The 72,089-nt window shown below is 36.6% G+C and overlaps 1 pseudogene; it reads right to left on the reverse strand.

Moving 5' to 3' along the window:
• Window positions 1–20,942: 20,942 nt before the first annotated feature.
• Window positions 20,943–22,041, reverse strand: LOC123611625 (annotated as a pseudogene).
• Window positions 22,042–72,089: the final 50,048 nt, after the last annotated feature.

The raw sequence follows: 72,089 nt of genomic DNA on the forward strand, positions 1-72,089 counted from the left end.
ACTGAAGTCATACCATGCATCTTTTTTTAAAAAATTTTTTTACATTTATTCATTTTCGAGAGAGAGTATGAGCAAGCATGAGTGGGGGAGGGGCAGAGAGATAGGGAGCCAAAGAATCTGAAGAAGGTTCCAGGCTCTGAGCTGTCAGCACAGAGCCTGACGTGGGGCTCAAACTCATGAACTGTGAGATCATGATCTAAGCTGAAGTTGGATGCTTAACCAACTGAGCCACCCAGTCGCCCCACACCATGCATCTTTTCTGACCAACATAGTATGAAACTATAAATCAACTGCAATAAAAAATCTGGAAAGAACACAAATACATAGAAGTTAAGTAAGTTAAATAACATGCTACTATGGGTCAACAAATCAAAGAGGAAATCAAAAAATACAGAGACAATTGAAAGTAAAAACAAAAATGGTCATAATTTTTGGGGTACAGCAAAAGCTGTTCTAAGGGGGAAGTTTGTAGCAATTCAGGCCTACTCAAGAAGCAAGAAAAATCTCAACCTAGCCTTACTGCTAAAAGCTAGAAGAAGAGGAACAAACAAAAACCAAAACCACTAGAAGGAACAAAATAATAGAGATTAGAGCAGAAATAAAGAAAATGGAAATTAAAAAGGTAATAGACTAGATAAATGAAACCGGGAGCTAGTTCTTTGAAAATATCAACAAAATTGGTAAACCTTTATCCAGCTAATAAAAAAAAAAAAAGAAGACTCTACTAAACAAAATTGGAAATGAAAGAGATAACAACACCACAGAAATAAAAAGGATTATAAGAGATTATTATGAAAACTTACATGCTAATAAACTAGACAACCTAGAAGAAATAAATTCCCAGAAATGAATAACCTCCCAAAACTGAATCAAGAAAAAAGAGAAAATTTGAACCAACTGATTGAATGAAATTTAATCACACACACACAAAAAATTCCAACAAAGAGAAATCCAGGACCACATGGCTTCACAGATGAAATATATTGCATATTTAAAAAAGAATGTATATCTGTTCTTCTCAAAGTATTCCAAAAAAATAGAAGAGGAAAGGAAGCTTCCAATTTCATTGTACAAGGCCATCATTATCATGATAGAAAGAACAAAGACACTAGAAGAAAAAGAGAACTACGGACCATTATCTCTGATAAACATAGTGCGAAAATCCTCAACAAAGTATTAGCACACCAAATCCAGCAATGTATTAAAAAAAATCATTCAACACACCACAGTCAGATGGGATTTATTCCTGGGATGCAAGGATGTTTTAATACCCATGAATCAATCAACATGATACATCACATTAATAAGAGAAAGGATAAAAACCATATGATCATTTCAATGTAGAAGAAGCATTTGACCTGTACAATATCCATTCATGATAAAAACCTTCAACAATGTAACTTGAGAGAAACATACTTTTATGTAATAGAAGCCATCTATGGAAAATCCCACAGCTAACATCATCCTCAATGGTGAAAAACGGAGAGCTTTTCCCTTAAGATCAGGAGCAAAACAAGGTTGTCTGCTCTCACCACTTTTATTCAACATACTACAGAAGTCCTAGCCACAGTAATCAGACAAGAAAAACAAAGGCATTCAAATTGGTAAGAGAGAAGTACAACTTGTTACTATTTGCATATGATGTGATGCTGTATATAGAAGCCCTAAAGACTACACCAAAAACTACTAGAACTGATAAATGAATTCAGTAAGGTCACAGGGTACAAAGTCAATATGTAGAAAAACTGCATTTCTATACACTAATAATGAAATAACAGAGAAATTAAGGAAACAATCCCATTTACAACTGCACCAAAACCAAAATATCTAGGAGTAAACTTAATCAAAGAGGTAGAAAGAACTGTATTCTGAAAACTATAAAATATGGATGAAATAAATTGCAGATGACACAAAAAAATGGAAAGATATTTCATGCTCAAGGATTGAAAGAATACTGTTAAAATGTCTATACTACCCAAAGCAATACACAGATTTTAAGCAATCCCTATCAAAATACCAACAGCCTTTTCCACAGAACTATAAGAAATAATCCTAAAATATATATGGGGCTACCAAAGACCTTGATTAGCTAAAGCAATCTTGAAAGAGAAGCACGAAGCTGGAGGTATCACAATCCCAGTTTCCAAGATATACTCTAAATCTGTAGTAATCAAAACACTATGGTATTGGCACAAACATTGATGCTTAGATCAATAGAACAGAATAGAGATCCCAGAAATAAACTCATGATTATATGGCCAATCTTCAACAAAGGAAACAAAAATATGCAATAGGAGAAAGTCTTTTCAACAAATGATGTTTGGAAAACTGGACAGCTACATGCAAAATCATGAAACTGGACTGCTTTCTTAGGCCATACACAAAAATCAGCTCAAAATGGATTAAGCACCTAAGTGTGAGATATGAAACCATAAGCATCCTAAAGGAGAACTCAGGCAGTAATGTTTCTGACATCGGCCATAGTAATATTTTTTTCTATATGTATCGCCTGAGGTAGGGGACACAAAAGCAAAAATAAACTATTGTGACTCAAAGAGCTCCTGAACAGCAAAGGAAACAGTCAACAAAACTAAAAGAAAATAAAACAAACAAAAAACTAAACGAAAATCTGAATGGGAGAAGGTATTTGTAAAGACACATCCAACAAAGGGTTACTATACAATATATGTAAAGAACTTAATCACAGCATGTATAAAGAACTTAAAATTCAACACAAACTACAAATAATCCAATTAAAAAATGAGAAGATAGGAACAGACATTTCTACAAAGAAGACCTCAAGATGGCCAAGACATACATGAAAAGATGTTCAACATCAGTAATCATCAGGGAAATGCAATTCAAAATCACAATGAGATATCACCTTATACCTCTCAGAATAGCTAAAATAAAAAACACAAGAAAGAACAAAATTTGGTGAGGATGTGCAGAAAAAGGTATGCTTGTGTACCGTTGGTGGGAATGCAAACTGGTCTAGCCTCTTAGAAGACAGTATGCAGGTTCCTCAAAAAATTAAAAATAGAATTACCATATGACCCAGTAATTCCATCAATATCTACCCAAAGAATACAAAAACAGTAATTCAAAAAGATATGTGTGCACTCATGTTTATTGTAGCATTATTTGCAATAGTGAAGACATGGAAACAAGCCAAGTGTCCATCAATAATGAGTGGATAAAGAAAATGATGTAGCATATGTTTAAACACACACGGTGGACTATTAATCATAAAAAGAATGAAATCTTGCCCTTTGGAACAACATGGACGAATCTAGAGTATAATGTTAAGTGAAATATGTCAGGGAAGACAAATACCATATGATTTCACTTATATGTAGCATTTAAGAATTTAAACAAATGAAAAAAGTAAAAAGATAAATCAAGAAATACTCATAACTAAAAATAACAAATCGAGGGTTATCAGAGGGGAAATGGGTGAGGGATGAATGAAATGGTTGAAAAGAATTAAGAATAAACTTACCATAATGAGCACTGAGTAATATATAAAATTGTTGAATGACTGCACTGTAATCCAGAAACTAATGTAACACTGTATGTTACCTCTATTGGAATTTAATCAATCAATGGAGATAAAAAAATAAGTTAAACTGATAACATTTTACTCAGTCTAACTTCTAGAGATTTAAGAGAAATAAGGAATATATTCACACAAATATGTTCATCATAGCCAGAAACTGGAAATAGTCCAGTTGTCCACCAAGATGTGATTGAATAAATGGTGGTATATCTATATAATGGCATACAACAATAAAGAGGGGGAAAAACCCTGCTGATACATAGAACAACCTAAATCAATTGCAAAAGCACTATGCTAAATGTTAGAAATTAGAAATGAAAGACTGTATAGTATATTATTTATTGAAGTTTTAGAAATATGAAAAGTATACTGGTAGAAAGCCAAGCAGTGGTTGTTTGCCAGAGTCCCGGGAAGGGGTTAACTGCAAAGAGACACAAAATAACCTATGAGATGATGAAAATGTTACATATCTTTATTGTGATGGTGGTTCCACAATTATATACATTTGCCAAAGCTCATAGAATTTTACATTTGTAATTGGTGTATTTTTTGTAAAGCTAATTTTTAAAAAATAGGGACAACAGATAGGCAAATTTCATAAATTGTGAAAATTATTGTAAGACCACAGATTTGACCAATTATTAAATGCAGTTAATACAAAAGTCCCTTTTTGGCACATGGTATGCTATTGACTCAGTAACTTTTCTTTTGCTCACGACACTGATAGGTCTAAAGAAATACCGTTACTTCGTTCCATTTCCTCAGTAGGTTAAAACAACTTTAATAAATATAATCTGATAATTTGGTAGCATGTAAAAGTCCTTAAAAATATTTTTATTCTTAACCACAATTACTAATGCACATGTTAAGTGCCATGTGATTTCTTGAACTTTGGGATCAGATTGGTTCCTGTCACCCTCATTTTCTCTTGCACACTGAGTTTCATGCAGCATTGGCTTTTCATCACAGCAGATGTGGAAAATTCAGCTTCACAAAGTTATGGCATCATCAGAAGTAATGTAGCATGATCTAATGTTGAAACTGTGAATTACTTCAAGCTAGTAATTCAGTGTCTAACATATGTCATTGTGTTTCCTGAAAAGTTTAAAATATTCTTCAATGCCACTATAACTTTGGTGTACTACCATGCAGAGCTTAGTTTAAAAACCATGAAACTAATATAGGAAACCGTTTTATGACACATTTTGGAAAAGGGGATCTTTGATACACATCTATTAATGTGTATTTAAAAATACGTTTTTGATGGCCATCTCTGTATCTTCTTCACAAAGAATGTCTCTTCAGGTCCTCTGTCCATTTTTTTATCAGATTTTTTTGGTGTTGAGTAGTATAAGTTCTTTGTATATTTTGACTGCTAACCTGTTACTGGATATTTCATTTGCAAATATCTCGTCCCATTTTCTGGGTTGTCTTTTTGGTTTTTGTTGTTGTTATTGGTGGTGGTGGTTTCCTTTGTTATGATAAAGCTTTTTATTTTAGTGTAGCAGCAGTCATTTATTTTGCTTTTGTTTCCCTTGCCTGAGAAGACCTATCTATAGATATGTTGCTAAGGCTGATGTCCAGGAAATTATTGTCTATGTTTTCTTCTAGGAGTTTTGTGGTTCAGTTCTTACAATTAGATCTTTAACTAGTTTATGTCAGTGTATCAGAAAGTGGTACAGTTTCATTCTTTGGCTGGTAGCTGTCCAGTTTTCCTAGCACCATGTATTGAAAAGACTGTCTTTTCCCCATTTTATACTCTAGCTGCCTCTGTTATAGATTAATTGACCATATAGTTGTGGGTTTATTTCTGGGCCCTCTCTTCCATTCTCTTGATCTATGTGTCTGTTTTTGGGCCAGTAACATACTATTTTGATTATTATAGCTTTGTAGTATATCTCAAAATTTGGTATTGTGATACTTCCAGCTTTATTCTTTTTTCTCCAGATTGCTTTGGCTATTTGAGGTGTTTTGTGGTTTTTTTTGTTATGTTTATTTTTTTTGAGTGGGGGGAGAGGGAGAGTGTACGCGTGCTTTCATGCATGTGTGCGTACATGAGTAGGGGAGGGGCAGAGAGAGAGAGAGAGAGAGAGAGAGAGAGAGAACGAACCCTAAGCAGGCTTTGCACCATCAATGCAAAGCCTGACATGGGGTTCATACTCACGAACCATAAGATCATAACCTGAGCCAAAACCAAGAGTCAGACGCCCAACTGACTGAGTCACCCAAGCACCTCTGAGGTAATTTGTGATTTATACAAATTTTAAAATTATTTGTTCTAGCTCTGTTAAAAATGCCATTAGTATTTTGATAGGGGTTTGACTGAATCTATAGATTGCCTTGGGTTATATGGGCATTTTAATAATATTAATTTCCAAAGAAGACATACACATGGAGAGCAGACACATGGAAAGATGCTCAACATCACTAATAATCAGGGAAATGCAAATTGGAACTACAGTGAGGTGTCACTTCATACCAATGAGAATGGCTAGTTTCAAAAGATAAATTAGTGTTTGAGGATATGGAGAAAATGGAACTCTTGTGCCCTTTTGGTAGAAATGTAAATTGGTGAAACCACTGTGGAAAAGACTATGGAAGTTCCTCAAAAAATTAAAAAGGGAAATTTCGTATGACCCAGTAATTGCACTACTGACTATTTAATCAAAGAAATTGAAAACGCTAATTTGAAAAGATGTCTATTGCACTATTATTTATAATAGCCAAGTTATAGAAGCAACCTTAGTGTCCATCAATAAATGAATGAAGTTGTTATATACACACACAATGAAATATGACTCATTCATAAAAAATGAGATCTTGACTTCTGCAACAATATGGATGAACCTAGAGAGTACTATGCAAAGTGAAATAAGTCAGAGGAAGACGAATACCATATTATTTCACTTATATGTGGATCCTTATATGTGGATCTAAAAAACAGAAGAAATTAACAAACTCTGAAATACAGAGAACAAATTGGTGGTTGCCAGAGGGGAGGTTACTGGGGGATGGGTAAAATGGATAAAGGGATTAATTGGTGCAAACTTTCAATTACAAAATAAATAAGTCACAGATATGAAAAGTATAGTGTAGGGAATATAGTCAATAATATTGTAGTAATGTCGCTTATTAACTATACTTACTGTGGTGAGCTTTGAGTATAGAGGTGTCAAATCAATATGTTATACACCTGAGACTAACATAGCATATGTTAATTATATTTCAACAAAAAATACTCTTCTGAAATAAACTTGAGGCATCACATTGATTTTTTCCTTGGTGTCCTGTAATTTTAAAAGGGTAGTGCAATCTCTCAAATGACTCCTATTCTAGGACCTTAATAAAGGTTCAAGGATTTTTCTTAGGGTACCAACATGGACATACAGAAAAGAGTAATCTTCACAGCCCAAGGACATTGCATGAACTTGATTTATTTTGTGCATGTGCAGTTCCAAATGATTGGGATAAGAGAAACAGGTGATAATATGGTGTGAAAATGATGTCAAATCCAGATGCAGAGTTAGCAAGATCCAGCATCCAGCTTTCAAATAGAGCATGAATTCAATCCTTTTCTTATGGATATGTCAGAATTTGAAAGAAAGAATAAAAGGCGTAGACCTGCTTGTACTCTGGCCAATATTTATATCTTAAAAAACAAAATGCCAGAGAAAAACACAAAGCAAGAGAGAATGCTTATATTCAGATATCACATAAAGAATGTGCTTCAGGGGCAGTGTAATCAAAACCAGATGAGTGATCGGAAATAGATTCACTCAGTTCGTTTGTGGATATAAAATTCCAGCGATCTCATACCAGCTCCTTTTTTTGGTATCTTCTAATGGGTTATTGAACCTCTTTGGACATCAGTTCTACATCTGTACTACAATGATGGCTTTAATTATGAATATCTTCATGGCTCCTTCCAGCTTTAACTTTCCATAATTTTCTAAAGTGCTATGTATGAGACCCATCATAATTTCCACAAATACTCAGGAGGACAATTCCATAATCCCAACTTACGTGAGAAAAAGTGATTATTTTCTAAGAATGTATGATATATTTTTATATTGGACAGTTCAGCATTTACAAAAGGACAAAATGTAGGCTTCCGAAATTTTCTTGGAAGAAATGTTTGTCTACCTAGTGATGATGTTTTGGTTTGGGAAGTAGAGGATTTATTTGTTCAATTAGCCAATCTGCAAGGATGGAAGAAGCATCTTTGTGAAAAAGTTGATGTGTAGAAGCTACTTTTATTATTACTATTATTCTCTGAAAGAAAGAAATCATTTTTTCATGAAACATATCAAAGGCAGAAAGATAACAAATTCCCAGATTCAGTTATTTGTGTAAACCATGGATGTCTTTCTGTAATAAAAATGAATAATATACTCTGCCAGCATCAACTAAATGGAAGCAAAAGATAGTTTGCTGGTTTTGAGACTAAGGCACTTATTTTTCCCTCACTCGTTTACCACAGTTGTCTATCATGCTTGTCTCTTCTGTTCTGTAATAAAGCTTCTTTATCAAGTTTAAGAAATAAAATATAGTCAAAACAGATGATTTTATAATGTAGGGGGAGGACTTTTCTGAGAACTGTTGACTTCTATTTAACTTTCTGCAAGTTTTGAATGTGTCTATCCCCAAAGCAGTATCTGTTCCTGTATTTGAATGTGTGTCTTTGTAATTGTCCTAGAATCTTTTAAGCATTCTTTTTTATTATTATTAAGATGTTGGCAGAATCCTGCACGAATTTTTCTCTTCATTATTTCATTTTATTTTGGGATTTGCCTAAATATTTATTGAGATCCTATTATGCTATGGGTATGAAGATCCCAAGGTATAAAATACACAGCCCACTTGGTGACACTGGCATGTGAAATGTTCCAACAAAACTGAGATGACTCTTCTAGGACTAGGGGATGCACATAAAGGGTAAGAGTAGATGAATGTCTATGGCATGTGAGAGGTTGTAGGAGAGGGAATCAACAACCCCTCTACTCAGAGTGTAGTCAATGAAACAGTGTATCATCTGGGAGCTTAGAAATGCAGAATCTCTGACTCTACCCTTGAACTACTGAATCTGAATTGTCATTTTAACAAGATCCCAGTTAATTATTATTATTATGCATTAACTTTTATAAAGCACTGTTCTACATAAAGGTTGTTATTTTATCTGTTAAGAGAAAATCTGTAGAGAAAATTAGAAATTCGAGTAGAGCTTTAGGACACGTGTGGAGAGGAAGATCCCATGTCTAGTAGGAACCTGAAGAGAATGTAAGACTTGTAGTAGACACCTTGGGAATGGGAGTATGCTAAATGATGATTTCAAACCTGGGTGTTACCAGGAACCATGCTACTAGATACCCTAATGCACGTCATCTCTACACCGCATTTCTAGCTAGTTACAGAGTAGGGAAATCTGGTCTAGAGATGATCCTGAACTAGAAACTCACAAATATTAAAGTTGCTATTTCAACTGATTGGTTGATTAATCAATTAGTTGAAAGTCAACAAGCTCCCATGTCAGTACATCTAGAGAAGATGAATTGGGGCACATGCCATGGATGGAAAGTTACTCTTTGGAATAACCATCTTTTTTTTTTTTTTTTTTTTTTTTTTACCCCATGTGCAGTCTAGAATTTGTTGAAATTGTTTAGTTTTCACTACAGTGGAACCATATTCTGAGCATAGGTTCAGAATCAGTGTATATAATATGAAAATTTTGCATGGTCACTATAACCCTTGGAGGTCCCTTGAATGTGTATTCCAAAAGCAACGGTACAGATTTCATTTAGTCCAATAAATCTAATTCCTCTTCCGGCATTAAAACAGCTTATTTTCTTTTTGATGAGTACCTTATGCACTAATTCCCCTGCGTTTAGGGACACTTTTGTTTAAAAAAAAAAAAAATAGAAGTCTTTTAACTTTTGAATCACACTCAATCTTGAACACTTAACCAAATCTCAAACTCTTTCTGGTACAATTTTTATAAGCAGATGGCTATATAATTTCACTCTGTCAGCCTCATTCATCCACCTGAATTGTCTCCCCTCTTTCCTCAGTGGTTCCCATGGAAGAACCAGATTTACAATGTCTCTTTTTTTAAGAATCTTGAAAGAAAGTAATGTATGTTTTAATCAAAATTAAATTGCCAGTATGCAATTACCATACTACCAGAGACACAGAACAAAATGCACAGACATGCAATTGTTTGAGATTGCACAATTCAACATATTCATGTTACCACCACCTACTCAAAATATAAATAAAACGTTGCTGTCTCACTAAATTAAATGGGCCTCTTACCAATCATCCTCTTCAACCTCTTTTTGCTCTCTGTCCCCACGTTTTGTCTATTCGTGATTTCATACAGTGGAACCAATAGCATGTAATTTGTGTGTGTGTCATTTCTTTTGCTTAGTGTGATATTCCTGAGTTTTATGCAAGCCATTTTTTATTCATGCAGAGTAGTACTCCCTTGTATGAATACATTACAATTTCTTTATTCTATTGATGGATATTAGGGTTGTTTTTCATTGGAGCTATTACCCAAAAAATCCTTCTATGAATATTGTCATGTACTTCTGTGTAAAGAAAGAGATTTGTGTTCCTTGGATAAATATTTTACATGACACTTCCAAACAGATCATAAAAGGTGCAACCACAGAAAGGTATGAGAATTTAATTTGCTCACCAACATTAGGTATTGTTTTTTTTTTTTAAATTTTAGCCCCATCAGTATATATGTAATGTTTATTCAATTGCGGTTTTAGTTTTTATTTCCGTAATGATTAGAGATTTTGATGATCTCTTTGTATATTTATTATATATCTTTTTTCATGAGGTGTCCAAGTCCTTTACCAATTATCTGCTGGGTTGTTTTATTACTGATGAGGGAATTTGTTATATATCCCGATTCCATTCTTTTTTCTTCTTTTTTAAAATTCTCATGTGCTTTTTTACTTTATTAAAAAATTTTTTTCTGATGTTTGTTTATTTTTGAGAGAGAGAGAGAGAGAGAGACAGAGTGCAAGCAGGAGAGGGGCAGGGAGAGAGGGAGACACAGAGTCTGAAGCAGGCTCCAGGTTCTGAGTGAGGCGGGGCTCAAATTCACAAACCACAAGATCATGACCTGAGCTGAAGTCGGACACTTACCCAACTGAGCCACCCAGGCTCCCCTCTCACATGCTTTTTTTTTTAAATTATTTAAATTCCAGATAGTTAACATACAATGTAGTATTAGTTTCAGGCATATGATACAGTGATTCAACACTTCTGTATACTACCCGGTGCTCCTCACATTAAGTGCCCTCCTGGACCCTCATCACCTATGTAACCCATCCTCTCCTTCCCTCCCATCTGGTAACCATTAGTTTGTTTTCTGTAATTAAGAGTTTGTTTCTTGGCTTTTGTTGATACGTTTTGCTAATTTTTTTTCTTTCAACTTGTGGCTTATTTAATAATAGTATTTTTTGACAGTGTAAATATTTCATGTTGACCAAGGCCAGCTAATCCATTTTTGTTTTCTATAGTTAGTTCATTTTATGCCCTGTCAGAAATTCTGCCCCCATTTTGCAGAGATAGTTTCCTATGTTTTGTTCATCATAGTTTTGGTTTTTATACTTAGATCTATGATCCATCTCAAATTAACTTGTGTATGAAATGAGCTAGAGATCCGTGCTCTCTCTCTCTCTCTCTCTCTTTTTTTTTTTACATTTTAAATATTCGGTTGATATAGCAATATTTGAAAAAAGACTTAGGTTTCTTCATGGAATTAACTTCACACCTTGGTTGAAAACCATTTATGTATGTATAGGTCTTTTTCTGGAGTCCTTTTTTTATTCCTCAATGTGTTAGTCTATGCCAATAATGCATTGTTTTCATTACTGTAGTCTTAAAATCAGGCAGTGTAAGTCCTCTCAATTATTCTTTTGTAAAATGGTTAATGCTGGGGCACCTGGGTAGCTCAGTAGGTTAAGTGTCTGACTTTTGTTCAGGTCATGATCTCATGGTTTGAGTGCTGCATTGGGCTCTGAGCTGACAACTGGGAGCCTGGAGCCTGCTTCAGATTCTGTGTCTCTCTGTTCCTCTGTGCCTCCCCTGCTCATGCTCTCTCTCTCTCTCTCTCTCTCTCTCTCTCTCTCTGTCTCTCAAAAAGAAATAAACATAAAAAACAGACTTTAAAAAGATTGTTGAAGCTATTCTAGGGCCTTTGCATTTCCATAAAAAAATTAGAATTGGCTTTTTAAGAAAGCGGATGGAATCTATTAAGCAATTTAGACGGAATATTGAGTAGATATTTAGCTCTCCTATGTATAAATATAGGTCTAATTATATAATTAAAGTAAGAAAATAGAAAAAAATGAAATAGCTAAAGATAAATTTTAGTATTTTTAAATAAGAAAAAAATATATTCTTTTTTTTCCCTTCCAGTGAGAAATTTTTTTCTTCTTTTTTTAAGTGTCCTAGCCATTGGAATACTGTTTATTTTTACACATACATAATTTACAAAAACAGTTTTCATTAGTTCATTTGGAATCTTTAATAATAATATTGATATTGAGAATTACTAATTTTCACATTTTTCTACATTTTACATCCTATGAGCAAGGAAGATACAAAAGACTTTTGGAGCTTTGTTATTCTTCTTTGTCAGTGTAAGTTTAGATCAATAGAATTACATCCCTTCCCCCCACCGCCCCTCCTTAAGAAATAACTGGTTTTTGGGGCGCCTGGGTGGCGCAGTCGGTTAAGCGTCCGACTTCAGCCAGGTCACGATCTCGCGGTCCATGAGTTCGAGCCCCGCGTCGGGCTCTGGGCTGATGGCTCAGAGCCTGGAGCCTGCTTCCGATTCTGTGTCTCCCTCTCTCTCTGCCCCTCCCCCGTTCATGCTCTGTCTCTCTCTGTCCCCCAAAAAATAAATAAACGTTGAAAAAAAAATTTAAAAAAAAAAAAAAAGAAATAACTGGTTTTTGGGGCGCCTGGGTGGCGCAGTCGGTTAAGCGTCCGACTTCAGCCAGGTCACGATCTCGCGGTCCGTGAGTTCGAGCCCCGCATCAGGCTCTGGGCTGATGGCTCAGAGCCTGGAGCCTGTTTCTGATTCTGTGTCTCCCTCTCTCTCTGCCCCTCCCCCGTTCATGCTCTGTCTCTCTCTGTCCCAAAAATAAATAAACGTTGAAAAAAAAAAAATTAAAAAAAAAAAAAAAAGAAATAACTGGTTTTTAGTTTTTCCCAGCCTGAACTCTCACACTAACTCTCTACAAGGCCATGTTCTGTCCTCTTCCGGGGCTATTGCACATCCCTTTATCCTTTAATGTTCTTCTCCTTTATCTTTCCATGGCAAACCCCTCATTGTTCAGAGTGCAGCTCAAATCTGACCGCTTCAGGGATTCTCCCTAATAAGTGTGTCTAAAATACTTATTTCCATAGTTCTCTATACCACCATCCTTTGATTTTCATTACTTAGTTTTTCACTATCTGAAATCACTTGCTTATTCATTGCATGTTGACTCTCTATTTGCTTCCACTAAAGTGTAAGCTCTCAGAGGCAGGAACCATGTTATCCTCAGCATGGCTACCACATCAGCAAGGCAATAAATACCTGCTAAGTGAATTAATGGATTTTGATGTTGGTCATACCATTGTAACTTACCAGTAAATGTTATTTGAATCCATTCATTCTACCTTTTCAGAGTTGATGTTTGTACGTTCTATTTTGATTTCTGGTATTATTGACAATGCAGAACATTTTTACACACTGTAATAATAGTTATATTTACTCTTGTGTGATAAGGTGGAAGTGGGTCTGACTTTATAGTCAAAACAATGATTTCAAATTTTGGCTTTATCATTTACTAATTGTTCAAACTTGCACAGCCACTTAATATTCCTGAGCCTCAGTTTCCTCACATGCAGATTTCAGATACTAACACTTGCTCTGCTCATTCCATAAATTATTTGTGAAGGTGAAATTAGATAATGTATTTATGAATGCACTTTGCAAATGGAATATGTAAGTTCTTATTATTAAATTTAATGTGCTAATGCATTGCCTAATGGACCGAAAGAGTTAATTGTTCTGCAAAAATTATCTAATTTATTTTCAGGGTTGGGGAGAATTTTATGCAAGGTGCTACTAATAGATAATAATAACTCATTTGTTCCTCTATCGCACCTTTCTTTAGAGGACTCAGAGAGCTTTATTCTATCTCATTAATCCTTAACAATGCCTCTGAATCATTAGACAGCCTGACGATAAGCATGGTTCTTCTGATTTTTACAGCTGGAGCAAATGGGGCACTGAGAGGTTATGTGACTTTTTCAAAGTCACACAGAAATCAGTGAGGTTGCTGCAGAAAGGGGCTTGGGACTCCTGGAAGCATCCTGCCTGTAACTAACTTCAGTAGACAATGCCTAGTGCAGATCACTGCTAAGGTCTAGCGGGAGAAACAAAGAGCATGACAGGTGTACTATTCTCAATGAGCTTCATTCTTAGAGTGAGAATAGGAACATAAATTGGCTGAGATGGGACAGAATTGGAATGTCATGAGTTAGTTTTTTTAAACTGCCGTGAAATTTCAATGTGGGTAGATCTCATTAGTTAAAACAGAATAGGTTTCAGAGAAAAGGTGACGTTTGAAATAGATCATAAAATGTTGATAACTTTTGTAAGTAATAAAAGTAGAAAAAAAACATACTAAGCAAATAAAACAAAATATAAGAGAAATATGGGACTTATCTGAAGAAAAGTAACTGTCGTCTGAATGATGTGATATATACAAATAACACAATGTATTTAGATACATGCTAAAATTACCTTAAAATGATAATATTTATTTTTATTTTTATAAGGAATTACCATAATTATTGATTCACAGTCATCATCCTAGTTAAAATCATGTTCATTACCAGCAGTCATCAAACATGAAAGGGAGTAGTAAATATATAAGGCTGTTGTGATACATTGAAGTTAAGTTTACCTTCTCTTCTATCTTGTGCCAGAGCATATTTCTCTGACCAGATCTTGTTTGGGCTTGGGATTCAGCTATGGAATTTTCTTTGCCAAATGGAACGTGATCAGGTGTGATTCAAGTTTAGATGTGCTTACATACTTTGGCTTGCCTTATGCCATAAAACTAACATAAGAGATAAAGCCCCAAGGATGGTTTGTTTTTTAAAAGAGTATGAGTGATACATAGAGCAGATCTGGACCCAATGTTCAGTGTTGATCCAAAGCCAACAAAACTTCAACCTGAAGCAAAGCTATCCCACCTGACTTACAGATATGTAAGTGAGAAAAAGAATTGCTTAATTCTAAGTCATTGCACTTTAGAGTAATTTATTAGGCAATCATAATTGATCAACCTAGCTGGTAGTGTCTAGTGGGGGTGTGCTGTAATGGGTCTTTATAACAAGTCCTTACCAGTAGTTCACTGACAGTTAAACCAATAAATGGGCTCCAGATCTCAGAAATGGAATAAAATGTTAATTTAAATGATATACACATTTTTTTGAGCTACTTCCTAAATGATAAGGACCATTACTCTGAAGCATTATGAACAAGAGAGTAGATAGCCACAGTTTTACTTTAGTAAGAAAGATTTGGCTGAGTATATAGGATACAGATGTAGTGTTGGGAGTCCAGGCAGGAGACTATTGCCAGTGTGTAAATGATAGGCAGTGGTTAACTTGGGTGGAAGTAAGGGAAGAAAATGACAGAAAGAAAATGAATGTAAGACCTTTGCTGGAGTTGATTTCATTGGATGTGACAGTTGATGAGTTGATGAGGAGAAGCAAAATCAAAAGTGACTTGAGTCTTTGAAGCAGTTGTTGGTTATAAGATTAGTGATGTCATTCTCAGAAATGAAAAAGTCAGAGGAGCATGAGTAGGTGATTTGAATTATGGAGAGATGATGAGTTTCATATTTACCATGTCGAGTTTGAAGTACAGACAGATTTGAGCAAGTGGCCAGACCCCACTTACCTGATTGTCAAATGCCTTTAAATAAAGAGTGCTCTTATGCCTAGATGGAAAAGATTGCTCACATACTAAATTCCAAACTCCAGAGAAGTTTTAAGAAGCAAAATCAATGGATTCCTGCTTAGAGCCAAGAATATTAGGTAGAGTGTTTGGTATTCATTGAAATTCTATTGCCAGGAATATAAGCAATCTCTTAAGAAGAGAAAGTCTGGTTTGGCCGTGTGTTGCCACTTTTGGGGGACATTCTAACTACGGGACTGGTAGAAGAGGCACAGGGCTTGTATACTGCATTGCAGAAAACTTACAATTGGCTTTATATTGAAATAGGGAAATGCTGTATTCTATACCAGTTAGTAGTCAGTCGATGATACAGAATTTTACAGAGGTTTACTGGCCAGTAACTTGAGACATTTTAACAAGTGATAATTCATGAAATAGCATTTGAGAACATTGGCTTTGGAAACAGCTCCCTCTGGTTTGAATCTATGTTCTACCGGTGTCAGCCTATTGATTCATTCTTTTAACAAATATTTGTTGAATTCCTGCCATTTTCTATGTCTGAGAAAAAAAACTTATGAAAACCACTACTTTTGAGAATTTGCATCTTAGTGGGGGGAGGTATTCAACAAATAATAAACATAATAAATATGGCAAAGACTATGAAAAAGTTATGAACGATATGTAGAAAGAAGGAGAAGCATGTAAGGATTGGGAGTTTGGTGTGAGTAAGGGACAAATTGCATTATTAGATAGGGTATTCAAGATCTCACTGAGATGTTAATATGTGAGCAAAATCTCAAAGGAGTTGAAAGAGATAGGAAGATATAAACAGATAAAAATATCTAGAGCACAAGTCCTAAGGTGGAATTGTGCCTGATAATGTTTGATGAACAGCAGAGAGGGTGGAGTATAAAGAGCAATTCAAGGAACAGGAGGAAATGAAGTCAGTGAGAAAAATGGGTGGAGGGTGGGCAATCACGAAGGGATTTTACCTTTTACCATGAGTGAAAAGGAGATTCATTAGAGAATTATTTTTCTTTCCTCTTTATTATAGAAAATTTCAAGCATATGTAAAAGTAGAGAGATAGTACGATTGAGCCTCAACATCCAGTTAAAATAATTGTTGATATAAGACCATTCTTATTTCTTCTGTATCCCTGCTCAGTCCTTCAATTCCTGATTATTTTAAAGCAGAATCAAGACATCATATCATTTGGCTTATAACTATTTGGTAATATCTTTGAAAGAAAAGACCTTCATTGTCTTAAACATAATCATAAAACCATTATTATACCTAAAGATAAAAATCTTGGTGTTACCAAATATCCAGTAAGCATTCACATTTCCCCCAATTATTTTAGAAACGTGTTTTTTATGGTTATTATTTGTGTAAATTAGGATTATAAAGTGTTTGGAACAAGGGGTAACAGAAACACTCTGGCTGATGTGGTAAGAATAGTATATGGAGTGTCAAAGAAAGAAGCAGGCAGAACAGTTGGAAGCCATTGTAGTTATTTGGAAGAGGAGTAATGGTGGCTCAACCTTAGAATGGTAGCTGAGGAGGTGGTGATAAATTGAGTGCTGAATCGATTAGAGCCAATAGATTTTCTAAAGGTATTGGGTATGGAGTGAGAGAGAAATCATAAGGTGAGTATAAGGTTGTTGGGTTAAGCTGGCCAACAGTGTTGATAGGTTTGTGGGATTAACAGAGTTAAGTTTGGGCAGTTCAAGACTGTACCTAGAAATGAGAGTCCCCAGCATATTGTTAATATATAGAGAGAGCTATGAGACTGGATGGAATCACCAATGTCTTTGGTGTAAATTGAAGAGCGAGGGTAACCAAGGACACAGCCCTGGGGTGTTGCAAGGTTTTAAGTAAGGGAGAAAAACCAGCAAAGGATACTGACGAGCTGCCAGGGAAGCAAGTGTTCTGGGAGTTAAGTGGAGGCAGTGCTTTATGGCGTGGGTAGCCATCAACAGTGTCAAAAGCTATTGTTATGTCAACCAACATGAGAACTGTAATAAAGGATAATAGGACTTATTCTCTCATGTGATTTTGTTTATTTAAAAAATATTTATTGCCTACCTACTATATTTCAGCCCCTGATTAGACACTGAAGATAAAAATGAGAAGAGGACATAAGTTCTACCTTTAGGAATCATATACTAGTGGGGATGTATTAGAAGACATTTTAAAACACTATTATAACTTATCCATTTTATTCTCCATTTGGTTCACCTGTAAAATAGAGCTAATTGTACCTTCATTATATGTTGTGAGAATTAAACAATATTATACTTATATAAGGATGTGAAAAAAGTATTACCCTCTAGAATTATTTGGTTAATTACTCTTCTTATTTAGAAGAAATATCAATACATTTGTGGTACAAGATAAAACCCAGAGGTCAGGTTTAATTGACAAAAGATTATCTTTAAGTCATAGGCTTAAGAAGAGGAAATAAATGTGAGTATCTCTAAAAATAACTTTGGAAAGAGAGTGTGGAGACCTAAAATAAAAATAAGTGGGTAGGGGATGAGATCATGGGCTGGAGAAAGGCCAGAAGGAGAAAGGCTGGGTGGTCTCTGGTTGAAGCAAGGCAGGACAAACAAAAATATCTAAGAGGGAATTATAATGGATCAATTTAAAACTGTGGAATTGGATTGAGATAAGATGAAAACCGGGACAATTTGCAAAGGCCACAGGACCAATTTCTCTAAAATTCATAAAAATGAATAAGGTGTAGAATTGTCCTAGGCTCTAGAGCGGGAGTTCATCTCAATCCAACAAAGACGTTAAGAGCCAAAATGGGCTGAGCTGACATCTGGGCTAAATATGTAGATAGCTTGGCATGGAGTAGGTGTTTAGTAAATGGCAACATTGACTGCAGCAGGATATACACATTCCCCAGAAAAGTCTTGTCTACCAAGGTGTTGGTAGCAGCTGTCTCAGTCATTAGGAATACATTTCCTTGCTTTTTACATTCTTTGTGATTGTGTTTTTAAATTTTTTCTCCAAAAAAGTCCATATTCATTTGTAATAAGAAAAACAATATTGCAAAGTTTTTTTTCTAGGAGAAATCAAAGTTAGCCATACAGCTTTTATCTAGTCCTTATGGAGCCAATCTTCATAAATCCCCTCCTGAAATATGGCTGATGAAATCATTTTGAATGAAATTTTCTAACATGAATGAGGTCCCAAGGCCTTGCAGGTATGATGATACCACCACCACCAATGGTGTCACTGAATCAGGTATTCTGATATTTCATTTAATGCTAAGAAAGTGTGTACATTTGTGAACATAATCACAACGTCCTCCCTCAATGTATTCCAACAACTTTAATTTTGATTTTGTTTTTTTAAATCACTATCTACATGGATAGCAGGGTGATTAGGGTAAGGGTATATGGAAGAATAAAATTTTAAAATTCCTTTCAAGAAACTGCTAAAGTGTTGTATGTATAAAGGCAATACTGAAGAGATTATTCAATTCAATTAAAAAATTTCATTGAGCTTTGCTGCGTGCTGGGATTCTCAGAGTGAATCACACACAGGGGCTATCTCCTACCAGGGGAAAAAGACATGTAAACAAGTAAGTGACAATGTGACAAATGAGGCAATAGAAACACAGAGAAGCTACCTGAAAGTGCAAGGCTAAGAGTGATTAATTTTATCTGTAAGCTTAGGAAAACATTTCTGAAGTGAGGAATCTAGTTGCTGAGGACTAAAAAGAAAATACTCTGGCATCCAAAATGGAAACACTCATTCTAAATAAGGAATTGCACTTGGTGTTTGTTGAGAAGTGTGAGTGAGCAGGGTATCAGCATATGAGACAAGTAAGTTTAACAGAGGGCAAACTCAAGACCCTTGTGTTTATATGAAGGGCCCCGATGTACAGTGGGCAGTATGGAGGGCAATGGTTAGGGAGATCATTTGGGACCAGTATGCTGTATGAACTGAAAAACATAAGTTTTGTATAACAAGATGATTGTCACCCATCAAAAATGTCTAAACCAAGCAATATGATATGTGCATATACTGTGCAGTGGGGATGAAGAATGGGTGCAGAATTTGAGCAACTTCCAAGAGATGACAGTGTTGCACATAAGGAAAAAAAAAGTGAAGATATAGGGAAATAATGAGTTTTGGGGTTGTAACTGGAAGCACTGGGGGATTCTGGATAGATGTTCCTGACAGCCAATAATGCAAGATTGAGAAACTCTTCAAAGTTTGAACTATCAAAGTAGGAAGTAACAAAAACTTGCAGCAACAGATTTAGTGGGATTTAAAAGTTTGAAAAGACTCTTTAAACATCAATTCTTAACATTTCTAGGTTCTTATAAATCAGAGGGGCCAAAAAGAGTATCAGAGGGAAAAAAACAAAAATAGGATTCATTGGCTTTAAATGGATGACTGCTATAAGAGTTTGTTTGTTTGAAGTTCAGTTCCATAGACATTTTTTGAGTACCTATTCTATGTCACACACTATATACTGTAGTGCTGGGGACATCAATTTGTGTAAGGTATTATACTTATGAAACTTAACATTCTGTTTTGGTTATCAGACCTATAAACAGTTACACTGATAAAGTATTCTCAGGGATAAGATATATATAGAGGAAGAACAAAACATATCCAGAAGACTGTACAATCGAATAATCCAATTAGTGCAGTATACTAATCAGGTTGTAACCATAGCTTTCACCATTTTTGTGTAAATTAGCTTAACTATGACACATGATGTGATTATACTCCTATAATCCAAACTAATATTGCCTGCCTTTCTTGATTTCTTTTTTCTTTTTTTTCTTTTTCTTTTCTTTTTTCTGTTCTTTTGTCTTTCTTTCTTTCTTTCTTTCTTTCTTTCTTTCTTTCTTTCTTTCTTTCTTTCTTTCCATTTAAGACAGGGAATACTTCATTCAAACTCATCAGAGAAATGGACAGCTTGGGTCTATAATAAAGCATTGTGTTTTAAAATATAGGCCAGTAATTGTATGTGAGAGTATACACTGCTGCATGCAAATTAACTGATCAGAGCACACTTTTCAATGTTTAAAACAGACTAAGCTTCCCTGTAAAAGCAGCACCTATGTGACTTTTTAAACTTCTTCTTCAACCTCTCCTTCAACACAATCCATACCAACCACCTCATAATCCTTCTCAAGGGCAGCCATGTCCTCACAGGCCTTAGGAAACTCTCCTTCCTTCATACCCTCATCCACATACCAGTGAACAAAGGCACACTTGTCATACATCAGGTCATACGTGTGGTTCAGGCAGACCCAGGCCTCAGCACTGCTGCTCAGCATGCACACATCCTGCTGTACTTTGGCCAGGTCTCTACCAGGTACCACAGTGGGAAACTGGTAATTAATGCCAACATTGGGGCCAATGGGGCATCAGTCCACAAACTGGGTGGTACACTTGGTCTTGATGGTGGCAATGGCAGCATTAGCATCTTTGGGGAACCATGTTGCCATGGTACAACAGGCAATAAGCCATGTGTTTACCATGGCGAAGGTCACGTTTCACTATCTGGTTGGCTGGCTCAAAGGATTCATTGGTGATCTCTGCTATAGAAAGCTGTTTGTGGTGGGCTTTCTCGGCAGAGATGACAGGAGCATATGTGGCCAGAGAGAAGTAGATGTGGGGATAGGGCACCAGATGCGTCTGGAATTCTGTCAGACCGACATTCAGGGTTCCATCAAATCTGAGGGAAGCAGTGATGGAGGACACAATTTAATCTATCAACCTATAGAGGCTACTATAGGTTGGGTGTTCAATATCAAGGCTCCTACAACAGGTGTCATAGATGGCCTCACTGTCTACCCTGAAGGTACAATCAGAGTGCTCCAGGTTGTTGTGGATAGTGAGGATGGAATTGTAGGGCTCAGCTACAGCTGTTGAAACCTGTGGGGCTGGAAAATTGGAGAACTTAGCTTGGACTTCTTGCCATAATCCACAGAGATGATTCATCAGCAGAGGAACTAGTCCCCCCTCCAAAGCTGGGGAAAACCAAGAAGCCCTTGTAGATTTGTGTACTGGTTGGCCAGTTTCTGAAATCGGTCCAAGACAAGGTCAGTAATCTCCTCGTCAATGTTGTGGTGCCCTTGGGCATAGTTATTGGTGGCATCTCCTTGCCTGTGATGAGCTGCTCAGGGTGGAAGAGCTGGCTATTGGTGCCAGTGCGAACTTCATCAATGACTGTGGATTCCAGGTCTACCAACACTGCCCTGGGCACATGCTTGCCAGCACCTGTCTCACTGAAGAACTCTTGATGTTGAAGGAGTCATCTCCTCCTCCAGTGGTCTTGTTACTTGGCATCTGATCACTGGGCTGGATGCTGTGTTCCAGGCAATAGACCTCCCAGCAGTCCCTATCAATCTGGACACCAGCCTGGCCAACATGGATGGAGATGCATTCATGCATGGTTGCTGCTTTGCAGCTGCCAAGCAGATGGCAGAGAGGAAGAGAAGTTGTTGCTTGTTAGAGCATGACACTTAGGCAGTTGATGTTAGAGAAACTCCAAACTAACATTCTTTTACCCGCGGAGAAGATAAAATACGCAATAGGAGTGTGGCTAAAATCACATATACCTGTCTCAATTACTAGAAAAGCAATTTAAAGCATTTTCCACATGGCTGGTATCTACTGGATATTAGTGCCTTAATAGCCATCATTTATAAAGCATAGTTGTATGCTTGTACGTCTACTTTCTCATTTAATTCTTACATAAAGTGAACAGTTTCACAATTGATAGGTGATGGAGGCCGGGTTTGAACCCAGGCAGTTTGGCTCTGGAGTGTATATTCTTAACCAATCTATACTATTGCCTCTCAAAAGTCTTGCTTGTTCATTTTGTTTGTTTTTCAAAAGTCTTAAAAGACAACAGGTTTTGCAAGGGTATTTAGGATGAAGAAACATAGGTGAAGAATAAAAAAATAGCCCATAAATTTTTTATGTGGCTTTTTGAATGGGATAATTATTGTCTTATGTGGCAGTTTCAAATAATTATTTGATATTATTATTTTATGTGTTTTCTTCAGATTGCTAATGTGGTTCTTCTAGCTTGGGTAGAGAAGAGTATTTGTGGATGAAATATTTATGAAACATTTTCATAAATAGTACTTGGCAGATTCTTTTTCCCATTTAAGACCGTTCTGGGGACATCTCTGTAAGGAGCAGAAGAGGGCCCTAGGAGGCCATGTTCATTTTAATTATAGCCATTGTCTATGCCACAGTTCTCAAACTTTCTGTCACCCGAAGCAACTGTTTAAAACACCTTTTTCTGGGCTTCACCCCAAAGTTTCTGACCTACTCAGGTCTGAATCAGAGTTTTCATTTGCATTTCCTACCAGTGTCTCCTTGATGCTGTTGGTGCTGGTTCAGGGACCACATTTTAAAAACTAAAGGTCTCTGCCTTTCTTGTGTCTTTTTTATGCTTACAAAGGTTGTGAGTTGCCCTATCATTCTCCCCTCACACCCTGGTCCTAGCAGTAGTTCGATCCACTGAACTTAGCAACACAGTGGGCCAACTCAGCCCTCACTTCACAGCTAGGGCACCAGCAGGCAGACTGCCCATCAGGGCAGCATCCCAGGGACCTGTATTTACCTACCTTTCACCCAGTGGAATAAGGAAATTCAGGCCCAACAAATTGGGCTCTCCCAACCCCAACAAAAGGAACCCACAAAACCGGGCAGCCAAGGGAGGTACTCTGTCTCCACAGATGACACCAGCAAGGATTGATCCAGAGCTCCAGCGGCAACAGAAGAATGAAGGAGACCAGAACAGCATTGCATGGGCTCTGAAAACTAACCTGTCAGTGAAACTAAGCCCCACAAAAGTGAACCAGGGTTCACCTACTAAATCTAAAAGGGCAAATATCAGCTAAAAAAGAAGATTTAAGTACAATTAAGAGTCTCCTAATAATCAAAATATCCAGCATAAAATAGAAAATGATGTATTCTACCAAAGACCAGGAAAACCACGAGAAAAACAATAATAAGGAAAACATGAATGAGAAATGTAATAAATAGACGCTAACATTAATTTGAATCAAATGGTGACCCTATCTAACAAGACCTAAGGCAGTTGTCATAAAACACAGGACACAAGAGCAACACATAAAGTCACTATGTGTATGCATATATATACTACTGATAAACAAGTGAAAACCAAAGTTTAAAAATACCAGCCAAGAATTTCTCCACAGAGAATGAAGTATATAGGTATAAATGTAACAAATCATATACAGAATTTATATAATGAAATTTATAAGGTGATGAAATCAATCAAAAAGAACCTTAAGTATTTGAGAGATACAGCATATTTTGGATTAGAAGACTGAATATAGTGAAAATATCATTTCTTCCAAAATTTATCTATAGGCTTGATACGATTTCTATCAAAGTTTCAGAAAGTGTTTTTTGTTTTTTATTTTTATTTTTTTGGTAGACAGATAAATTTCCTAAAACTTATATGGAAAGGTAGAGTCCATTAAATAGCCAAAATAACTTTGAAAAACTAGAAGGAATAATCGCTTCTCCTAATGTTAAAGCTTCTAATATAGCTTTAGTAATCACGCCAGTGATATACTGGAGGAGGGGTAGGAAGAGGGGTAGACCTATATAGATCAGTGAAACAGAAGAGAGAATACAGAAATATACCCAAACAAAGATGGCCACTTAATTTTGACCAAGGAGGTTAAGTCAATACATAGTGTTGGAGCTACTGGACATCCATTGTCAAAAAAAAAAAAAAAAAAAAAAAAAAAAAAAATTGAATCTCCACCTAGATCTTCTCTCTTACATAAAAATTAACTCAAAATGGATCATGGAATTGTAAGTGAAACTTAGGTACATTGAGAAAATGTGGGGGACCTAGGGCTAGGCAGGAAAAATGTTCTTAGATTTAATACCCAAAACACTATTCATAAGAGGAAAAAGTGCTAAATTGGACCTCATCTAAATTTTAAAAATTTGCTCTTTGAAAAACTCTGTTGAGGGTATTTTTAAAAACCCACAGACTGAGAGAAAATATTTGCAAATCATGTGTTTGACACAGATCTTGTATCTAAAATGTGTAAAGAACCCTCAAAACTCAACATTAGAAAAAACAACAATTGATCCAATTAAAAAATGGGCAAAAAATCAAGCACAGACATTTCACTGATAGGCAGAAGGCAAATGAACACATGGAAAGATGTTCAACATCATTAGCTAGTAGGGAAATGAAAATTAAAACCACAGGGAGGTTTCACTGCACATCTATCAGAATAGCTAAAATAAAAAAATAGTGGCAACAAGTATAGGCAAGAATGTGCAGAAACTGGGGGCACCTGTGTGGCTCAGTCAGTTAAGCATCTGACTCTTGATTTGGCTCAGGTCATGATCTCAGTTCGTGGGTTCCAGCCCTGCACTGGGCTCTGTGCTGACAGAGTGGAGGCTGTTTGGGATCTGTGTCTCCCTTTCTCTCTGCCCCTCCCCTGCTTGTGCACGTGCTCTCTCTCTGTCTCTCTGTCTCTCAAAAATAAACATTAAAAAAAAAAAAAAGAATGCGGAGTACTGGATCACTCATACATTGCCGGTTTGAATGTAAAATGGTATAGCCACTCTGGAAAATGGGCAGTTGTTTTTGAAACTAAAAATAAACTTACCATATGACTCAGCAGTGGCACTGTTGTGCATTATCCCTGGAGAAATGAAGACATTTACACATAAGAATTTGTATGAATGTTCCTAGCAGCTTTATTCATAATAACGCCAAACTGCACACTATCCAGATGTCGTTTATAGTGTGAATGGTTAAACACACTGTGGTACATTCATACCACGGAATACTATGCAGCAATAATTTTAAAAACGAATCATTTATACACTCAAAAACTTGGATGGATCTCAAGGAAATGATGCTGAGTGGAAATATCAAAATGATACATAACTGCACAATTACATGAATATAACATTTGTGAAATAACAGTTATAAATATGGAGAACAAATTAGTAGATGATTAGTGGATGGGGAAAGAGAATGTGCGCCTATAAAGAATAAACTTGTGTTGGTGACAGAGTGGGGTGTCTTGATTGTGGTGGTGATTATACAAAACTACACATGTGATAAAATTGTGGAGGATTTTATATGCAAAAACACAAATGAGTGCATGTATAATTGGTGACATCTGAACCTGCTTTTTGGACTGTGTCAATGTCGGTTTCTTGGTTTTGATGTTGTACCATGGTTCGGTGGGATTTTGGCATTGGGGGAGAAGCTAAAGGAAAAGTGTCCTTGTGTATTGCTTTGCAAATTCCTGTGCAGCTGTAATTACTTCAAAATACATAGATAGTTTTTAATATTTGTTTATTTGAGAGAGAACACACACAGGAGTGGGGGAAGGGCACAGAGAGTGGGAGAGAGAGAATCCAAGCAGGCTCCATGCTGTCAGCCTGGAGCTCGATGCAGGGCTCAATCTCAGGAACCCTGAAATCATGACCTGAGCCAAAATCAAGAATTGGTTGCCACTGAGCCACACAGGAACCCCCACAATACATACTTTTTAATGGTTATGAATAGAACTAATACATTATTATGAGTTTTATTCTGTCATATTTTCAAAACAATTTTCTGATGTTGATTTACTTTTGAGATGCAGAGCACAAGCAGGGGAGGGGCGGAAAGAGAGGTAGACAGAGAATCCGAAACAGGTTGCACGCTGGCAGTACAGAGCCACATGTGGGGCTTGAACCCATGAACCATGAGATCACGACCTGGGCTGAAGTCAGACACCCAGCTGAGCCACCCGGGTATCCCTGTTCTGTCATGTTTGAACACAGTCATTGTATTCACAGCTCTGGGTCCTTAAATCTTTTTATACCAAAAATTTAAGACTTATCTCAGGCTGAGGATATGGTCGGACACTTAAATTCTTTGCAGAATACCCACATAATTGGTAACACTCATTCCCTTCCATTTATCGTCAAGAGTAATTAACTAGCAAGGGGAAGGGAATGGAGATTGGTGTAGAAAGAAGGGAAAAGAAAATTCAGAAGCCAAGTAAAAATTAGTGCTCGAATGATTTTTTTTTTAATAATGGACAAAAAACCCTTTGAATTGTGGCACTATTTCCTTTTCATCTTTGTGAAGCCAAAATTCACACGACCATGTGGCAGTTTTATTTTTAAATATATTTTAATTGTTTGTTATGCCCAAATCCTTGGATTCTGTATAAATATATTTTAAAAAAGCCAAGGCCCTTGGTGCAGTAAGTGAAAAATCTAAGCCAAACTCTTAAGAATCCAGGTGAAATTGATTTTAAAGACACAGGAGGTAGTAGTGTTCCTCTATTAAACTTGTAAACTTTTCTCTATTTCTTCTTCTAACATCTGCCTCTTGATTCTTAATATCCATTATTTTCTCCCTTTCCAATTGGGAAGGACTTAGACCAGAGGTCAAAGGTTGGGGCATTTGGCTCCAGCTGTCATACGTTAGCTGTGTGATCACTCATTCATTAGCCTGTTTCTTCATCAGTTTCATTTTGAGACAAAGATGGCACAAGAAGCATTTTGCAATGCTGTAAAAATTCAGGGCACTGTTAGTAATAGCTTTTCAGCTTCTAGGAAATTGGCCAGTTTGAAAGGACAAAGAGAGAAAAACTAAAATGTTCAGATTAAGCCAAAGAACACTGTTAAGGACTTCAAGAAGAGATCTCTGGAAGCTCAAGATAAATCTGTCCTTGGAGTAAAATTCTATTTGTTTCCCATATAAGGAATAATGTGACAAAAAAAAAAAAATCTCATAGCCTGTAATACTGCCTTTTCGTTAAAGTTTTGTGAGTATTGATAAAATAAAAAATATGTAGAGAACTTCCAACTGAAAAGATTTAAGCACAATAAAATTTAAAATATAGTCTTAAAACCACGGTTAAGGAACAAGAAGATGGTCAAGAATAGGAGAATTTGACATAAACGCATTATGTGATATGTTTTGAAACTATATATAAATTGATCCTTAGGTATAGATTTTCTGTAAGTTGGATATAAGTAACCTTTATTATCTTAGCTCATTTCTTTTCTTGATGTTGAACTCTTTGTGCTCTAATTCTCTTTTGAATAGTTTCTAACTGCTGTGGGTAAGAAGCTGCCATGCTTATAAGCACTTTCCTCTTCCTGTATTACCAGAAGATAACAATCACCTGAATTTTTCTTTCAAACCCAAAAGTGGCAAGTACTAAACCATGCCTTAGTGAAAGGTAAATGATGAACTTGAAAATATTCTGCAGCAGTGAGCATTTTCAGAGCAAGGAAGGAGAAGGTTTTGGGAGTCACAGATTTCCAAAGTAGCTACTGTGTGTTGCCACTCCAGAGATAAACAAAAGAATCCCCGGTTTCACAGATCGGCCAGCACTAGGCTATAGGTGGCATATGGCCTGAAAGAGCCAAGACCCAGAACTGGGCCACTGGTGCAAGACTGCTGACACAGTCATCATCTCAGAGAACCCAGACGGCAATTTACTGAAATAGGCCATTTAGAGAAATGCAGCCAATATAGGCCATTTCCCAGAAATGGATATCACAGCCTTTCTCTGTGTGGCTTTGCACATGAATAGCCTAAAAAGTTAGAGGATGATGAAGGGAGAGCCTGAAAAAGCCAAAAGGTCATGGAAATGGAAAGACATGATGGGGAAAAGATTTGAGAATCTTAGGTTGAGTAGCGGCAGCAGGGGGCATCGGCACAATTCTAAAGCTTGCAGCATAACCTTTGACAACCTTATTGACAAAAGATTCTCAAAAAATATTTAATAAAATGAAATTCGTTATCTGGCATCATTATGCTCTATAAGAATTTTTTTTTTAAGTTTGTTTGAGAGACAGAGAGAAAATCCCAATCTCTCAAACCGTGAGATCACAACCTGAGCTGAAATCAAGAGTCAGATGCGTACTTGATTGAGCCACGCAGGTGCCCCAAGAAGTTATTTATCTTTGAGATGGTCAAATTATTCTAGAAGTACCAGGATCCTGGATATAATGTATAACCCCACCCTTGTGTCCTGAGCTCTGGTGTGCGTTTGCTGACTTCTTCCTTTATGCCAGGCCTTCCCCATAACCTTCTTTCTGATTAGCCTGAGGAAAAGAAAATGAAAGATGTTTCATCTACATAAAATTTCCTTTCTTTCCTGGCTAGTATGAGAGATTGTCATTGGAAAGCCCTATCCAGAGATCCAAAGTTGGAGATTTCTCTGGAGAATGAGAAAACCTACTGCTGCCTTATGATATATTCACATGGCTGTTTCTAATCTTGTTCAATCTGTTCTCTCTGCCTGGAGTGACATTGCCTTCCTCCCCTTGTTCAGATTCTCCTTATCTTACAATGCCTACGTTAATCATCTCTTTTCCCCGAGAAAGCCAACCTCAATCTTTCCTCCTTTCTCCCCTCAAGCAATTAATTGTACTTTCTGGTAGTCCTTAATTATTTGCTTGAATACTATTGCCTTTATATTGTATTTTATGATACATGGCTCTGGTCCCCACTAGACTGAAAAATAATTTCTGGCATTAAGATTAGAGTTAAAATCCTGATTTGGCCACTTGGCTGGATAATACAAGACAAATCACTTACAAAACTTTTTGTGCCTTAGTATCTTCAAGTATAATGTGGGAATAAGAAAAATTAAAAAAAAAAATAGTAAGAAAGTCATACCATGTGCCTCCCAAAATGCCTTGAATGTAGTAAATAATGTCAGCTGTTGATATTTTTATTACTTTTTCTGAGAACTTCCAGATATTTACATTTCCTTGCATATAAGTTCTCAATAATGTTTGCTTATGAATGAGCACCACTGATTTCTTCCTAATATGCACAGGCGCTTGATTGATACATATTTGGTGAGACGTGAGTACAGCGTACCTCTGACTGAGAGAGGCTGCCATGAGTCTGACAATGGACCTAGGCTCAGAGTTAGAGAACAATGTCAAATACTAGGGTGTTTTTTTTTTGTTTTTTTTTTTTTTAATTTTTTTTCAACGTTTATTTATTTTTGGGACAGAGAGAGACAGAGCATGAATGGGGGAGGGACAGAGAGACAGGGAGACACAGAATCGGAAACAGGTTCCAGGCTCTGAGCCATCAGCCCAGAGCCTGACGCGGGGCTCGCACTCACGGACCGCGAGATCGTGACCTGGCTGAAGTCAGACGCCTAACCGACTGCGCCACCCAGGCGCCCCTCAAATACTAGGGTTTGATTGGAGTTTAAAATGAGCCACTGCGCTGGCATATGAATCCTGAAGGTCAAGATGGATGTGGACCAGGTATGGGGCGGAGTAGGACATCCAAAAGGTTACATGAAAGTAAAGTTGAAGCATCATTAGAATATCTAGGCTAAAGAGGTCAGGGTGAACACTGAGATAAAGAATAAGGGGATGAAATTTGGGCTGAGAATCTAGGAATAGGACCACAGCAGGCTGAAACACAGAATGTGGCTTGAATCTTCAAGCTTGGCAGTGCTCACTGGCCTTCCACTCTGGCTTTAAGCAGCCTCCCTGGTGTGTGCAGATAAGGAGTGGCAGGTGTAAGCTGCTTCCTGGGGTGAGAAAGGTTTTTTCAGATGCCAGTGCCTGCAGGGAAGATTCTTCTCACCAGGGAACTAACAACTGATATTAAGTGCCCAAAGCTAATGAAAGATCCCTAAGAGCAAAGGCACACTGTGCTAAAATGCTTAGTCAAGGATTAAGTTCAATCATTCCGGCTAAATCCATCTTTAAAGACAGGGTGCTTACCTGAATTTGTTCAATCATGCCTCCATTTTCATGATTTTTTTCTTAGCAGTTTCTTCAAAGGTCAATCTATAGTCAGTTTATTTACTCAAGTTCTTATTCTTCATGCCTCTCATATTTTCTACACTATTTCTTTCACGCAATTGAGGTTACCTCACTAAGAACTTATACTAGTCATTACCTAATGTAAATAGGTGACATTTCCCCCCTTACCTCCACAACCCATAGTATAGAAACTTCCCACACTCTCTTCTCAATATCTTCTTCCACAACCCATGCTGCTTGAGTAGTAGGCCATAACCACCTACCTGCCCATAGTCACTTGATCCAATAAATCAGATCTCTTTCCTAGGGTTTTGTAGTCGGCATTCAGAGGCTCTAATTGCTTTCCTGTGGATCCCTTGGATTGGGATGCTATTTAGGCTGCTGTAAACATTTTCTGCCATGTGCAGAGAGAAGTAAATAAAACTGTTACATTAGGACTTTTGGTTGCAAAATAGAAATCCCATGCAGTTTAATCAAAGGAGGACACATAATGTTTCACTGAACAATCCAGAATTATGTAGTCTCACAGATGGTTAGAGCAAGGTGTTTATACATAGTTATGAAGAACTTTTCACCTTTCAGTTCTCCTCCTTTTTCTGTATGTTTGTCTTATTCTCTGCCAGGAATGATGGCCCCAATACATATTGTATACATGATTCTTAAACCTTTGGATCTCAGAAAGACTGAGAGCCCCCATATCTAAAATATATAAAGAATGCTTACAAGTTAACAAAAACCCAATTAAAAAAAAAGGTTTGAACGTGTTACCAAAGAAGATCTATGCATCGAAAATGAACATGTATAAAGATGTTCAATATCATTAGTTATCGTTAACTAGTACGGCTAAAATGAAAAAGACTGACTATGCCAAATATTGGAGAATATGTGAAATAACGGAAAAATGTGACACTTGGAAAAGTTTAACAAAATTGAACAACCTATTAATAAGACTCAGCAGAAAAATAAAAAAACTATATTGGAAATGTAAGAGAGAATAGATATTAACATAGACCCCTCAAACATTGAAGGGATAAAATGAGAAATATTGTGGACACATTTTGGAAATAAATTCAATAATATGAATGAAATAGGCCATTCCTAGAAAAAACATGGCTTACCAAAATTGAAGAAATAAAAAATCTGAATAGCTGTATATTAAAAAAAATTAACTCATAAAAATTCTCACAAGATACCAGACCAGATGTTTACAAATTACAGTTGACCCTTGAACAACACAGGTTTGAACTGTACAAGTTCAAATGTATTTTCAACTTTGCAAGGTTCGAGGGACAGAGGGGTCAATGCCCCTGACCTCCTCCCCCCCCCGCATTGTTCAAGGGTCAACTTTACATCAAAGCTATAAGGAAGAAATGCTATACGTTGCATAAGAGTCTTTTTGGAAAATACAAGCAACACACCCAAACTTCTTTTATAAATCCAGAATAACTCTGATAAGAAAATCTGAGAAGAACATTATAAGAAAAAATTATAGAACAGAATCTCTTTTAAATATAGACACAAATGACCTTTATAAAAGTATTGGCATGCGATATGTAGAAATATAAAGTAGGATTTGTTGTAGGAAGTTGTTTGGCTTAACAATAAAAAGATTGAGTAATATAGTTTATGTTCTTATGTAACAAGGAAAGCACATACATAAGAATTTCAAAGTGAAGAGAAAGGAGTTAACTTTATTCATCAGTCATTTATGATGAATAAAAATTATCAGAAAACTGAAGAGAAAGGAATTTTCTCAATTTTTAAAAGGGTATCTACTAAAAACTGCAGTAAATATTCCTTAATGGTGAAATAATGAACACATTCCCCTTAAATTGGGGAACAAGTCAAGAAAGTTGATTCTCACCACTTTATTCAACATTTTACTGGAAGTCCCAGCTAGTTCAACAAGACAAGAAAAGGAAATAAAGGTCATAAGAATTGGGCAAAATAAAGTAAAACTTCTTTATAGGTGATAATTTTTCATTTTGAACATTCTTAGGCATCTGCAACACAAATACTGGAACTAGTAAGTGAAATTAACATGGTGGCATGAAACAAGATCAATATACAATAATTAACTGTATTTTTTATGAGCAGGAAACAATTGGAAAATAAAATTAAGAAACCAATTCTATGTATAATTGCATCAAAAACCATAAAATAATTTAATGAAATGCATACAAACATATAAACTGAAAACTAAACACATTCCTAAATAGAATTAAAAGTCCTGTATAAATAGAAATGAATTGTACATGGATTGAAAAACTCAATATTGTTAAAATGTCAGCTTCTTCCAGATTGATGAATACATTCCATATGAACACAATCCCAATTCTAAGACTTTTCTATTGCCAAACTGGTTCTAAAATTATTTGGAAAAGCAAAGGATCTAGAAAAAAATATAGTTGAAGAAGAAAAACAAAAAAATGGAAGAACTGACATTACCTGATGTATAAAACAGTATGACATTAGCATAAAGACTGACAAATATATTAATGCAACAGCATATGGAGCCCCAAAATAGACCAACATGTATATGGTAAATAGTTATTTGACAGAAGTCCAAGCCAATTTAATGGAGAAAGAAAAGTGTTTAAAAAAAAAAAAAGTCATGCTAGACCAACTGTATGTACATTTGGGAAAAAATAAAACTTCACTCTTGTACCACCCCTAACTCTTAATTATATACATTGATTATATACATTGCTTGTGGGAAAGTGGTGCAGGCAGTTTGGAAAATATTTGCCATTTTCACATAAAGTTATAACTAAAACTATAAATCCTATGAAAGAAAATATTAGACAATATATTTTCAGTCTAGGGGTATGCAAAAATTTGTCAGAGAAGACCCAGAAAACACAAAAAAGAAATAATAAATTTGACTTCATCAAATTTAAAAACACCCATTCGCATTAAGCCCGTATGACAAAAACAAAAAGGCAAGCCACAACCTAGGAGAGAATTTTCAAAATAAATACTTCTAGTAAAGGAGTTTTATTTAGAATATTTAAAAGTCTTCTACCTACAAATTAAAAAGAAAAAAAAAACCCAAACAAAACAAAACCAAAAACCCAGCTCCATATGAAAATGGGCAAAAGACTTCTAGAGACATTTAACAAAAGATATATGAGTGGCCAATGAGCATGTAATACCATTGGTCACTCTTGAAGTGAGAACATAAGCCCACAGTGAGACATCACTGCACGCATACTGGAATGGCTAGAATTGAAATGATTGACAACATCAATATTCACAAGACTGTGGTGAGATTGAAACTTTAAAACATTGCTCCTGTGAGACTAAAATTGTATGTCTGTTTTGGAAAACTCTTAGCGACTTTTCATATAATTAAAGATTCTTCAATTTTATAATACAACAATTTCCTTTCTAGATATTTACAAAAATACTGAAGACATACATCCACAAAAAGACTTGTATAAGAATGTTTAGAGCAGCTTTATTCATAAAAATAAACAATTGGAAATACCCCGATGTCCCTTAATAGTTGAGTGGATAAATAAATTGTGGAATAGTCAAATCGATACTACTTAGCGATAAAAAAAATCTACGGATATATGCCACAATATGGATGAATTTCAATGTTTATTTTTAAGAGAGAGTGAGAGAGACAGAGACAGAGACAGAGTATGAGTGAGGGAGGGCCTGAGAGACGCACACACACACAATCCAAAACAGGCTCCGGCTGTGAGCTGTCACTACAGAGAGCCTGATGCAGGTCTCGAACTCATGAATTGCGAGATCATGACCTGAGCCAAAGTCAGACACTTAATGGACTGAGCCACCCAGGCATCCCAATGTGGATGAATTTTTTTTTTTTTTTAAAGTTAAGCAGGAAAAGCCAGACACAAAAAAGCACATACCACTGTTCTATTTATAGAAGTTCAATAGCAGGCAAAATTAACTTTTAATCACAGAAATTAGAAAGTGGTTGCCTGGAGGATGGGACTGACTTGAAAGAGGCACAGGAAATTTCCTGGAGTGATAAAAATGTTCCATGTCTGGTTTTAAATGTGGTTATATAGGTATGTGCAATTGTTACAACACATATGTGTTTCATTGCTTGTAAAGTATCTTTAAATTAAAAGCAAACATAAAAGAAACGAGATATGTTTTAAAAGTAGAATTAGGAAGAGAAAACAATCAACAGAGCCTCAGCTAAAGACAATTGTCATTCAGTTCGATTGTAGGCCAAACTTTCAGGCAGCTTGCAATAATAAGCCTGAATTGCAGGTTGATATACCTGAATTTCAGTTTCTCTCTCTCTGCTTTTTGGTTGTGTGACCTTGGGCAAATATCTTAATCTTTCTTGGTTTTAACAGGTAAAATGAATAAATTGGGTTTTAATTTTTGTTTCCTTCAAATGCGGTGAGAGACATGTTAGGCATATGCTGAAAGTTCAGTCTCTTCCAGTAATATGGTATTCAGCCATGTTTCCAAGTATTTTATTACTGGCACATCACTTATCATCCAGACACTTGTTGTTTTATCCCAGCACTGTATCTGTCCCAGTTAAGAAACAGAAATAACAATGTGTCCCACATGCAGAGATTCTTTCTTGGGTGGTGGATGGGGGTGGGATTTAGTCCTACAAAAAAGAACAGGACTATGTAGCTTTTTAGATTTTTCAACAGATTGGAGGGAGCCGTTTAGAGTTCCAATCCTGGTTCTGTGACTTTGGACAGGTCATTTAAAACTAACCCATTGGTCCTTATTTTCATTATCTTCAAAATAAAGAATTTTTCCTAAAGGATATTCAAAATTCATTACAGCAATAACAAATCCCCGCTCAATTAGAGTCTATGCACTTTAGTCTCTTTATGAGATTACCTTTTCTAAATGTCAAACTAATTTTTACTACTCCACAGGTTAAATCTTTGACTTCTCATCACACCAATGTACCATGCAGAGCCTTGCGCCTGCACATATTACCTGTGCTATCTCCAATTACATATCCACCTGCAGTCTTTTGAACCAATGAACATTAGGTGTTTCTCAAATGCACTACAAAGTCAAATGTCTTCTAATTTTGCTCATCTCTTCTTTCTCCCTGAGAATCCATTGACAGCTTATTGAATTAGCTAATTTCTGTGTCCATACTTCAGCTAAAAGTTTTCCCATCTTTGAAGAATGATTTGATCACTTGCCTCTTTTCTGCCTAGCTAACCTCTCTAACTTCTATGTGGAGTTGGAAGTCACTTTTTAGTGCTCTGATTTCCAGAATATTCTCATAGTTTTTCATATCCTTACCGAGAAGTACCATCATCCCCACCACACACACAACATTAATCTGGAACAAAGGAAAGCAATTTACTATTTCCTAAGCCAGGGAGAACTGCCCACCAGGACACAGACTTTATGAACAAAGCAAGAAGTCACCATAGATAGGTAAGGTTAGAAGAAGTGTGCTGCTTAGAAATTGGCAGACTTTCAGAAGTAATAGTTGAGAGAATGATGCACCTACCTGTGCATGGGTTTTGAAAGGAGGCTGCCACTGATGGGTGAGATTAACACTGCTTCTGTGGTTACTTATTTACGGTTTGGGACTAGGGCCAAAAAATAGAAACTTTTAATTCCTACCTTGATCACAGTACTTAACGTTTTTGCATATTAACCATTGATTTTATTTTTTTGGTCTCTCTTCTCACTGGACTTAAATTCTTTGATCGTAGGAGGGCTGTCAAGTTCATCTTTGTATCTAAAAGATGCTCAAAAATGAATGAATGTTTGAAAATATAAAAATGAAAGTAAAAAAAGATATAGACTATATCCATGTTTACCAATGGAAACACACAAATCTAGCCCTTATGTGATGGTCTTAATTCAATGTATAAAAAAGTTATGAAGAGAATCTAAAAAAATTGACACCAGTTTAAAAATTCTTATATTGGAAATTTGGCAGATTTTTTTCCCTAGTGCCTCTTTAAACAAAAAACAAAAAACATATCTGAGTTAAACCAACCAATGTCCTTTGTTATCTATTATAAATCTGTTAATTTCTGTTTATTATTCCCATGTAGAACATGGCTGCTGGAGAAACAGGGAGGGGACCCTTAACTAGATGATAGACAGCCTAAGGATCAAGGAATTGTTAAATGTCTTGCCTTTATGTTTAGAATTTTAAAATCCAGGAAGTAAAATAAACCACAAGCAAAGGAGTGTAAGTTAGTTTGTCATCAGATAGTTTTCACATGTGGAGAGGTGGGAGCATGAAGGCATTCTATTCTTATCAGTGTCAGGGTTGCTGCTATTTGATGTATCTTATAAGTGCAATCTCACATTTGCTAAAAACACATTGATAGGTATTGTCAGGACTGTTTGTAGAAGGTGATTTACCATCTCTCCTCCACCTGTACAGCTCTAAAAGTTGAGATTTATCTGGAAAAAAATGTTGCTTAGAAATACATCAACCCATCATCATAGAATGACTTAGACACAGAATAAGTTCTATGGCATTTAGGAAAGGAGCGGGTCCATCTTGTATATAGAATGAGGCAGAAGGCATGGAGAACCAGACAGCTCATGCACACATACAGCTTAACACTGGACTTTTTTTTCTGATGATCTTTCCAAAAGGGATCATTGATCTCTGCCGTCTGTTTTCTGCTTACCTAAATGGTATATTTAGAAACGAATTTTGTGCTTCTATGAAAATGCTAACAGGTGATCTGCCATTTTACTATGGCCAAATAGTTTTCTCAGTCATGTTGGAAGACATGTTCTATGCAAAGATAAGAAAACATTCCTTCAACATCAGTGCCTTTATTTGACAGAACTTTTAAGTACTTTGAACATTTTGTGAGCCCACAAAATGGTGTCAGTAGGCATTAGCCAGTGTTCAGAGAGACTTTGATTTTAGGCATTGTTCACACAGGAAGCACCAGCAGACTCAATACTTGCTTTAGAGTGCAATATGGAATTGAACCTAAGTCCTACTCGACTATAAGAAATATTTATATGGTTGATATTCAAGCTCCAAAATGGGTACAAATTTTCATGTCCTTGGGGATTTTGGGAGAGTAATTGTGAGCTACCAAGTATCTTCTTCACCAAGAGAACTCCACTGGGTTTGCTCGGTTGAAAGTTTAGGGAAGGTTCTGAGTCAGAATTATCATATTAGGACTCAAGAATATCCTCAAGAAGGTAACCAATGCCTGAAATGCTAGTTTTGATAAGGGAACCTTGCCAACAAAGTTGGCAACAGGTCCAGCTTCGTGAACACACAACCTCTGCAGTCAAGAGAGACCCACACTTAATGTAATGGCTTGCTGTCTGCTATCTTGAATTTCTTATTTTTTAACATGAGATTCCATATTTTTATCAGGCATTGGGTTCCACAAATTATATACTCGGTCTGCACACTCAAGTCAAGAAAAATCCAAAGGCAGTTTGTCTTATTCCAGGAACACAAAGGGGTGTGGGAGAGAAGCATTTCAGTGTTAGGCTAAATAGATTTACTAATATGACACTATGAGCAGTAGTGTAATTCCTACAGCACAAGAAACTGTACAGAGTCTTGCAAGGGAAAGGTAGATTCCCAGAGTTGACAGCAACATTGGCAGTGATAGGCAAGGTCAGTTTGGGCTGGCACCGAGAGACCACAAGCTTGAAAGCAGTCCTGGAGATGAGGTCTGCAGTGTCTCTGGGCCAAAGATCTTCTTGTTTTGAATACTCACGTGGAATCAACTTGAGCCACTCAGGATGCATGTGGGAAAGAGACAACTGTCATGATTGTCCTCCCAGATGTACACATTCTAATACAAATGGAGGGAACTATAAGGGTAGGAGGAAGGGGAGACCTGTTGAAGGCAGAAATTAGAAATTCGAAGTAAAGTTGGAATCTGGAAGAATGGGAAATAAAATCCAGATGGAGACTTCCTTCTGCCAGGTATAATCTTGGAAACCAGTATCTCGTTTGAAATTTCTGTGATTTTAAAACTTCTGTAAAAATAGAGCTGCTCAGGGTTTGAAAGAAGTCGAGGAGAGGCCCTTCAAGAAATATTTGCCGCTCAACTTTGCATTTCTATTACGTTTTGTGAAAACTGGGAGGAAACTCTTCTGATCTTTTTCCTTCGTGAAAATATGAGTATTGTGAGTAGGGATCACATTAAAATGTCTTCATGAGAAAAGGCCGTAAAATTGGAAATTTGTGAAGCCTAGTAGAGATGAAAATATAGAATAGGTCTTTCACACAAGAATAAGCAGATTTTTAAAATATGTCTCTAAAGCTGGCTTGGACTCTGTTGTAGAAACAGATGGTCTTGTAGACAGTTTAGATTGGGGTGAAAAAGAAATATTGCTTGCCATGAGATGGCCTGGAATTCAGAAGAGAGTTGTACCTCAGTAGTGCAAGGTTGAAATTTGACTGTGAAAAGGCAGATGGGGGCCCAACAGTTGTCTTACTGCTACACTTAGATTGAGAACTACCTGAGGACAGGACCAGCATCTATCATGATGCTGTGGATAATAACATACATGGTTCATGGTGATAAGCAGAGCTGTGTTCATGAGCCACAGCAACAAAGAACAAATAGAGGAATATTAAATCTGGTCATGGAAATTATGTTGCTTATATGGAAAAACAAGACTCCAATTTAATTTTTAGAGCATTTTTTATTGAAGTATAATTGGTATAAAATGTTGTATTAGTTTCATGTGTACAACGTGTTAGACAATTCTGTACATTGCTCAGTGCTCACCAAAAAGTATAGCCACCGTCTGTCACCATAAGTTATTAGGATATTACTGACTATATTCCCTATGAGATGCATTTCCATGAATTTAAAAAAATTTAATTCCAGTGTAGTTAATATACAGTGTTATTTTGGGTTCAGGAGTATATTATAGTAATTCAGCAGTTCCATTTATTACTCAGTGCTCCAGAGATATATATACTCTTAATCTCCTTCATCTGTTTCACCCATCCCTCTCCCACCTCCCCTCTGGTAACCATGAGTTTGTTCTCTGTAATTCAGTCTGTTTTTTGGTTTCTCTCTCTCTTTTTTCCCTTTGTTCATTTGTTTCTTAAATTCCATATATGAATGAAATCATAAGGCATTTATGTTTCTGTGATGAGTTTATTTCAGTTGGCATTATACTCTCTAGATCCATCCATGTTCTTGCAAAGGACAAGATTTCATTCTTTTTTTTTTATGGCTGAATGATATTCCACTGTGTATATGTACCACATCTTCTTTACCCATCCATAATTGGTGAATGTTTGGGTTGCTTCTATAGTTTGGCTATTGTAAATAATTATGCAGTAAACATATTGGTGCATGTATCCTTTTGAATTAGTGTTTTCATATTCTTTGGGTAAATACATAGTAGTGTGATTGCTGGATCATAGTGTAGTTCTATTTTTAACTTTTTGAGGAATCTCTATACTGTTTTCCAGAGTGGCTGTACCAGTTTGCATTCCCACCAACAGTGCAAGAGGCTTCTGCTTTCTCCGCATCCTCACCAACACCTGTTGTTTCTTGTGTTGTTGATTTTAGCCATTCTGACAGATGTGAGGTGATATCGTGGTTTTGATTTGCATTTCCCTGATAAGTGATGTTGAGCATCTTTTCATGTGTCTGTTGGCCAGAAATGTCTGTTCATGTCTTCTCATTTTTTTATTGGATTATGATTTTTTGTTGTGTTTTGTTTTTGGTGTTGAGTTCTATAAATTCTTTATGCATTTTGGATACTAACCCTTTATCAAGTATGTCATTTGCAAATACCTTCTCCCATTCAGTAGGTTGTATTTTAGTTTTGTTGGTTGTTTCCAATGTTGTGCAGAAGTAGTTTATTTTTGCTTCTGTTTCCTTAGTCTCATGAGATAGATCTAGAAAGATGTTGCTACAACTAATGTCAGAGAAAAACTTCCTATGCTTTGAACAAGGATTTTTGTGGTTTCAGGTCTCACATTTAGGTCCTTAATCCATTTTGAGTTTATTGGTTTTTTGTGTACTATAAAAAAGTGGTCCAGTTTCCTTCTTTTGCATATTGCTGTCCATTTTTCCCAGCAGCATTTACTGAAGAGACTGTCTTTTTCCCACTGCATATACTGGCCTCCTTTGTTGAAGATTAACCATATAGTCATGGGTTTATTTCTGAGCTTTCTGTTCTGTTCCATTGATCCATGTCTATTTCTGTGGCAGTACCATAATGTTTTGATTACTACAGCTTTGTAATATAATTGGAAGTCCAGAATTGTGATCCTTCCAGTTTTGTTTTTCTTTTTCAAGATTGTTCTGGTGATTCGGATTCTTTGGTTGTTGCATACAAATTTTAGGGTTGTGTGTTCTACTTCTGTGAAAAACACTATTGGTATTTCCGAAGAATTGCATTAAATCTGTAGATTGCTTTGGGTAGTGTAGACATTGTAACAATATTTCTTTTTCCAACCCATGAGCATGGAATGTCTTTCCATTTTTTCATCAATTTCTTTATCAGTCTTCAATTTCTTTCATCAATGTTTTATAGTTTTCAGAGTACAGGTCTTTGACCTCTTTGGTTAAGTTTCTTCCTAGGTATTTTATTATTTTGGGTGCAATTTTAAATGTGTTTGGTTTCTTAATTTCTCTTTCTGCTGCTTCATTATTGATGTATAGAAAGGCAATGGAATTTTGTATTTGATTTTGTATCCTGGGATTTACTGAATTCATTTATCAGTTCTAATTGTTTTTTGATGGAATCTTTAGTATTTTCTGTATATAGTATCATGTCATCTGCAAATCTTGACAGGTTTATTTCTTCCTTGCTGATTCAGATATCTTTTTCTTTTTGTTGTCTGAATGCTGTGACTAGCACTTCTAGTAATACGGTGAACAAAAGTGGTCATAGTTGACATCTTTGTCTTGTTCCTCAGCTTGGGGAAAAAGTCTTGATTTTTCTCCATTGACTATGATGTTTGCTGTGGGTTTTTAATTTAAGGTCCTTATTATGTTGATGTGTGTTCCCTCTGAACCCACTTTCTTGAGGATTTTTATCTTGTATAAATGTTTTATTTTGTCAAATGCTTTTTCTGCATCTATTGAAAGGGTCATAGGTCTTTTATCCTTTCTTTTATTGATGTGATGTATCACATTGATCCATTTGTGAATATTGAACCACACTTGGATCCCAGGAATTGGTCATGGTGAATGATTTTATTTTTTTAAAGTAAGTTCTATACCCAATGTGGGGCTTGAACTCATGACCCTGAGATCAAGAGTCATGTGCTTTACCCACTGAGCCAGCCAGGCACTCCATGATGAATGATTTCTTTAATATATTGTTGGATTTGGTTTGATAATATTTTGTTGAGGATTTTTGCATTCATGTTCATCAGACATATTGATTTGTAGCTTTTTTTCTGGTAATGTCTGATTTTGGAATTAGGGTAACGCCAGCCTAGTAGAATGACTTTGGAAGTTTCCTTCCTCTTCTATTTTCTGGAACAGTTTGAGAAAAATAGGTATTAACTCTTCTTATAATATTTGGTGTAATTCACCTGTGAAGCCTAGGCTTTTGTCAGCTGGGAGTTTTTTGATTACCAATTCAGTTTTGTTACCAGTAAGGGGTCTGTTCAAATTTTCTATTTATTCTTGATTCTATTTTGAATGGCTATATGTTTCTAGGAATTTATCCATTTCTTCTGGGTTTTCCAATTTGTTGGCATATAATTTATCATAATATTCTCTTATAATCTTTGTATTTCTGTGGTGTCAGTTGTTGTCTCTTTTCCTTCATTGCTGATTTTGAGTCCTCTCTCTTTTTCTTAATGAGACTGGCTAAAGATTTATCAATTTTATTTTTTTAAGAAACTCTTGGTTTCATTGATTTTTTTTTGTTTCAATTTGATTTATTTCCACTCTAATCTTCATCATTTCTTTACTTCTAGTAGCTTTGGGCTTTGTTGTTCCTTTCTAGTTTCTTTAGGAATGAAGTTAGGTTATTTGAGATTTTTCTTGTTTCTTGTGGTAGGCCTGTATAATATAAACTTCTCTCTTAGACCTGCTTCTGCTGCATCCCAGAGATTTTGTGCAGTTTTTCCATTTTAATTTGTCTGAATGTATTTTTTTATTTCCTCTTTGATTTCTTCATTGACCTATTGAATTAATTATTTTATCATTATGTAGTGTTCTTCTTTGTTTCTTGCTACAGTTTTTTTTTTAAAGTCTATTTTGATATAAATATTTTCCTACCCTTTGCTACCCTGGCTTTTTTTTTCTTTCCATTTGTATAATATACATTTTTTCATCCCTTCTCTTTCAGTCTGTGAAATGTGTATGTATCCTGAGGTCTGAAGTGAGTGTTTTAGGCAGCATGTAGATAGGTCTTGTTTTGTTTGTTTGTTTGTTTGTTTGTTTGTTTTTTAATTCATCCACTTACCCTGTATCTTTTGATTAAAGCATGTAGTCCATTTACATTTAACATAATTATTGATAGGTATGTACCTATTGCCAATTCGTTGTTTTCTGGTTTTGGTTTTTGGTTTTGTTTTTTGTTTTTGTTTTTTTTTTAATTTTTCTTTGTTCCTTTCTTCTTCTCTTGGTCTTTTGTGGTTTGATGGCTTACTTTAGTTCTACGCTTGGATTCCTTTTTCTTCATTTTTTTGTGTATCTGTTATATGTTTTTATTTGTGGTTACTATTAGGTTTATAGACAACAATTTATATATAGCAGTCTATATTAAATTAATAGTCACTTTGAACGCATTCCAAAAGCACTAATTTTTTCCTTACCCTCCAGTTTATGTATATGATGTAATATTTTACATCTTTTTATTTTGTGTATCCCTTGACTAATTTTGGCAGATATAATTGATTTTACTACTTTTGTGTTTTAACTTTTTTTTTTTTTAATTTTTTTTTTCAACGTTTATTTATTTTTGGGACAGAGAGAGAGCATGAACGGAGGAGGGGCAGAGAGAGGGAGACACAGAATCGGAAACAGGCTCCAGGCTCTGAGCCATCAGCCCAGAGCCTGACGCGGGGCTCGAACTTGCGGACCGTGAGATCGTGACCTGGCTGAAGTTGGACGCTTAACCGACTGCGCCACCCAGGCACCCCGTGTGTTTTAACTTTTATACTGGATTTAAAAGTGGTTAATCTACTACCTTTGCTATATGTTTGGTTTTTTTTTTCTGTGAAATTTTTACTTTTCACAATTTCTTACTCCTGATTATGTCTTTTTTTTCCACTAAAAAATTATTTTTATCATTTCTTGTAAAGCCGGTTTAGTAGTTATGAAGTTCTTTAATTTTTGCTTGGGAAAATTTTTATATCTCCTATTCTGAATCATAACCTTGTCTTGTAGAGTATTCTTGGTTAGAAGCTTTTTTCTTTCAACATTTTGAATATTTCATACTATTCTCTTCTGGCCTGCAGTTTATGCTGAAAAATCAGCTCACAGCCTTATGGTGTTTCCCTTGTATGCAACTGTTTTCTCTTGCTGCTCTTAAAATTTTCTCTTCATCATTTACATTTTTCCATTTTATTTTATTGTATTTTTGAAATGCTTCTGTATTTATTTTGAGACAGAGACAGAGATAACATGAGAAAGGAAGGGGCAGAGAGAGAGAGAGAGAGAGAATGAATATCTCAAGCAGACTCGATGCTGTCAGCACAGAGCATGACATGGGGCTCAGTCTCACAAATTGTGAGATATGACCTGAGCTGAAATCAAGTGCTGGACATTTAACCAACTGAGCCACCCAGGTGCCTGAATTTTTTCTATTTTAATGATGATATGTCTTGGTGTGGACCTCCTTTGGTTTATCTTGTTGAGGGCTTTCTGTGATTCCTGAATCTGAATGTCTGTTTTCCTCCCAGATTGAAGAAGTTTTCAGCTATAATTTCCTCAAGTAAGTTTTCTGACCCCTTTCTCTCTCTCCTCCTTCTGGATTCCCTATACTGAGAATGTTCTTATGCTTGATGAGGTTGTACAGTTTCCTTAACTATTCCCATTTTTTATTCTTTTTTCTTTACGCTGTTCAGCTTAGTTGCTTTCCATTACTCTGCCTTCCAGATCACTGATCCATTCTTCTACATCCTCTAATCTGCTGTTAATTCCTTTTAGGGTATTTTTATTTTGTTATTAAATTCTTCAACTCTGACTAGTTCTTTTTAATATTTTCTGGAGCTTTGTTGAAATTCTCACTCACTGAGATGGTCCACTCTTTTTTGCAAGTCCAATGAGTATCTTTATGACCAGTACATTGAATTCTTTTGTTTATTTATTCATTTTGAGAGAGAGAGGGAGAGAGCAGGGGAGAGGCAGAAAGAGAGAGGGGGAAAGAGAATCGCAAGCAGGCTCCATGCCATCAGCATAGAGCCCGACATGGGGCTTGAATCCATGAACCATGAGACCGTGACCTGAACCAAAACCAAGAGTGGGATGCTTAACTGACTGAGCCAACCAGGGACCCCATAATTAAATTCTTTATCAGACATATTGCTTATCTCTGTTTCATTTAGCTTGTTGATTGTGATTTTTGTTTTGTTCCTTAATTTAGGACTTATTTCTCTGTCTCTTCATGTTTTTTCTTTATAACTGTCTGGGTGTGTTTTATATGTATTAAGTCAGTCAGCTACATCTCTTGGTTTTGAAAGCAGTGGCCTTGTATAGAAGAGGTTCTGCGGTGTCCTATAGTGCAATCCCCTTGGTCATGAGAACCAGGTGCTCCAGGGATGTTCTCTGTGTGGGCTGTAGATATCTGCTTGTTGTGGCTGAGCTCTGATTGCCTTTACTCCAGTTGGCTGTAATGACTCTTGTGGCACATGGGCAAGGTTTGCTCTCCATGCTGTTGAGAGACCTGTCTGTGCCACCACAGGCACATAGGTGGATGAGGACAGCATTTAGTGTAGCTGTCTCGGTTAGCCTCTCTGCCACAAGCGTAGGCACACCAAAAGGCAGAGCATCCTCCCTGCACAGCCAGCTAAGGGGCTGGACAGCTGAACTGTGAGTGCATTCATGTGTGGTTTTATCTTCCCTGCCTCCCCAAGGTAGCAGTCACTTTGGGGTGGTGCTAGTCCTTGCCAGGGCTTCCTGCTAGTTGTGGCAGGGCAGAAGCTACTTTGGAGGGACATGTGCAGAGCCAAGCAGGTTGGGTGAGTTCATAGGGGTCAACGGGGTGAGCCATGGTGCTAGTGAGATAGTTGGAAAGGGTTAGAAGTTGCTTCCACGAACATCCAACTATCTACACTGGAGGAGGGGAAGAGGAATGATGTCCACCAGCACTTTTGCTCCCAGAGAAATCTGTACATCCCTTCCTTTCTGGCACACATTCTAAGATTATTCAATAAATCTTCTTCATGTATACCCCATGAGTTTTTCAAACTGTTGTTTCTAGGCTATGTTTCAAGCCAAGTTATTTAGTACTCTGGCTCCTTAAGGGCAGAGACTCAATTTCCTGTTGCCCTCATGCTATCCTAGAGTAAAGCCCACTGATTTATAAAGCTCTCAGAGTTAAGTTCCTCTGGTTTTCAAGGCCATATATTATGGGGACTCATCCATAGTGTGTATCCCCAGTTGTAGAGGTGTCTGGCCTGGGGTCTGATCCTCATTTCCTCATGCTTGTGATGTCCTTCCCATTTGTAGTTAGTCATGCAGAGTGTTTGGTTCCTAATCACATCTCTGCCCCTCTTGCCCTTTTCAATGAGGCCTCTCTAACTATAGGTCTGTTCTACCAGCCTTCAGGTTGTTTTCACAGTCACATAACGGAGCTGTTATCTGGGTGTGTTCTTGTCACAAGGTCAGTTCAGGATCCTCCTACTTCATCTTCTTCCCCTGGAAGATGGGGACTCTAATTTTTTAAGTTTAATTAATGATCTGAAACCTCTCCTGAATTAGGCAGTATGATGCTTGTGTTAAGTTACTGAAACGCTTTTCTCTGGCTAGTTATCATGATATCTGATGAAGAATCTCTACCAGAGAAATTCAACTCTGTCATTATAATTCAGTGGAGACATAAATGACAGCAATTAACATGCTATCCATTTAACTGCTTTAAAAATATAATATCCTGGGGCGCCTGGGTGGCGCAGTCGGTTAAGCGTCCGACTTCAGCCAGGTCACGATCTTGCGGTCCGTGAGTTCGAGCCCCGCGTCAGGCTCTGGGCTGATGGCTCGGAGCCTGGAGCCTGTTTCCGATTCTGTGTCTCCCTCTCTCTCTGCCCCTCCCCCGTTCATGCTCTGTCTCTCTCTGTCCCAAAAATAAATAAAAACGTTGAAAAAAAAATTTAAAAATATAATATCCTGTAGTATAACTGCTCACCTGAAAGAAATGTCTCCAGAATTCTGAGTGTCGATGCTATGTCTCTTCTAGCTCTAAATGTATGTGTGGTCTTCAGACATTGAGGAGGTGGAAAACTCTTCAGCTTGCAACATAACATGGTAAAGCAAAAATGACATGGGGCCTTGATCAAAAATAAACTTGGGTTTGAATTATAGTCCCATCAGTTACTAGCCGTGTTATATAGGCAATACCTATTTCTTTCTGTCATGTGAAGGGACATTATGTTCTTCATAATAGGCCAGATTATGTTGCTGTACAGACATTTCCCAAACATCAATTGCTTTACACAAAAATGTTTATTTACTGTTTATAATATCTTTCAACCTGGATTGATGGGGGTCTGTCTGCATGTTGTAGTCACTTGAGGATCCATGCTTTTGGAGCTTCTAGTATGAGAGGTGCTTCTATGGTACCATGGAAAAAGGAAAATTTCGTGCATATTATGTATTAGATCTTAGTAACCATGTGTCATTTCTGGGTAGAAACTATCAGTCATATTTCACTGGCCAAACAAGTCACCTTGCCATGACAAAATTCAAAGGAAGTGGAAGGGTGAAGTCCCACTGTGGGCTTATTTTTGAAAACTACCACAGAAAAATAATGCCTACTCCATAGGGTTGTTGTTTAATCATATATAAAAAGCATCTTAACAGTAACAGAGGCCCGGGGCACCTGGGTGGCACGGTTCATTGAGCATCTGACTCTTGATTTCAACTCAGGTCCTGATCCCAGAATCATGTGATGGAACCCTGCATTCTCTCTCTCTCTCTCTCCGTCTACCTCTCTCCCCCCCTCATGTGCACTGTCTGTCTCTCAAATAAAAACAAACAAACAAACAAAAGCCTATAGTAGAGGCTCAATGAGCTGTAGTCATGGTTAGAGGTAGGTTTTATTAAATGAAGTATTTAAAACCATGATTTCTAGGTAAGTGTAGCAGATTCAACAATAATGCATAAGTGTAAACTTCCCCCAAATTTAACTAAATTTATAATTGTAGTTTAATTATAATTAAAATTAAGTATAATAACTACAGGTTTTTAAAAAGTTATAAACCCAGAATAATAAGGAAAATGGGAGAGTATACGAAAAATGCCAAGAATTTTTAGACTCCTCAAGGCATATGTGAAAAAGCAGTGAATCAAAGCCAGGAAGGAGGTATGGATGCCAGGTCTCCCCTAGGTTTGAGGAACCTAATGTTTTCAAAATTCTTAAACATGAGGGAACTGGAAGAGTAGGCTTGGGGAATGTAATGAGCTAGCAACTGGACTCAGAGCTATACATCTAGCTAGAACTTTTGAAGGTTTGAGAGCTTCTGTGAAATATGGGTTGGAAAAAGTTGTGTGCCAGCTAAGTCCACAAGGAAATCTGTCAATCTTTGCCACAGTTCTGAATGGAAAAATGTCTAATAATATATTCTTCTATAGAATATTGAAGTATGATGTATTCCCAAGTTGGTCTTGGCTCTGAATTTATATTCTCTGAATAGTTTGGGAACTTTAGAGCCCACTAAATTAAAGTGTTTCTGGGTTAGTGGCTCTCCCCTTGTGCCCAGGGGAAGCAAATGTTATCTGGAGAAAAATTGATTGCTGTGATTCCCATGGGTTAAATTCAACCAAAACAATGAATCTACTATACAAAATTAACACACACACACACACACACACACAGAGAAAAGTCACCATAAACAACAGTAAAAGTATAGTAGTGCTCAGTACTATGTTTGCTCTAGAACTCATGGTTGCAACTCGACCCTTGGGTCTTTTATTCTTTAATTGATTAATTTATAGCAAACTAATGAGCTCTAATACTATGTAGTTCTATGGTAGCTGATGGAAGATAGATGATAATAGCAGAGTCTAAGCCTCATATAGTTTACAATCAAAAGAGGAAAGCAGACTAAATGACAACTAAAACATAATAGAAAATTTATAATAGAGTTATCCAGGAGGTATTATGAAGGCCCAGTAATAAAATGACTAATTTGTTTACAAGGATGCAAAATTTTATTAGTTTATGTATAATAAAACACAATAAATTATACCACATTAGAATTGCTTCATGGCATAGTTACTTGTGAAATATATCAGAGTTGAATTTTGGATTATGACTTGACAATCAAGGGTGAATGTGGTGGGTCCTGTGCAGCGAGTGGTGTCTTTGCTAAATCAGAGGAGAAAAGGAACATAACATTGGAACACTGTTAAGTGACAAATTGAATGGCTTACTTATATGTATAATACTTAATAACTTAATATAAAACATATGATATTGTATATTGATATTTTATATATTAAATACATTATATGTTTTATATTTTGATGTCTTGATATGTCACAATTAAATGTATTTATATTATATATTATAAAATAATAATACATATTATATGTAATAATCGCATTTTTATAAACCATAAAAGGAGTGCATGAGCTTATTTATATACATCTGTATCTTTACAAGGAAGAGGTCTTAGAAGAAGGGGTTGGTGGCCTTGAGGTAGATACTTTTACTTCTTACTCATTATAATTTTTAAAATGCGATTGTTCTAATGGAGATTTTCCTTTTTTTGTTTGTTTGCTTGTATATTAAGTCAAAATCTGATAACAGGCACTTGATTTCTGCATAGAATATAACTGGGAGCCCAGGTCAGAGTCAGCCTTGAGTTTAAGGACCAGGTTCTAGAATTACTCCTGTGAAAAATGGCAACCTGTTGAATCTCTGAATGATTTCAAATGGGAATTGTTTGTTTTATGATTTTATTTATTTCTAGAAAAGAAAATTTCACACCCAACAAGTACATCTGACACCAAAGATGATTATTCTCTTTATGTTCCAGCGAGCTTAGATGTCAGCTTAGCTTAGGTTCTCATATATATGTACATACATACATACATGCATACATACGTATGTATCTACAGGACCACCTGGGTAGCTCAGTTGGTTAAGCATCTACCTCTTGATTTCAGCTCACGTCATGATCTCACAGTTAGTGAGTTTGAGCCCTGCATCAGGCTCTGTGTTGGCAGCCTGGAGCCTGCTTGGGATTCTCTCTCTCCCTCTTTCTCTGCCCCTCCCCCACTCACACGTGCGTGTTCTCTCTCTCTCAAAAATAAATAAACATTAGTAAGTAAATATTAGTGCAATGTCATTAAAATATGTATCTATATGTATATATATAATATATATATTATATATATATATATATATTTGAAGTCAGAAACTTAAATATTGTTTTTTCATATATGTGTTTAACTAAAACAGGCCTCAAGTCACTTTTTATAGTCCATCGAGTCTTTTTAGCACTTTCCATCTTTAAATATTGCAAATACTTTGAGCAAGGCCAGTGCAACAAAGATAAAATAAAATACTCTAAAGGACAATGCCTGGTTTGATTTGTTTCTGTGGTGTGTTTTTTTGTTGTTGTTACTTTTGTTTTGTTTTGTTTGAATTGACATATCCTATTCCAGTATTTACTTTTGTTCCTTCTTCCATTTTTAATGGCAGCAATATACTGGACTCATAGCTTTAAGGATTTTTCTACAACTCCCTTAAATCTCATTTTAGTCATTATCTTATATGACTCAATATATTCCGTGTTCTCATTTCTGTTCCCTGTTTCTAGACTTATTGCTATTCTGAAATTTATGTTCTGCTCAGGCATATTTTGTCATCTGTAGATGTATAGTTGAATTTCTAGGACTGCTGATTTTGTATTTTATATTTCCTGTTCTTTTAAGTTATTCACTTTTACAATGAGGAAGAGGTGTTTTAAAAGTGACCCTTGGAAACATAGTCATTTCCCTAGCCAACACTCTGTTTCATAAACCCTCTCCCTCTTCTCGTATTACCCTACTCTTCTCTTCTGTGCATTGCTCCTTTGTGTATCTTAATGCTGTGATCTTTTATGGGCACTCATCTGATCATTGCTCTAATGTGACAACATTTACTCCAGGTTCCCCCTTGGTTTTGGAGCGAGATTTCTCTGTGACTGTGGAATTTGCCATGTGCTAAGTGAGAATGAGGATTTCTAAGCTTTGCTTCTCACAGAAAATGCTCATTTTTTTTCACCTTTACCTTTGGAATTAAGTATGTGTAAAAACTAATTATGTTATATAAAGCAATTTGAAGGAAAATCAGGGTTTTATTTTAAGAGAGAAGACAAAAGTAGAGAAAGTGAGCAATACAGAACAAGAGAAACACTTGTTAAATACAGTGTTATCTTTAATTTTTCTTCACCGTGACAAATAACGAATTCAGATGACTTTTATTTTTAACCGTCTCTTCAAGACACTCCTGAATTTAAAGTTAAGCTGGATTGTGTAAAGAAAAGTTGTAATCATGGTCTCAGAGCAAATTCGCTGTTAACCTTGAAAAAGTGATTTTGACTTTCTGGGTGTTAGTTCCCTCATGTCTAAACTGAGGATTTCTAAACTATTTTACTAAGAATCTTGACAGCTCCACGGAGGTGCTTGGTGGCCCATCCCCAGTGAGATCTACCAAAGCGGCCATGTGTTTAGCTGTTTTTATCTATCCAGCTTCTACTTAGGAATTATTTTCGAGGAAGCCTTCTACTACTAACAAAGGTAAAAACTAAACCTCTCCGTGATCTCTAAGGTGTCTTTTTTTTTCTTTTTCTTTCCTTCTCTAACATCCTATGGATCGATGAGAGCTACAGTCTCATTGATTCTTATAAAAGGGACTTTGGGGGGTCAAATCACCGATTTTCAAGTCGCTTTAGATATCACAATCATCTTTCGAAGGTGTTTGTGTTAAACAGAGTTGCCTGCCTTTCCTTTCCAATTACTAAATCAGAATGGTAGGAAATGAAAAATAATTTTCTTCTGTTGAAATAAAATTCTAGGCCCAAGATGGATATGTTCCTGCCTGGGTGCCACATTAGCAAATCAAAACTTAGATAACTTTTGGGTCCCTGTAAATGCTCTGCTTGACCAGAAAGAAACAGTGTATCTGGTCAGTCAGTCCCCAAATACCAACCGAACACTGGCCTTTATACTTACTTCTTTGCTCCTTCTCGCCCTAAACAAGATGGACTTTGAGGACCCAGCCAAGCAGGTTTTCTCTATTTGTGTCTTCCTTGTTCTTTGCTCTCTATCCTATAAAATCTTCCCACCTTCTGCCCCATTTTGCAGTTCTCTGAAAGGAGACTGCTTCATGAGATGTTAAATAGTTTATTTGTGTCACTTCAGTTGTCTTCATTAATCATTTTTTAACACTTCTATCCTTCATTGCTTTTGGCTGAGACCCCTCTGTAAATTTTAATTCCTACTATATGTACAGGAGTCCCACAAAGATACAAGTCTCAAAAGGCAGTCTGTGCTAGGGACAGGAATAGGGCTCTGGGATTTCAGAGGAAGGGAAGGTAATTCATGGTAAGGTGAGAAGAGCAAATGTGTGGTCATTAAAGGTTTTCCTGACACACAAAATAAGTTCCCCACAGGAAAAATTTATCTCTGGTAATAGCTCTCTTCCTGGTACAAGGAATTTCTAATGTAAATTTCTAATGTAATGTAATGTAATTAGAATGTAAATGTAGAATGTAATGTAAATTTCTCTTCCAAAAGTAACTTCTACTTTGTTTTCAGAGCTCCTCCTGTTCCTGCAGTTTAAATAATTGGTTCAAAATAATCTTTATGCCAAAGAGGCACATTTGGGGATGGCATATTCTGCCCTGTCTCAGATCTCTGTGGCAAGGGCTGGATAGCTGCATTTTTCAAATCCCTGCCCAGGTCATTTGCATGTGCAGGTGACATTGGAACCACTAAGCTCCAAAGTGTAGGGTTGAACTTAGGAAGTCAAATGAGCCATACCTGTAACTTGATGTAATAGCTAACAGTTTCTAAGTGCTCCTCATATATTCGCTATTAAACCTAAAGATGGGTATAGTAGGTCTGACATAGGCCCCAGGGAAATTTGAGCAAAGAGGTATTAGTATATAGCTTTTTAAGCTCTTTTCTCTAAAATGGACTATACATGTAAATATTTTTGATTTTTTGGTTTTATTGTTTTATTGTTTTTTGTTTTTTGTTTTTGCCTTCCACACCTATTGAGTGTAGATGGTAAGCTAGGTAACTAGTAAATGTGATGCTTGGGTGACCTAAAATTGTAACTGACATAGACAGGTTAACAGGAGAAAAGCGTGTACATTTATGTAAGTTTTTATGTGACATTGGAACTTCTTATAAGGAAGACAAACCCGTAGAAATGATGTAATCAGTATGCTCTTATAGTAGGTTGAACAAACAGGCAGTTGTAGAAAAGTAAACTATGTGGGGAGCTTGAAAAAAGGATAAGAATTATTGAATAAGGTCTGTTTGTATAGAATTCTTTAGGTCTCAACTTCTTGTCCTTGATGTTAAGAGTGTCACTTTCTGGGGCACCCTGGTGGCTTAGTCAGTTAAGTGGCCAACTTCAGCTCAGGTCATGATCTCACATCTCGTGGGTTCGAGGCCTGCATCGGGCTCTGTTGACAGCTCAGAGCCTGGAGCCAGCATTGGATTTGTGTCTCCCTCTCTCTCTGCCTTCCCCACTTGTACTGTGTCTTTCTCTCTCTCAAAAATAAACAAACACTTTTAAAAAAAATGTCACTTTATTTCTGGCCCAGGGAGAATATCTTTCAAGGGGAATTTCATGTCCTGCTTTTCAGAAAAAGAAAGATTACAGTTTTTTCTTGCATGTCTTGTTTTTTCAAGTATTTTTAACTCAAATGAAGCCAAGTGGCATACTTTGGGGTAGCATATTGTGCCCCCTTTACTACATACCAGTGTTATAAGTTAAAACAATTTTTTTTAAGTTTACTTATTTACTTTTGAGAGAGAGCGAGCCGGGTAGGGGCAGAGAGAGAGGGAGTGAAAAAGAATCCCAAGCAGGTTCTCCACCAACAGTGTGGAGCCTGATGTGGAGCTCCAACCCATGAACTGTGAGATCATAACCTGAGCCAAAACCAAAAGTCAGACCCTTAACTGACTGTGCCACCCAGATGCCCCTATAATTCTTGTTTAATGTATTACTTTACCATCATAACAATCCTGAGAATGAGATAATCATCATACCTATTTTATAGATGAGGAAAGGAAAGCACAGAGTATACAGGACATTAAGAGAAAGTTGAAAAGCTGGTAAATGTCAGAACAGGGATTCAGCATAATCTCTGACTTACAATATGCTGCTATAATGTATTTTGCCTTACTTCAAAGTTATTTGGAAAGCACTAACTCTGATTCTAATTGGCATAATTGTGTCTATCATGTCTCAAATTCAGGGAAGGAACTGACCTTCAGTCTGATGCCTAGGGAAGCCCACCCATCCAATTTTGGTGACTTTATTCATTTCTAGCTCTGGATTTGAGAAAAAGAGTTTGAAAGTGTATCTCCCTTTTCTTTGGAGAAAGAAAGATGTTCTCACTTCAATAGACATGATCAGATAGGTGTCTATAACCTTGGTCCTCTGAAAGTTTGTCTGATTGGCTTTTTCTGTAAATTAATTGTACAGAATGTACCTATAGTGTATATGTAGGCATTCTACTCTCCACTTCCTCCTACCCTTTTCATCATGCTCTTTCCTTGGATAATCTCTTGCAGTGATCTTTGAGTTAGTGAGAATGTACAGTTTCCACCAAACAAATGCTAAGTGTCAGCAGTCTGTCTAATCTTGAACAAAAATACACTCTGGCATCGCAGCCCCTACTCTGTGTAAGGGAATGGACTTTTGGGCTCTTTTCAGAGTCAATCTGGGCAGGATTTATGATTCAGCTATTTTGACTCAAATCAGGCTGAAAATTCCTGGAACTTACACAATTTTAACTCGATTAAAATTTGGCCTAAATATGTCAGGCTGTTCTTTTGGCACAATATATTACCAAAGCAGGAAAGAAAATAAAAGTACCTGGGATTTTTCTTGAACTCATTGAGGGTGGGGTGTGTGGTATATATCTGTGTTTCCATGTGTATATGTTTCTTTCCCAGTTAGTTTATACAAATTTGATTGATTTGCTCTTAAAGTGCCATGAAATGCTTCTTTACAACTGTTTATCTTGAATTACTTAATTCAGTGAATATAAACTGATGTATAAAGTGATTTACTTGTATGAAAGATAATTATGTGACTAAGGATCCTGATTAATTGCATTATTCAATTTATGTCAATACTGAATCTAAAATGTGGAACCATTTTATTCCACTTAAATGTGGGGGGGGACTAGCATCGTTTTTTAAAAATGAGAGTTGAAGACAGGGCCTTTGTTGCTATGATTATGTTTGTGATTTTAATTGCTGAGATACTCAAGTTTCAAAAGGATCGGCTGTCAAAGCAGAGAAGCAGTAAATGTTCATATCGCTTTTTATACAATGGCAATTATATTGACAATCCATTTTGAGAATAACCATAATGGTTCCATTTAGTGTGTATTCTGTAAAGGATCATCATGGTCAATATAGTGACTATGAAAACGTCTGATACAACAGATACTTTTATTATGTCATTTCCATTGATGTTATGGAAGGGAGAATGGAGACCTGATCCCTGAAATAATGGAGAAGAAAAGCAGCCTTTTATTATGCTACTATTAACACATCTGAGAGGCACTTCTTTCGGAAGCCAGGTAGCAGAAACTTCTATCTGAAAAATTTTAAGGCTGTTTTTCTTTAGAAAATTGAAAAGAAGAAAAAGAAATATTGATTTTAAAACATGCATGCAAAATCTCTGGGAGATGTTGAGTTATTAAAGCAGATTAGTGATCTACCTCTCTTAGCGTTTCTTAAATGAAGCCCTGCCTGGATCCTTCAGGAGGGATAAAATGACTTTGTGACCCATTTTGATTCTTTTTTTTTTCTTTAAGTTTATTTATTTATTTTGAAAGAGAGAGAGAGCTCAATCAGGGGAGGGGCAGAGAGAGGGAGAGAGAAAATCCCAAGCAGGCTCCGTGCTATCAGTACAGAGCCTGATGTGGGGCTCAAATGCAAGAACTGTGAGATCATGACCTGAGCTGAAACCAAGAGTCAGACACTTAACCAACTGACCACCCTGGTGCCCCTGACCCATTTTGATTCTTAAATAATATACAGAGAAGCTTTTTGAAAACTTAGAAAAGTAACATCAGCCTTGAAATAAAACTAAAACCAAACACATAAAAAACTAATCAATCCTAATTAGCTTACTTAATTCCAAAGTTATTTTACTACATTTTACTATTATCTGTGCTCTTGAGATAATTTATGTGCTACTGTACATTTCTTCTAACACTGTGTTCATGACTTCTTGGTAGTTTGACATTGACAATGGTAGGAGTATTTACAAGTGGTTGTGGTGATAGTCTCTACACCACAGATATCCCTAAATACTAGAAGTCAAGGCTTGATTTATTATTTTGTTGATGGTCCAGACATGAAAAGGTGATGGAAAATGTGAAAAATTCAGGTTAAACTTAAAAGTATGCAGTATTGGGACACTGGGTTGCTCAGTTGGTTAAGCATCCAACTTTGGCTCAGGTCATGATTTCACGGTTCACGAGTTCAAGCCCTGCATCTGGCTGTCAGCCCACTTCAGATCCTCTGTCCCCTTCTCTCTCTGCTCCTCCTCCACTTATTCTCTCTCTGTCTTTCAAAAATAACATTAAAAAAAGGAAAATATGTAGCGTTGATTAAAAATGGGCCAATGACAAAGAAGTCAAATTTTCACTATTTTCAGATGACATGATACTCTACATGGAAAACGGGAAAGACTCCAAAAAAGCTGCTAGAACTGATACATGAATTCAGCAAAGTCACAGGACACAAAATCATTGTACAGAAATCGGTTGCATTTCTATACACCAATAATGAAGCAACAGAAAGAGAAATCGAGAAACCGATCCCATTTACTATTGTACCAAGAACCATAAAATACCTAGGAATAAACCTAGCCAAAGATGTAAAGGATAAGTATGCTGAAAACTATAGAAAACTTATGAAGGAAATAGAAGAAGACACAAAGAAGTGGAAAAACATTCCATGCTCATGGATTAAAAGAACAAATATTGTTACAATGTCAATACTACCCAAAGCAATCTGCACATTCAATAAAATCCCATAAAAATTGCACTAGCATTCTTCTCAGAGCTAGAACAAACAATCCTAAAATTCGTATGGAACCATAAAAGACCCCACATAGCCAAAGTAGTATTGAAGAAGAAAACCAAAGTGGGAGGCATCACAATCCCAGACTTTAGCCTCTACTACAAAGCTATAATCATCAAGACAGTATGGTATTGGCACAAAAAAACAGGCACATATACCAATGGAATAGAATAGACAACCCAGAATTGGACCCACAAATATATGGCCAACTAGTCTTTGACAAAGCAAGAAAGAGTACTCAGTGGAAAAAAGATAGTCTGTTTAGCAAGTGGTGCTGGGAGAACTGGGCAGCAATATGCAGAAGAATGAAACTGGACCACTTTCTTACACCATACACAAAAGTAAACTCAAAATAGATGAAAGATCTAAATGTGAGACAGGAAACCATCAAAACCCTAGAGGAGAACATAGGCAACAACCTCTTTGACCTGGGCTGCAGAAACTTCTTACTTGACACATCTCCAAAGGCAAAAGAAATAAAAGCAGGAATGAACTATTGGAACCTCATCAAGATAAAAAGCTTCTGCACTATAAACTGAACAATCAACAAAGCTAAAAGGCAACTGATGGAGTGGGAGAAGACATTTGCAAATGACATCAGATAAAGGGTTAGTATCAAAATCTATAAAGAACTTACCAAACTCAACACCCGAAAAACATATAATCCAGTGAAGAAGTGGGCAGAAGACACAAACAGACACTTTTCCAAAGAAGACCAGCTAGGTGGCCAACACACACATGAAATGCTCAACATCACTCATCATGAGGGAAACACAAATCAAAACCACACTGAGCTACCACCTTACACCAGTCCGAGTAGCTAAAATTTATTTACTTAAAAAAAATTTTTTAATGTTTATTTCTGAGACGGAGAGAGACAGAGCATGAGTGGGGGAGGGGCAGAGAGAGAGAGAGGGAGACACAGAGTCAGAAGCAGGCTCCAGGCTCTGAGCTGTCAGCACAGAGCCCAACCCAGGGCTCAAACTCACAAACCTTGAGATTATGACCTGAGCCAAAGTCGGTCACTCAACCGACTGAGTCACTCAGGTGCCCCCCGAGTGGCTAAAATTAACAACTCAGGAAACAACAGATGCTGGTGAGGATGTGGAGAAAATGGAACCCTCTTGCACTGTTGGTGGGAATGCATACTGGTACAGCCACTCTGGAAAACAGTATGGAGGTTACTCAAAAAATTAAAAGTAGAATGACCCTAGGATCCAGAAATAGCACTACTAAGAGTTTATCCAAAGGATACAACAGTGCTGATTCATAGGGGTATGTGGATCCCAATGTTTATAGCAGCACTATCAACAATAGCCAAATTATGGAAAGAGCCTAAATGTCCATTAACTGGTGAATGGATAAAAGATAATGTGGTTTGTGTATACAATGGAATACTACTTGGCAATGAGAAAGAATGAAATCTTGCCATTTGCAGCAACGTGGATGGAACTGGAGGGTACTATGCTGAGTGAAGTCAGTCAGAGAACGGCACATTTCATATGTTTTCACTAATATGTGGAATTTGAGAAACTTAACAGAAGGCCATGGGGGAAGGGAGGAGGAAAGATAGTTTCAAAGAGAGTGGGAGGCAAACTGTAAGAGACTCTTAAATACAGAGAAGAAACTGAGGGTAGATGGGATTATGGCAGGGGAGAGGGGAAAATGGGTGATGGGCATTGAGGAGGGCACTCTTTGGGATGAGACTGGGTGTTGTATGTAAGCGATGAATCGTGGGAATCTACTCCCGAAGCCAAGAGCACACTGTATACCCTGTATGTTAGCTAAGTTGACAATAAATTATATTAAATAAGTAAATAAATAAAAACGGGCCAAAGACCTTACTGGACAACTCATCAAAGAAGATACACAGATGGCAAATAAGCATATGGAAAGATGTTCCACATGATTAAAACAACAGTAAGATACTACTAACCACCTATTAAAATGGCCAGAATCCAAAACATGGACAACATCAAATGTTTGCAAAGCTGTGGAGAAACGGGAACTCTCATATGCTGCTGGTGAAATGCATAATAATACAGCCAGGAAGACAAATTGGTGGTTTCTTACAAAACTAAACATGGCCTTCCTATATGATCTAGAAGTCATCCTGCTTGGTATTTACTCAAAAGAGTTGAAAACTTATGTCCACACAAAACTTTATACATGGATATGTATAGCAGCTTTATTCATTCAAGCCAACACTTGAAGAAATAAGATGCCCTTCAGTAGGTGAATGGATAAACAGGTACATCCAGACAATGGAATATTAATTAATTTTAGAAAGAAATGAACTATCAAGCCATGAAAAGGCATGGAGAAAACTTGAATGCATATTACTAAGTGAAAGAAGTCAATCTGAAAACGCTATGTACTCTACAATTATACCTATACAACATTCTGGAAAAGATAAAACTATGGAGACTAAAAATTTCAGTGGTTGCCAGGGGTTGGAGGGGAAAACAAGTAAATGCGCACAGCACAAAGGATTTCGAGACAGTGAAAATGCTCCGTATGATATTTTTATGATGAATAGATGCCATTATACAGTCCAAATCCATAGAATGTACAACACAAAGGGTGAACTCTAATGTAAACTATGGATTTGAGGAGATGATGATGTGTCAGTGTATCAGTTGTAATAAATGTACCACTCTAGTGGGGGTTGTTAACATTGGAGGAGTCAGTGCATGTGAAGGGGCAAGGAGTGTAAAACACATCTCTGTGGCATCCTCTAAATGTTTCTGTGAACCTTAAATGGCTCTAAAAATAGTCTTAAATTAAAAAAGATGTGCAGTCTCTATAGCAATTACATTGATACAAATTATAATAATTTGTAAATTATTACAAATTGGGGGAATATGCTTATAGTATCAACAACTAGTATACAGTTCAGCAAAGAAATCACTTAGTCATTGAAAAACAATGAAAAACAACTTCATTGCTTCACTTTTATCCTACCAATAAACGTAAAAATATCAACTGACACTCATGTAGAAGCTACACATGTTCATCAGTTGCAACCATTGACTGTTTATGGATACAAAAATTGGACCCAAATCAATGAAAGGATTCTGTGAGAATCAATTGGATGTATGAATTTACAATAAAGAATGTTATGTGTTTTCTTTTTTGCAAATAGAGTGCCATATGTCCTCATTATCAGCAAACTTATAATCATCTAGGCACGCATGTGTGTGTACATACATGAACTTAATTTTTTTGGAGAAACTGTTAGGTGTTACCAGCACATCACTGTGTATCAAAATGCTATAATTTCAAATAATTTATCCTAAGAACATCTCTCTCCCACCTTCCTATTCTGGAGCCTAAAAATTTTCCATTAAAAATAATCTCATCAGCTTAAAATGTTGAGGCCTTTCAGAAGGCAACTGTAAAGGGTACTGAAGGAGGCTCAATCATGTATACCTTAAGTTGGAATTTACTAATCAGATACAGGTTCATTTTAGTGAATGAAAAGTTCATGACAAGTTTTTTTTTTTTTGATATTTTATGATTTTTTGACTCGTAAGAGATAAAGCCCAGAGGCAAAACCTAAGGTTCAGAAAGATTGATAACCAAAATATCACATAACTATTTAAATAACAACATCATGAGTTCATTTATTGAGTCTTCATTATGTGCTATGGTCTGAATGTTTGTGTACCCTTGTGTACCCACAAAATTTGTATGTCGAAATTCTAACATAAAGGTAATAGTGTTGGTAGGTAGGGCCTTTGGGAGGTGATTGGGTAGTGAAGGTGGAGCCCTTATAAATGAGGTCATTGCTCATATAAAGGAGACCCCATGTGACTTCCTATCCCGCTCTGCTATGTGAAGCCATGATGGGGAGTTTGTGTTCTGGAAGAGGGCCCTCACCCAACCATGCTAGCAGCCTGATATCAGACTTCCAGTTTCGAGGACTTTGAGCAGTAAATTTTTGCTGTTTATAAGCCACCCAGTCTATGGTATTTTGTTAAAATGGCCTGAATGGACTAAGACATGATATTCATTCAATATACTATGAATTTAATGTGAATTGTTTTAATTCGCATGTTGATCCTCAACTGGTACTTCATTTTGTCCATTTTACAGATAAGAATACAGAGATACAAAGACTTTTTAAGATAGTCGTTTCCAAGGTCCCATAGCTGGGATCATAGAACTAGGATGTGGGCCCTACCTATGTAATTAAAGAGCCTGTTTTCCCCCCAGCTTTACTGAGATAAAAATGACATATGGCATTGTATAAGTTTAAGGTGTACAATATGTTGCTTTGATACACCTATGAATTGCATAATGATTACCATCATAGCAGTGGCTAACAGCTCCATCATGTCACTTAATTACCATTTCTTTTTCTGGGGTAAGAACATCTGAGATTTACTCTTTTAGCAACTTTCAAGTAATAATACAGTATTACTAACTATAATCACCATGTTTTACCTTAGATCCCTAGAACTTATTCATCTTATAACTGAAAGCTTATACTCTCTCCCCAACATCTCCCCATCTGCCCCAACTCCCAGCCCTGGTAACCACCATTCTACTCGCTATAAATTCAGCCTTTTTAGTTTCCACATAAAAGTGGTTTCATATAGTAGTACTTGTCTTTCTCTGACTTATTTAGCATAATGCCCTTGAGATCTACCCATGTTGACACAAATGGAAGGATTTCCTTCTTTCTTATGGCTGAATAATCTTTGTGTGTGTGTGTGTGTGTGTGTGTGTGTGTGTGTGTGTGTGTGTTTCATATATTTCTTAACCATTAATCCATTGATGGACACTTGGGTTTTTTCCATAGCTTGGCTCTTGTGACTAATACTACAATGATACTGTATCTATATATACAACTACTATAGATAGATAGATAGATATAGATACAGTGTATATATAGATAGATATAGATAACTATATATATATATATATATATATATATATATATATATAACTATATACTACAATGACACAGTATCTGTATATTTAACTATCATAGGATAGTTACATTTTTAACTTTTTGAGGAATTTTCATGCTCTTTTCCATAGTGGCTGGACCAATTTGCATTCCCACCAAGGATTCCCTTTTCACCATACCTCAGGCAACACTTGTTATCTTTTGTCGTCTTGATGAAAGCCATCTCAACAAATATGAAGTGATATCTCATTGTGGTTTTGATTTGCATTTCCCTGATAATTAGCAATATTGGGTACCTTTTCATGTAACTGTTTGCCATTTGCATCTCTTTGGAAAAAATGTTTGTTTAGTTCTTCTACCCATTTTAAATTGGATTGTTTGTTTGTTTTTTAGTATTGATTACATGAGTTCTTTCTATATTTTGGGTATTAACAGATACATGATTTGCAAATATTTTCTCCCACTCCATAGTTTACCTTTTCATTTTGTTGATTGTTTCTTTTGCTATGCAGAAGTTTTAAGTGTGATAGAGTCTCACTTATTTTTTTGTCCTTTGGTTGCATGTGTTTTTAGTGTCATATCCAAAAAATATCATTGCCATGATCAATGTCAAGAAGATTGTCCCATTTTCTTCTAGAAGTTATATATTCTAAGAACTTATGTTTAAGTTTTAATCCATTTTGAGTTAATTTTGTATGTGGTAAAAGATGGCATTCAATTGCATTCTTTTGCATGTGGTTGTCCTGTTTTCCCAACATCATTTATTGAAGAGACTATCCTATCCCCATTGAATATTGTTGACTAATAGAGACTACTCTTTATCCGTTATTTTATACCACTCGTAGAATCCAGACCTTTAATTCCTGAATTAGGATTTATCACACCATTTTGTGTCACTCCCTTTAATAGAAATATTACCTAATATAAATAAAGGGAGAAAAAATGTTATACTAAAATATTAACTGACAGGAAGAGGTTCAAAGATTAAGGCATAGGCTATTCCAATGATAAGGAACAAGAGAACAAGAGAAGCAAGGAGAGGGGACTGCATCTCTTAACCAGGGTTGCATCATGCAAACCACAAAATCTCATTGGTGTATAATAATAAGTATTTGTTTAACTTAGAAGTCTTAGAATGAGCGGTCCTAGGCTGGGCTTAGCTGATCTCGGCTGCATTCCCCCATATATCTGCTGACTGGTTGGAAGCTTTGTTTTAGGCAGAGCTGGACCAGGGCACCTTATCTGCAGCAGCTCTGTTCACATGCCAGGCCTCCTTCTGGGACTATTGGGTAAGTCCTGGGAGGTCCTTTTCATGGCAATGGTTTTTGCAGATATTTGCTAATGAACCATTGGCCAAAGCAAGTCACACAGTTTAACCTGAACTCAAAGAGAAGTAAGCCGTGTACACAATGAGAAGGAATTGTAAAGTTTTTTCACAAGGATGTATGCCAAGGTGAGATGAATGATTTATTCTTTTAATGCAGTCTATCTCAGAATCAAGACTGAGTGACCAATGACTTTGGAAAAAATAGACTATTTCACTAGAGGCCAAGTGAAGAAGATGCATCAAGGAGAATATGATCTTCAATGTGAAATGTTGCTGATAGGGAAAGTAATATGAAGACTGAGATTTGACACTGGAGGATACTAGCGACTTTTTTAAAGGTTTTTATTTTTATTTTATTTTTTTTTGAAAGAGAGAGCAGGGGAGAGGCAGAAAGAGAAGGAGAGAGAGAATCCCAAGCAGGCTCTGTGCTCGAACCCACAAACCATGAGATCATGACCTGAGCCTGTATCAAGAGCTTGACGCTCAACCCACTGAGCCACCCTGGCATCCTGGAGGTTGTTAGTGACTTTGAAAAGAGCAGTTTCAATACATTGTTGAGGACAAAATTCTGATTGTGAAGATTTAGGAGAGAACAGGGCAGAGATTGGAGAGAATAATTATAAAAAATACTTTTATGATTTTTTGTTCTGTAGAAGTGTATAGAGAGATGGACTGGTACCTGATTGAGAAATGGGGTTGAAAGAGATTTTTTAAGTATTTATTTTAATATGGGATAAATATTAGCAGGTTTATATGCTGATGGGAGTCACTCAGTAAATGAGGGGAAATTGATGATGTAGTCCAAAGAACAGAGAATTGTTGGTATGAATGTCTATGAATGTCTATTCATATCTCATAGGATGAGATAGAATCTAGTTCATAGTTGGAAGCGTTGTCTTTATATAGGAGCCTGGGGAATTTATGTATAGTAACAGAAGAGAAGGTAGAGCATATGGTAGTATTGGATAGCTGTGGTCATGGGTGTCTGCAGAAGCTCCTTAGGAGACTACAGACTTCCAAAGTCTGGAATTCTGTAGTATGAAAGTGAGGAAACTCACAGCATAATCATCTAAGCTGAACATTTTTCCTCTCTGTGACAAGTCTCAATTATACCTTTTTTGACTTTCAACTAGCATATGTATATACTGGAAATAAGCATATAAACATTCCTTCCTTCACTTCAAAGACAAGAAATCACATTAAAGCACATTCATTTCTCAGTGCTACTTTAGACCTGAGAGTTTGTCTTTTTTATCCAAACTGAACCAACTGCTTGGTTGAAATTACTCTTGAAGTGCCTCTTATAGGGTTAAATATCTGAAACACTTAGCAACAAGAATCAACTGCTCCCTTTGTAGTGATTGGGTATTATGGCTTTTCTTTCTCCTGAAACTGGAGGTTGATTGACTCAATGGATAAGAATTCCCAAGTACACTTGTAGCGGCCAAAGAAGAGAAAACAACAACAACAACAACAAAAAACCACCAAAAAACAAACAAACAAAAAAACCCAAAACAAAACTAAATTAGAAGATGAATAGAAGTTAAGGATGAACAAAATATCCTATATCTTAGTACTCAAATGGAATCTTCCAAAGGATGCTATTTGTTCTCTTTATTATGAATTTTGTTTTCAGAAAGCAGCAAATAATGTGTCCTGCCTAAAGTACCTATAGACTTTAACTAGAGACTTTTCATATTTAGTCACAGAATCTCTGCTTTCCCTGCTCCCTGCCCCCCCACTTCTGCCATCAATGAAAACAGCCACTTGCAATAGTCTGGGGTGACCTTGCTTTCACACCAGATTGCTTAGCTCAATGTTGGAATGAAAACAGATAACGCTACAATATAAATCTGTCCTTATAATAAAAAAATTGGAAATGATGAAGGGTGGCAGATGGATTCCAAACTAAAGGAATCCATCCTCTGTGAGTTTATCATTTAGAAAGCAAATTCTATGCCAGGGACACGATGGACATTTGGGACACCTTTGGCCAAGGATCTTGTCCTCATTTCTATCATCAGGACCATCTTTGTGACTGCAGGCATCCACACATATGCTGCATAGTATGGCCTCAGATTTATCCTTTGCCAGGTTAGGCAGACTTGCTGTGAAGGCTGTCAGTCATTATCACCATCATCATCATCACCATCATCACCATCATCATCATCACCATCACCATCATCATCATCATTTGGGTATTTGTTTAGAGGGAAAAACTGCAAGGTTTTCTAACTTCCTATTACAGCCTGGCATGAGAAAATCATTTTCAATGACTGCCTTAAAGCTGAGCTGTCTTTGATGAAATTTAGAAATTTGTTTTCTTTACAAAAAAGATATACCCATTTAAAGTTCAAACCAGACTTACAAATAAGTGAAAACTATTTTTTCCTATTTTGACTAAAAAAGTCAAGTATCTTTTTACCAAATCATATGTAAAGAAAATAAAATACAATTTTCTCAGAAAGGAACTGGGCCTGCTCATGGCAATGTCTGGAGACATTTTTGCTTGTCACGGCGAGGGGTGTGGGGATGCTCTCGGCCTGTGGTAGGTAGAAGCAGGAATACTGCTAAACATCCTGCAATGCCTGACAGTCTCCTCCCCCTCCCCCACCACAAGAATGTCCTCAGAATAGTGCTGAGGTTGAAAAGGCCCCTGTAAGGTGAAAATCATGTCAGATCCTCACACTATTTCCTAGTGAGTCCAGAAACATTACTTTCCCCCCTCCAACACTAAAATAGATTTCAGCGGATGTCCACTTCCGGTATAGAATCTGAAAAGACATGTAAGAAAGACCTTCATTTATGGTAACACCAAGTAAAATATGGATGATGTTTTGAAGTCACTTATGTGAGTGATTTGTATGACTATTGAAGGATTCTACGTTCAAGAAAGCCTTGATGATCCTGACATCCAGAGGATGAAGCCCTGCACGCTAGAGCCGCGAGATGAAGGTTCTGGGGCAAAAATTGGTTCTGGATGTAAGTGATGGAGAAAGCCTGCCAGAAACCTTAAACTCTGAGGTTGAGAGGAAGGCAACAGAGCCAGTGGCAGTAATAGGAGCAGGTGGGATGGTTTGAAGCTTGAAAAATACGCTAACACGGTCATCGTTTGGCATAACAAAGCTCCCTGCTTCTCCTTTTGCGTATTTTTTATATGAAAAAGGAAGTGAAAGTAGGACTGACAAGCAGAAAGAACCTAGGTAATCTCGCATTCTCTCCCTGTGGCTGGAACCACTGAACCAAATTATTCAACCTCAAATTCCACCTTCTGGTCTTTGGGCTCGAACACTCGTTTTAAAAAAAAACTGTCGAACCCCTAGATGACAGTAGGGATGGTTATGGTGATAAAAGCAGCAATAGCACAAGTGGTTGGGTTTAATGTTCTTGACATTGTGGTTCAGTTACAGACTCATGGTGAAGTCTCTACTTTGGCAAGCCAGTGTTAGAGTTTCCACTGTTCAGGGAGAGGAGGAGAAATAAATTGATAGTATCCCTCAACCTCTACTATTCTTCCATAGATAATTCCCCTATAAAATAAAACATTGCAAGACATGCAAAGAAGCAATACATAGAAGTTGTAAAATAGTGTTCGCTTAGACTAACCCACAAGTGATGCAGATACTACAAGTAGCTGACGAGCACTTTAATTATTGCAAATATGTTGAAAAATTTATAGCAAGAGGTGGGAAGGATGCAAGAACAGAATTTCATCAAAGAAATGAAAACTGCAAAAGTAATAGAAAGAATATATGGGAAATTTAAAAACACATTAAATTAACAGAGTTACTTTAAGTGAAATGATCAATCAGCGTAAATGGAGATCAATAGAAATTGTCTGAAATGAAGAAGAGAGAGAAAAAAGATTGAAAAAGAGCACAGCATACATGAACTATGATACTCAGTAAATTATCAACTGTGTACTAGGATTACCAGAAGGAGAAGAGAAATTTGGCCTGAAAAATAATTACGAAGATAGAAGAGTGTGTACCTTATTTTCCCATTTATCTGAATTTTAACATTCTTTAAAAGTAACTACATATTAAAATAATTTACAAAATGCATAATATGAATATATAATTTATAATAAATATATATTATTATAAACTCATAATAATAAGTTTAACTTATTATAAACTTATAAACTTATATATACTTATATATATAAATATATACTTACAGTGATAGCAATCAGAGCACTGGTCCTGGAGGAAAATAAACGGGAAGTGAGCATAAGGTACTTTCTAGGATAATTTCATGGCTTTATATCTTGAATGGGGTATTGGCTACAGGATGAATACATATGTCAAAACTCACTCTGTGCACTTAATATCTTTATATTCTTCTTTCATCTGTGATTTAAAGATAAAATAGTGTTAGAAGCCGATAGTATATACAACTTACAATGACAGAGCAAAGATGTCAGATACCTTCAAAAACATTTTCTGATAGCTTTGTTCCTAAGACTTTTCTCTCTACTACTTGAATAGCCACAAATACAGGCTTTTGGCTTATAATTAACATCTCAATACACTCCCCCTCTCCTTTCCACTCACTACCTGTGCACACAACTGAATAGAATCGCTTTCAGGATGCAACTCTGGGAAAAATCAGAATACAGTCCTATACCTTCACTCTCGGACTTACTCTAGTATAAGAAAATAACAGAATTTGAAACTTGGCAGAAATCTTTGAAAATTTGGTATTCTCTGATGAAATTAGAAATGATAAACTTTTATGCCTTCTGATTTGAATAGAGTTTTTTCTTAAAAGTTTTATTTTTATCAATTTTGAAGAATAACATGCATGTGGAAAAGTGTACAAAGTACACAGCTTGATGTATTTTCTTGAAGTGAATACACGCACGTAACCATCATCCAGATGAAGAAAAAGAACAATTTAGAAGGCCCAGTTTGCTCAAATCTACCTCTAATGGTAATTAGTAGCCTGACTTGTAAAAACCTAGTTTATTTTTGCCCAGTTTATTACTTTTGTATTTATGGGTCTATACACTATGTGTCATTTTGTGTCCATTTTCCTTTGTTAAAGCACAAATGTGAGAGTCGTGTATTGTGTGTAGTTTTAGATTACTCAGTCTCATTGCTGTATAATATTTCATTGTAGGAATACACCACAGTTTATTTTTTTATTTTTATTTTTTTAACGTTTATTTATTTTTGAGAGAGAGAGAGACAGCATGAACGGGGGAGGGTCAGAGACAGAGGGAGACACAGAATCTGAAACAAGCTCCAGGCTCTGAGCTGTCAGCCCAGAGCCCGACGCGGGGCTCGAACTCACGGACCGCGAGATCATGACCTGAGCTGAAGTCAGACCCTTAACCGACTGAGCCACCCAGGCGCCCCATATGCCACAGTTTATGTCCAGTTAGGGGAAATTATAAATAGTGCTGCTATAGACTCCCTAGAGCATAAAAAGGTCTTTTGGTAGACATCTATGTGACTTTCTATTTCCATATACCTGAGTATAATTGTTGAATTGTAAAATATGCATATGTTAAACAACCAATTTTCCAAAGTAATTGTATCAAATTATCCTCCCATCAGTAGAAAATGAGAGTTCTGGTTGTTCCACAGTCAAGGCAACAATAGGTATGATCTGACTTTTTCATTATAACTATTTTATATGTGTATGTGTGTGTATAACAATTTTATTAAGGTATAACTGACATTCAATAATCACGTAAAACATGCCATTTGCCAAATTTTGACAAGTATATACACCCGTGAAACCATAAGCATGATCAAGATTGTGGACATATCCATTGTGCTACAAAAGTTTTATAATCTTTATATATCTCTTCTTTCCATCTTTCTTCTATATTCAGTCTTCTGGTTGTTTCAGGGAGTAGGGTAAATCTGATGCTTGTTACTCTATCTTGGCTGAAAGTGACCATTGTGTTGTGGTTGTAATGTGCATTTCCTTGACAGTGAATAAAATTGAATAGTTTTTTTTTTAATTCTAAGTATTATTTTTTCAGTTTTCTTTTGAATATAAAGAAAAGCATAATTGGTGGAATCTCTAATATAACCACATAGACAGAAAGTTTAGCATTTTTTTCTATGAGACAATGGCTCAGCTGCCATCATTCACCTGGCATCAACTTATTCATATTTTATGCATAGTACTTACCATATCCTGGGCATACACATATGCCCATGATCTCATAAGCAATCCTCCATAGATCTCAGTAAGGGAAAAATTTGATTAAACACCAAGGCAAGGAATTCCGTAGGTTATAACTTTTAGGAATCTTTGAGGTGGTCTCTTATTAACTAGAACGCTTCCATCCTAGGTATAAAAAAAATTGAGAAATAGAAAAAAGAGTAAGGCATAAAAAAGTAAAACTATATTGGAGAATATAATTTAAATATGTAAGGAAGCAATCCTTCTAATTCCAAACCCAGACTTCTGGTTTTCCCCTCCGTCCAGTCATCATGGACTGGAGAAGGTTTTCCTTCACATGTACCCACATGTGGCAAGAAAGAACAGGGGAACATGTGCTGTGTAGAAGCTTGCTTCCAACAAACATGGAAAAAAGAGTCTGGGCCACACATGCTCAGATTTTCCTTCTATAAGCAAGAATTTTATGTCACTCCTCCGTACCCCCAGGAGAGCCGTGAATGATGGAATGAGAGAGAATTGTCATTGCAGTGAATTTCAAGGGATGGATGGAAACTTTGCGGGTAGAGAATAAGCTGCTGCTTCTTACTTTTTTTTTTTTAATCTGGTGCTTAACCATTAAATGTGTGGTCAGCTAAGAATGAGGCAATCTGTCTCAGGGCAGGAGAATTCAACTATCTGAAAAATCCAGGTTCCATGTTCATGAGATTAAGTCTCCAAGAAAAAGCACCGTTCTGTCAGATATCCTGCTAAATGACAGAATTTTGCCTTTGAGGGCTTTACAATGGGTCCAAAGTATCTGTTCACTAAAACAACTTCTAGGCTCCCACTGAGGCTAAAAACCCAAAGCTTATTGTTGTATTTAACATCCTAAATTATATCTAACATTGTCTAACTGGCCCATCACAGTTTGCACAACAAGATCAATTTGTAAAAATATCTAATGTCAACAGAGAAATGCAGCAAATCCTACTACTATAGATTTTATGAGGGGAAATTCAAATCCTTAATGTTTTTATAAGCTGAAGCCAAAATAATTTAAATTGAAAACCAAATTGTTATGAGTTAAAATTCAAAGAATTTAAATCCAAAATTCACACTCAGGAACTTTTTATTTGTAGTTGCATCTGTTCTCTGGGTATTGCATATGTTTCCTTTAGAATTCAAAGTTTTGTTTAATACCAAATTTCTGATTTGTCTCACTTTTTAAATAATGCAGTATTTTAAAAAGGTGCACAGTATTATCACTGGCCTCACTGTCGCAAAATTTAGAAAATGCTAATTCTCAGCTCAAGATCAATTATCTCTGGACAATGAGGTGTCCAGAGTCTAGGACTTAGTGCTAACAAGGATTACAGCAAAAAATGCATGGTATCTCAGTGAAGAAAGTTACATGAGGAAAATCTTGGTGTCAGCTTTAGATGCTAGCTTATGGCAATTGTCTGGAATGGTTGCATGAGTGAATTTAACCTCAACTGGGTGAACTCTCCTAGTGAGAGCTTAATTCTGGCAAAGGAAGTATGCATACTACCTTCTTTCCCTCTGGGAGGGGTATTTGAGATGCCACCACCTCTTACAAAGCTTAGAAATTTGTTCCAGTCCCTTGGTTTTCGTTTTTCACATATTTATTTCTTTTTGAGAGAGAGCACAAGCTGGGGAGGGGCAGAGAGAGAGGGAGACAGAGAATCCGGAGCAGACTCCACAATGTCAATGTAAAGCCTGAAACAGGGCTCAAACTCCAGAACCGTGAGAGCATGACCTAAGCTGAAATCGAGAGTTGGAAGTTTAATCGACTGAGCCATCCAGGGGCCCCTCCAGTCCCTTGGTTTTAAAAGAAGTTCCTTTTGGGGCGCCTGGGTGGCTCAGTCGGTTAAGCGTCCGACTTCAGCTCAGGTCACGATCTCATGGTCTGTGAGTTCAAGCCCTGCATCAGGCTCTGGGCTGATGGCTCAGAGCCTGGAGCCTGCTTCAGATTCTGTGTCTCCCTCTCTCTCTGCCCCTCCCCCGTTCATGCTCTGTCTCTCTCTCTCTCTGTCTCTCAAAAATAAATAAACGTCTAAAAAAAGAAAAGAAAAGAAAAGTTCCTTTCTTACCCATCTTAAAACCCCTTAATCACTAATTGACCTTGGCACAGTTTTTCTGGCATCTCAGTGCTACATTGAAGCTGACCTTAATCTAGTCACTAATGGCCCAGCCTCTACCAGAGTAGTTCTCAATTTTGGCAGTGAGTTTTAATTACCTGGGGAGCTTTAAAGTACTGATGAGCATACTCCCCCAGAGTGTCTGCAGCCCAACTTGGGCAATGGGAGTTTTAATAGCACCTCAGGTGATTCTAACATGCAGCAAAGCTTACCAGCTCTACTCTGGTAAGCAAGCACAGTATAGTTACTTCAGGCCCCACTAGCAACTTCCTTCACTTTTTGCTTTGGAATTAGTAAGGGTGAAACCTGTCTCCAATGAATGTTTTCTCGCTGAACCCCACATTTGTTGTAACTGGAGAATCACTTCCTGCAGATTGCCTGAATTGTAGCTGCTACTGATGTTAATGAAACTTGTGGCTCTAGAAATATACAATGTCCAATGTTTGAACAGCAATTTTTTATAATACATTTTTGCCATCAGTAGTAGGATATGGCTCCAATATTTCATTTCTCTTTGCTGTTCTGTTCTTTCGACAAGGCTCAGTACAGTTTCTAATGGTTTAATGTTTTAAAAATTGGGCTATTTTCTTTTCTGTCGCACATAGAATTGTTTGATGGATTTTAGTGTACTACTTTTTCTTTCTCTTTGATTTTTGGTCCAGAAATTCATCTTCAACACTCTCTTCTAGATTTTGCCATCAAAGCTTACTCTGGGTCCTCATATGGCCAGGTAGGACCTGTTGTCCACCTAAATCTTGTCCAATTTCACCTCCCAGAAGGAGATACTCTTATGT

This window comes from Leopardus geoffroyi, chromosome C2, assembly GCF_018350155.1.
Source record: "Leopardus geoffroyi isolate Oge1 chromosome C2, O.geoffroyi_Oge1_pat1.0, whole genome shotgun sequence".
Taxonomy (NCBI): Eukaryota; Metazoa; Chordata; class Mammalia; order Carnivora; family Felidae; genus Leopardus; species Leopardus geoffroyi.